Here is a 72,089-nt window from a genome sequence, read left to right on the forward strand (position 1 = left end):
TGAATAAGTCAATTAAAAATGAGAGTCAGATCTAAACAGGAAATTCTTAACAGAAGAATCTCACGTGGCCAAGTAACACTTAAAGAAATGTTCAAAGTTCTTAGCTATCAGAGAAATGCAAATCAAAATGATTCTGAGATTCTATCTTACACCTTCCAGAATGGCTAAGATCAAAAACACAAATGACATGCTTGGGAAGAGTTGGAACAAGGGGAATACTCCTCCTACTCCTGGTGGAAATGAAAACTCATACAGCCACCTTAGAAATCAATAAGATAGTTTTTCAGAAAACAGGGGATCAACTTATCACAAGATCCAGCTACACCACTCATGGGCATATATCCAAAGGATGCCAAATCACACCACAAATACACTTGCTCAGTTGTATTCATAGCGGCTTTATTTGTCATACCCAGAACCTGGACAATCTAGAAGTCTCTCAGTGTATGAATGGATAAAAATATGTGGCACCACATTGGCTGAGGTGTGGGTAAGACGTCCTTGAAGTTATGAGCATGGAAGAACTATCCCTATTACCCATCACTCATGCGGCAGCATGGATGGGGAGAGATGACCTCCCATACCTTTCCCTCAATGCCTAAGGTGGGAGAGAGAGCTGCCCTGAAGTTATAAGAGGAGGAGAGCTGGTCCTGCCCCTCATCAGCTGCAGCACTCGGGAGATTGTCCCCTATGCCATATGAGGGCAACACAATACAACTGACTCAGAAGATGTAGGCGTTGGAGATCTGACCCTGAGGACAAGAAAGCACGAGAACATTCCCTGGCCCCTGTTCATTGCTGCAATGGGTGAACTCACCAAAACAATGAAGGAGAGCTCAGCCTGATGGTAAGGATAAGAGAGAAGTGACTGTCTGACCAACACAGTAGCTACCAAGACCCAGGACCAGGCTTATGTGTTGGCCATCCCCAACAAACTCACCATCTGTGATCTGCTAGGGCACATGGACAAATTCCCTCCAAATTTCTACTACACATAGCAATAGTAGGTTAAGGAAAAGAAGTCCCAGTGAGGCTCCTGAAACCAAAGGTCTCCTGGTACCAGGCAAGACTGACTGGAATGAGTGGGACACTAACCCAGTCACATAACCTTTGACCTACAGTCTGTCCTCCTATGGGATTTGCTGGAGTATGGATGGCCTACATATTGAAGGAGTGACCAACCAATGACTGGTCCAGATAAAGCCATGCCAGGAAATGTCCAGCCCTGACACTGCCTGGAGAACCAGGACCCACAGGCTGGGTGACCCAGAGGCCTAGGATAGAGACAAACAAAACTGGGAGAAAATGTCAAGGTAATGATGCCTAACAATATTCTGCTATAGCCATAGATTGATGCCTAGAGCAATTGTCATTAGAGAGGCTTCATCCAGCAATTAATGTGAACAGAGACCTACAACCTAACATTAGGTGGTGCTTGAACAATCTTGAAGAAGGCCATGAAAAAGGATTGTAAGAGCCAGAGGATCAAGGACATTGCAAGAAAACTCACAGAATTAACTAACCTGTGCTCATAGGGGATCACAGAGACTGAACTGAAACCAGGGAGCCTCATGCTACTGACCTACGCACTCTGCAAATATGTTGTAGTTGTACAGCTTATGCACTTAGGGGACTCCTCATAGTGGGGGACAGGTACTCTGAGTCTTTTACTGGATTTGGAACCCTATTCCTTATACTAAGTTGCCTTGCCTAGCCTTAATATATAGCAAGTTGCCCAGCCTTCCTGCAACTTGATATGCCATATTTAGTTTATATTCATCAGAGCTAACATTTCTTGAACAGAAAATGAGGAGGAGTGGATTAGGGAGTGGTAAGAGAGAGGCTTTGGTGAGAAAATTGCAAGGAGGGGAAGGACGAGAAACAGTGGCTGCGATGTTAATTAATTAAGCTTTTTGATTAAAAGAAAGAAATATAGTGGGATGTTTCTTAAGAACAACACCCAAGGGTCCTCAAGCCTGTGCATGAACAAACATTTACTGACACACTCACAAACAGGCATGCACACACACACACACACAAAAAGAGTGATCACTGTGTGTCTCTCACAAATGTGCTGCTGGACCAGTGAGGTCTGGGAAAGAGAGTGTGCACTTGACAAACAGAAACAAAAAGCAAAGTAGTGCTCACCTGACACACAACAGGACACACAACAGGACAAACGGTGCTCACCTGACACACAACACAACAAACAGTGTTCACCTGACACACAACAGGACACACAACAGCACAAACAGTGCTCACCTGACACACAACAGCACAAACAGTGCTCACCTGACACACAACAGCACAAACAGTGCTCACCTGACACACAACAGCACAAAGAGTGTTATCTCAGAAGATGGTGGTAAAGTACAAGCACAAGAAGGATATGTTACAGTTTCTCTTGGTACTAAAAACAGGGCTTGAAACACCCAAGTGACTGAGGGGCCAATGAAAACCATTTCTATTCCTTTGGAATTCGGCTCTTAATAAGAAACTGGTGACCTTTAGGCATAAATAGGAATTTCTGCACTTCCTAGTTGTACACTAGGAAGTTTTTAAAATTCTGCCACTGCATCCACTGAGGCCACTTTGTGCAACTGTCACCCTCAGCGGCTGTGTTGACCTGATCCTCCAGCCTGTTGTCAGGTCAGGAAAGGCCACTCTGGCCTCCGGTTATTTTCAGTGAAGGCAGCTGGGAAACAGAAGACAAGAGTGATGAATGAAAACAGCATGAAACTTCTTGTTATTCCCTTTCTTCCAGGATCAAAATCCATCATAATTAGAGAACATAGAGTTGGTACCAACAGAGGTAAGGGACACATGACCTGGTTCCCTCATCCATGGCTGACTTTTCCCATTCGTTATCCTTCCCACAGCTCTTGTGTAACTTTCCATGGCTTAGCACTCTGAGGTGCCTGCTCATCTTCCTGGGTCTTCTTGTTTTCCCTATATGTCTACTGTCTTTGGGTGGTACACTGGCTTCTATGTGCAAACCACTCTTGGGGTGCTTGTATCCCTTTTCTGGGACCCATTCTTTCTTTATATGTTCCATAGAAAGCTTAAGAACTCAAAGTCTTGCTCTTTCTTCCTATTCATCTGTCTCTTTCATTTTTACTTGTAAGTTTGATCAAGGAACATTACAGAAAGGAGAAAATGCCTTTCTCCACACCTAGAAAGCAGTGCCTTGTGTGGCCAAGGAGGGATTGAGGACACAGGTGTAAGTAGCCCTCCAGAATCCTGTAAGGACTGGAGAAAGGAGAGTTGTGTATTTGTCTACAGATACCCAGGCCTGATAATAGCTTGAGTTTATATATAAAAAAGTCCCATTGTGAAATTTAGATTCCTAAAATCAAGATAATAAATTTGTGTTGTTTGAATCTGTTATACTTTTAATGATTTGAAAATTGCTGCTTTGTAGATCTGGGTAATATTAAGCATGTGGTGAGTTCATTATTCCTGCTATGTAGGACAACATTGTCTCGTTTCCTATTCCTAATGTAATAGGGGGGGCAGAGATTTGATCACGTTTTGTGTATCTGTAGGCTGGACAGTTTCATTCTTTTTCTACTAATGATGACATTATTATCTTGTTCTCTGTACTACTGAATTCCATTATAATATTGCCAATTTTGGTACTACTTGTATGGTGCCTCAGTTACTCTGATTTTGCCTCGCTATGTGCACAGACCTTGATGGAGCACAGCATATTTTGAAAGGTCAGGTAGTCCAACTCCACTGACAAATCTTGTCAGAGTTACTTCAGTCATTTGTGTATTCTGTGGGGAAGGGAAGTGCTTACTTTACTCGGCAAACATGGGGAAGTCAGAGGACAGCTGGTGTGACTTGTGTCTGTCCTTTCGTCTGTGGGACCCAGGGATTACACAAAAGTGATCTGGTTTGATCTGGTTTGCCACTGAGCAGCTCAATAACCTGAGCCATCTCATGAGTTCTATATTCTACTTTCCAATTATGAATTAAATTTAATATACAAGGATCAACATTGGTAAGCCACATGCTATTTGGCTTTTCCTACAGACAAAGTAATGCACCTAGATCTTTGGAAAGGGATAACTTCAAGTACAAAGACATTTCTTCACATGGGGATTGTAGGCTTGTTCTCCCTTTCTAAGTTCCCAAGGTTTGGGTACTTAGAACTTTCTCAAACTATTTGAAACATCTTTTATGAAAGGACAACGAATCTCTCATTTAGGATCATTTTTCCTAGATTTGTTTCCTATATTCAAATATTGAATGAGTTTTATCTAGTTCTTGGATACAGAGATTTTCATAAGAAAGAAAACTTGACTTAGTACCAATTCTAGACTTTGTATTTTAAATATCAACTTTTATGTGTATGATTGTTTAACTGTGCTTATATAAGTACAAAGAGAGAGAGAGAGAGAGAGAGAGAGAGAGAGAGAGAGAGGGAGGGAGGGAGGGAGGGAGGGAGGGAGGGAGGGAGGGAGAGAGAGAGAGAGAGAGAGAGAGAGAGAGAGAGAGAGAGAGTGTGTTAGTTGTGTGTTTCTGGTTCTTCATGAATCCAGAGGAGAGTACTGGATCCCTTGATCAGGAGTTATAGGTGGTTGAAAGCTGTCAAGTGAGGACAAGAAATATAATGTGTTTCTTCTTGAAGAAAAACACTTTTAACCACTGAGTCATCTTCTCAGAAATGTCCAAAAATTGCTTATGATAACTTATTCTAGTGTGTGTGTGTATGTGTGGTGTGTGGTGTGTAGAAAAGCATGTGCAAAAGCAGAAAGGTGGAGTCAGAAGACAAGCTGCAGGCTTCAGCCTCTCCTTCCACCAAGCTGGAAGCAGGGACCACAATCATGTCATCAGGCTTGGTGGCAGAGAACTCTATGTAATGCATGACACCCTGGACCCTGCCCAGGACATGCTTCTTCCTCCCTCTTTCCTTTCTCTCTCCATCTATCACCTCTTCATTTTGTGAACTTTGAAAGTGCTCAAATGAATTTACTGAAAGTAAAGGGATATTGGAGAACAAAATACATGGGGAAATTACTTTTTGACACAACATGACACAGACAGCCACTGATACATTTACTATTCATTAAATTGAGCCAACATAAGGGTAATTTTATAATTAATTACAAATATGTACATGATGTAAAGGCCATGTAATACTAAGGTATATTCTGTGAAAAGGATGGCCACTCATTGGCTTCCCTGAGAGGCTGCCTCTATTACAGAATCTCTAAGACACATGAGTTTACAGCTCCGTCCCAAGCACACAGGCAAGAAGTGAGTGAGATTTCATGTTGATGGGACCCCGTGTTCCTGCTTCAATAGAAAGAAGCCCAAACCTTCTAATATCCTCTCTTCTAAGAATTTCTTCACCTTGAGAGATTTACAAATGTCCCTCATAGGTAGTGAGAAGGGATGAATGAACACAAAACTTCCATGCTCCAAGTGAGTTCAAACATGATCACAGGCTAACAAAGTCACCAAGGATGTACAGAAAGTCCATCATCAAGCCACTTCACAGATGGAAAACCAGAACTTCAATGATCTTGGACCCCTCATCTCAATTAAGAACTGAATGATGGGGGCTGGAGAGATGGCTCAGTGGTTAAGAGCATTGCCTGCTCTTCCAAAGGTCCTGAGTTCATTCCCAGTAACCACATGGTGGCTCACAATCATCTGTAATGAGGTCTGGTGCCCTCTTCTGGCCTGCAGACGTACACACAGACAGAATATTGTATACATGATAAATAAATATTTAAAAAGAACTGAATGATGAATATTGATCTGGCAATTCCTGACGGGATGAAGATGGATGTGATGGTTAACAAAACCTGAGGAACATGACTCCCTTTCTGTTTGAATCTAGAATCCTGGGTAACAGCAGGATAGGAAATGTATGGACCTTCCTCTCACTGAGGAGATCTGTGGCCAGTGGACTTCCACTTCTGGGTAATAGTTGGCTATTTTAATGACTTTTCAATTGATTTTAGTTTGATTTTAACACAAGTGTGAGATTCAAGTAGTTTCAGCCGAGCCCCTCCTGAATTTCCTTTTTATGGACAGTCATTTCCCCTTCTCTCTTGTAAATATCCCTCAATGTGAGTGTGCCTGGAAATGTGTGATTGTATGTGTATATGTGCATGTCTGTGTGTGTACATGGTGTACATGTGAGAGAGTGTGTGCATGTGTAAGTACAAGTTCATTCTCTTCATTAGCTTTGGTTTTCCACCACTAGGGTGTAAATCCCGTATCTTGTGTATGTGATGAGCATTACCTCACAACGTCACACATCAGCGCTAAAGTTGGGCACATTCTTGACTTAATGATGCTAGAGACTGAACATAACATCGGCATGTGATACACACACTACCACTGAAGTACAACTCCTGACTTTCTAGATGTCTTTATGTATATTTTAAAGTATTGCTTAACATCACTTTTCCAAGAAACAATTCTTCTAGGAATATCTATTAATTTACAAAAACAGGTCTCTGCATTGCAGAATCCAGAAAGAATGATTTAAAACTGCATTTTTTCCTTAAAGACATTCCAAGTCTCAGTGTCACTTCAGATTTCAGACAACAGTGTACTCTTTCTCTGGTTTGTCTACAGGAGTTTATTCTGAAAGGGAAGCTCCTGTTTTGGCCTTCTTAGCACTGGGTTACAGGCATAAGCACATCTGTCTTATGTTTTGAATAATGTCTTTCAATTTAATGCTCCCCACTGATTCGTAGGGGGTTAGATGCATGACTTGTGATTTTATCAGTATTGCCACAGAAAGGGTTTGTGTCTCTCTCACCACAGAACACAAGTTTCAAGAGGACACTGATTACCCCATTATTGTTATTAAAGCATCCATTGTTGGTTACTTGTTGTCTACCAGATTTCACAGGAGGAATTTTCTTTGTAATTACTAAATGTTGAGTAGAAAGACACTAACAATGTGTAAATCTCCTTTGCAGGTAGGTTTCATCTATTAATTCTAAAAATAATGGACTCCACGGCAAGAGAGAATATTAGTATTTTGTTTTCTCCAATTAAATGAAATTGACAGGAGATGCTTCCCTAAGAAGCAATGGACATTGGATGAGCTAGCTTATGAGAATAAACAAACAAACAAACCACAATCACACATTTCAGTACATCAACAAATCAAAAGCTTGTCCCCTTAGCTGTCCCTGATATTTGTGAGGGGTTGATAATCACTCGGGGCAGTTTATCTCAATTCACCTTTTTGATCCAGTGTCTGTACCCCAAGGGCTAGTAAGATGGAGGAAGTTTGACTGTGCATTGGCTGTAGATTCTGCCTAGATGAACAAACCCTGCCTGAGCTGTGATTTTGCAAAATAAATCAAAGCTAGGTCCATTTAGAGGAACCAAGTCTAAACCTCTGTCCAGAAGTGAAGTAAGGAGATGTGTCTAAATGGTTTCAAGGATCTAACCCTCCCTCCTAGACCTGGCATTTCAGAAAGATGAAGTGGAGTGAATCTACTGTTCTTTCCAATAGCATCACCCCTTCTAAGGACAGAGCTGTATTTCTAACCACCTTGAGTTCTAACTGACTTTGTGTTTGGGTCCAGCTTTTAAACAGTCACATTTCAAGAAAAAATTAAGGGATGGAAATAAGCATTAAGACTCTTGAATGCCCATGTATCAGTGACCTACACCTTTATTCCCAGCAGTTAGGATGCAAAAGAGGTGAATATCTGTGAGTTCCAGGCCAGCCTGGTATGCAACATGAGTTCAAGAGGAGCCAGGGTTGTTCCAGAGAAAATCTATGTCAGATAAAATGCCACGAAGAAGAACCTTGACATAGAAAATGGTGGGTGGGGGTTCTCACTATAGAATGTGGTCATGAAGCATCAAACAGCATCACAATTAGCTGTAGAATTTAAGGCTCATAGCCAAGGCAACAGTGAGGTACACAGTCTTGCCTCCAATTCGTTGGCTATGCTGCCAAGATCTCATGTCTTCGAGTGACTGGCTGCTAAAGTTATTGCGATTACCTCAATTTCAAGGTTTACAGAGACCTGTTTGCCCTGGAGCTCCACTTTTCCCACAGAGGAAGAGGCAAGCCTTATCTTCACAGCATTTCTGCAGGGGGATTGGTGAACTGCCTCCTAACAGATGCGAATTAACTGATCAATACTTCGAGGTAAACGGACATTTTGGTCTTGTCACATCCACCTCTCTTCACTCTCCTCCTGATTCCAACACCAAAAGAGGACCTCCACTGCTAAAGAGAACCTCTGAGCCCCTTACACTGCAGTCTCCGAATTTGTGCCAACATGAATAGAGATGATAAGTTGTCACTCGGTCAACTAAGTGGTTTGTCAGATACCACCAAAACAAAATCCCAAGATGTTCCACCAAGAGCCAGACTAACCTGCACTTCAACACGGAAAGTTGAAGGATGTAGCAGGGCAGAGAGCCTGTTCCTGACCAAAGGGAAGCCAAGCACTTCTTCAACCTGCCGCCCTTGGCAACACCTTGGTATTGTGTCTCTCGAACATCCTGGGACATGGAGAAAGAGAAGAGGCCAGGAGAAGGGAGGAACTGATGAAAAGTCTGAGGAGCCAGCTGAGCCTCCAAAGAGGGTGAAAAAAGAACACGGTGAGACAGAGCTTGGTTGTCCAAAACCTGGGCACGATGACATACCGCATCACCTGGAACAGGGGCCATTCCAGCAAAACACCCAACACGGTGACAAAGGCTCTCAAAAAGAGGATGTGACTGAAGTGAAGCTTGTGGGTCGTGGCAAAGGTCGCAAGCGATCTTATGGCAAAATGGAGGAAGATGTGAAGAACAACCATGGTGTAAAATGTAGAAAATTAGACCATTTTCAGCACGGTGACTATGAGCTCACTGACCCTCTTCAGCACAGTGAACATGTGCACACTGGACATCTTCAGCAGAGTGACCATGTGCACACTGACCATCTTCAGCACAGTGATGATGTGCACACTGACCATCTTCAGCACAGTGATGATGTGCACACTGTCCCTCTTCAGCACAGTGACCTTATGCACACTGACCATCTTCAGCACAGTGACCTTGTGCACACTGGCCTTCTTCAGCACAGTGACCATGTGCACACTGTACAGCTTCAGTACAGGTACTATGTGTACACTGGACATCTTCAGCACAGTGACCTTGTGCACATTGACCATCTTCAGCACAGTGACCTTGTGTACACTGACCATCTTCAGCACAGTGACCTTGTGTACACTGGCCCTCTTCAGCACTGTGACCATGTGCACACTGGCCCTCTTCAGTACAGGTACTATGTGCACACTGACCCTTTTGAGCACCGTGACCATGTGCACACTGGACATCTTCAGCACAGTAACCTTGTGCACACTGGCCCTCTTCAGCACCGTGACCATGTGCACACTGGCCCTCTTCAGTACAGGTACTATGTGCACACTGACCCTCTTGAGCACCGTGACCATGTGCACACTGGACATCTTCAGCACAGTGACCATGTGCACACTGATCCTCTTGAGCACCATGACCATGTGCACACTGGACATCTTCAGTACAGTGACCATGTGCACACTGGCCCTCTTCAGTACAGGTACTATGTGCACACTGACCCTCTTGAGCACCATGAGCATGTGCACACTGGACATCTTCAGTACAGTGACCAAGTGTGCACTGGCCCTCTGAGAACTGACAGGAGACTTGCAGACCCCCTGAAGATCAAGGGTTGCATAGAAGAGCACATTTGTGAAGGGCAAACCATTCTCTTCCAGCCCAATCAATCTAGCTCCCCTGTCACAAAACACCACTCACCAGTCACTGATGAACAGGGCTATTCACCAGAGTCACACTGTGAAATGCAGAAGAGAGTGAGAAAAAACCTCGAAAATGAGAGATGGAGACACCACCCCTACTCTGATGCTCTGGGAGGAGCTCAGATTGAAACCTGTAAAAATACTGTCACTAGGGGCATCACCAACATAACCAGGTTAATGCCTAAGGCCAAGGGGAAGCCTTTGGAGGAGCAGGAGATGGGCAGAGGCCAAGATCAGTTCCCTGAGGTAACAGCTGACATGGAGAACGAAATCGCCAGGGCGCTAGGCCCAGGGCCACAGGACGAAATCTTAAGTAGTTCATTCAAGCTGAACATTAGTCGAGGAGACATGCAGACTCTTCGGAAGGGCCAGTGGCTCAATGATGAGATCATTAATTTTTACATGAGTCTTCTCATGGAAAGAAGCAAATCTCCAGGGTTTCCAGCACTTCACATCTTCAGTACGTTTTTTTACACCAAACTGAAGGGTGGGGGACACAGGGCTGTGAAACGGTGGACACAAACTGTGAACATCTTTGAAAAGGACATTGTCCTCGTGCCGGTACATCTGGACGTCCACTGGACCCTGGTGGTCGTAGACTTACGAAAGAAGACCATTGTCTACTGGGACCCGATGGGAGAGAAGAGACCAGACATCCTGGCGATGATTTTCCAGTACCTGCAGGATGAGAGCAAAGCGAGAAGGGATATAGATCTGAACCCTGTGGAATGGAAGCAACACAGCATGACCGCAGAAGAGATGCCTCTGCAGCTGAATCAGAGCGATTGTGGCATGTTTACCTGCAAATATGCAGATTATATTTCGAGAGACCAACCCGTAACCTTCTCCCAGAAGCATATGCCTCTGTTTAGGAAGCAGATGGTATGGGAAATCCTACATAAATGCTTACTGTAGCAGCACCCACTGGCTGCTCAGGCTGCTCTGCAGCCCTTCATGGACACTGCCAAGGACCACAGGCAGGGTGGGTGAAGAGCCTTAGGACACATTCTGGGCTGTGAAAAGTGGGTGATGCACCAACACCATTCTAAGTAGTGCTAACTTGGAGCAAGGAAGAATTGCATCTGAAGAATGTATAAGATGTGTGTGCCCACTATGTGTTAGAAACTCTTCAACCACTTAAACATGATATGCTTTTAAGCATGCTATATTCAAGAATTTATTTGGGACTAATGTTAATGTTTAATTCTTCTTTCAATTGTTTGTTTAATTTTTTTCTATTTTCCTGTTTTGGTTCTTAAGTTTTGCTGTTTACCACTGATTTCCAGTTATTTAAATGTTTAGTTATTAGATGCTTGTAGGAAGTGTTATTTCTAAAGAAATGCCAATTCAAGGGCCAGTTTCTACTATGAATTGTCCTTATGTGGGACGTGAAAGGTGTTTCCCAGTACTGTTGAACTCTGTCCATGTGACCCTGGAATCAGCCCAGCTAGGAGTATTTGAAAAAGTGTCAGAGACACTTCAAGATACTTCACAGCCTCAAATAAGATCTGTTTACTCTTTGAATGCTAACGAAGTCCTTATAATGCTAAATATATATTTATAACTCAGGTCTCCTTTTGTATCAACCTCACCATTGTGTGTGCTCTAATGAACAGTTTCTTCCAAGAAAGTTATATTTCTTTAGCCATATTATCTTTGTATAAATTAAGCTGAAATCATATAATTTCATCATTAATATTTATAATTATCCAACCCAAAATTTATAATTACTATGGATTTAATGGTTGTTATTTTATGAGGCAAATTTAAGAATGTTATATTTTAAAGAAGAAAGCTTGAATTTAATTGGACTGCTAATTGTACATGGTGCTTTTGTGTTTCTGAAGTTCACTTAATAAACTTTAGTACTATTTGAACATACTTTACAAGGTCTGGTCCCTGATATTGCTCGCTTGGTGTCATAAGGTTTTCTGAGAGAACTGGAAAGCAGATACCAAAGCATAATTGGTCAGTTTAGCTGGACACTGTTCATACATCTGCATCAGTGATGGTGCCTTTTTATTGAGCCTCTAAGGCAATCCTCCCCTATACTGGCTTGTAGGAGAAGCTCAATATTGCAGAACACATTAGCACTGCGCAGAACTGCAGCAATGAATCACCTTGATGTATGCAAGTAGGAACACAGGTCTCTGAACTCCACCTGCATGGGTAAGCACAGTGCTGCAGGTGCATCCCTGTGCACACCCATATAGAGAAAGTTCCTGACTGCCATTTAACCTGACAGCTTATGGGATGACACTAAAGACTAAATTCTTTGCACACCAGGGCCATTAGAATTATTAAAGTCTATCTTGTTCTTTCCTTTTCTTGGTCTTCTAATTCTTCTACACAAGTTTTCCTGTTTCTAATATAATCTGTTCCCCTACTCAATTCCATCTTTTGAACAGGAGAAACTCTCTACCTTCACAGACAATACCATAATTGTCTGAGTATTTCCATGGGTTACACATAGGCCGTGTTCAAAAGATTACCTGTTCTGTAAATGTCCAAATATTACAAATTCAAGAATCTGCAGCCAGCTACCAAGAGTGGACCTGCAGCATTACTATGGTAAAATATAAAGCCTACTATGCACATCCAACTGATGTAAACCAGAACATGTTGATGAGTATAGTCGTTGAGTTTAGAAGTTGCATGAATGTTTGCTCCATCATCCTTTCTGTAACTTGTGTAGACACTCACTGTAATTTTGTTTCCAGACCCAAAGAATCATGCAGAAACTATATTAATTACAACATTTGTTAAATGGCTCAAGAGTACTCCTAGATAGCTTTTGCATCTTAAATTAACACATTTCTATTCATCTATGTATTGTCACGAGGCTGTGGCTTGCTGGTAATGTCCTGGCATCTTTCACTTTCAGCAGTGATAAAGCCTCTGTTTGACTGTGAACTACTCTCTCTATATATTTTGTTCGAATTTCTCACATGACTTTACTCTGCTAAGACATTGGCTGGAAGAGCTTTATTCATCAACCAATAAAATAACACATATGCAGAAGGACATCCCACATCAAACTTGCCTGCTTTCCTTCAAGCAATAATTTAGGACACAGAGAGAGACGGAAGATTCCATTTAAAATTATTAGACTCAATATGGAGGTGTACCAGGAACAACTTTCAGCAGAGAAATGGGTCTCGAATCTGGGATGTCTGGAAGGCAAAGCGATTATGAGAACACAGGATTGTGATGCAAGTTGACAGGCTATCAGCTGCAGGGCAGCTTCTTCTTCTTCTACACTAAGCTTCAAACCTCAGTCTTTCATTGTAAATTTTACACAAGGAAAATGATTCCTTTTTTCTTGTCACAGGTTAATCATTACATGGACAAGAAGTATAAAGATTCTTGAAATCAGATCATCATTTATCATGGCATTTTCCCACTTCCCAAGTCCCATGTCAGCCACTACATCCTAATTTTTAGCTTTATTAATCATAAAAGAAGATCTGAGTCATTCAGCTCAGAGGCAAACTACTTGCAACTTACAGGAGCACAGTTCGGGGGGTTTTACCCCACTGTCGGACCTTTCCTATTTTTGTCCCTCACAACCCCAATTTTTATTTATTGGGCCACTGGCAGTCAGCCCTGAAGCCCTAGTTTCTTCAGAAACTGTATTCATCATAGTCAAGATCCTTGCTGTTTCAGTATAAATTAGAAACTTTTGCCAAGTTTTCTAATAAGGCAAAAAAAAAAAACTTCTGCGTTTTTCCTAAATTTCTCCAATTCTTTTATCAGTCAGGTTTTTTCCCATGTCTTACTTTGCAGCTTTAATGCCTCCCTGTTCTATCAGTTCAGGAGGACTCATATTATCATACATCATATCCATCTTTTCAGAAGCCACTGGGAAGGAAGGAGAAAAAGAACATGAAGAACAAGTACAGTAGTAGTATTGCTATAACCAGAATCATCTGTAATTGCCAAATGCATATATAGATGCCATAGAAGTGGTCCTCGTGGCACAAAGGCTGCCCGACTCCACAAACGTGGCAAATCTATCACTGGTAAGTTAGTGGAAAGAGGAAAATTATGCAAAAGAAATGAAAAATGTACTTATTAACATTAAGTTCTCTGTTGTACGCTTTTATATTGTTTAGTGTATACTTGTATATTGATTTTTGAAGCTATCATAATACATTTTTCATGTTTTCTTAGTATTTCATTTTTCCTTTTCAAACCACAACCTCTGTAAAAACATACCATCTTGGGTTAGTCATGTGATTCATTAATAACTATCAGGTATCCTGTGAAAGCCTCGTTATATTATTCAAACACACGTGTCACCTGGCTTTTCTTCAGTCTGTGTAATGAATACTTGATGCTCATTGCCAATATGTGCCCACTGTTTTTAATGGCCGAATGCGTTTGGGAAATGCTGAACACAGAGTATTAAGCATGTTTGTTCACTACAGGTCATTCTCAGAGTTTTTCCTATGCTAGTGTTCACTCTGAGTGTGCAACGAGTGGATACAGTAAATAGTTGATCAAATATGATCAGGTGCAGTGTATTGTAATGCTACTGTGTGCAAAGCACTAGGCTCAATCCTGGGCACAAAGAAGAAAGACTGATTGTCCAAGGAAGCACTTTTGTTTCATCATGAGGGTCGCTTTTCCCTGGAGATGCTCATTTTTCTCGAGTTCCAGTGAGGGCACAAATATGCAGTGAATGAGAAGCATCTTCATTTAGCTTATGAACACAAGAAGGATTTATGTACAATACAGGGTATAGACGATGTCACATGGGAGAGGAGCAAACCATGTAATGGTTGGCTGACATCTCATGAGTTTGTTAATACTCACATGCAAGTGTCCACCCTTGAAGTATCAGTGCCCTGAGACTCGAGGGCCTAACCCTGGATTTACATACATGCAAGTCTAGTAGAATTGGTTATTTGATGGTGGAGCCAAAGGTGGTTATGACTCCACAATTTTATATATTTGTAGGTTTGCATGTTTTCATACTTTTCTTGGTCCAGTAAGCATCTTAGTGGCCAACGAACATAATCAAACACTCCTTTCATCAGTGTATATATCAAACAGTCATGACACACTTGTTACAGACATTCCTATTAACCTCAGGAAGACGGTGTGAAGAGCAGTTCTTGATCCAAGCACTTTGGAAATTGAGGAAAATTCATGAAACGTTCATGCCTAGAGTAATTTGTGGCACAGCTTTCCCTTCTGATTTTTCAGCTCCATTTTTGAGGCCACCTTTCCATTATCACTGCATTATCAGACTATTGCCTTCCCTCATCATTCTGCCGTCCTCCTTGCAAGTCTCCACGTCACAGAAGACTCACAGCACTTTTGAAGACTGCTCAGTGTGGCTTCTTCTGATTGCTTATATGGGTCCCATCATACTCCTAAGGAATTAGTAAAGTCTTCAGGTTATAGTTTTCTTTGTTCAGTTTTAAATGCCATTATATAATTTCAAGCTCTTTAGAGATGAGTTAGACCTGGGACCAAGGTGTAGCTGGCAGAACACATGCCTAATGTGGTCAAGGCCCTAGACTCCATTCATAACATTCATAGCGCAGCAAACTGGATAAAATAAAAAAGAAGAAAAATTAAAGTTGTAGAAAATATGTAACTTTCCAGGTTCCGTGAAACATTGCTTTAATTCACACACTAGTGAAACATGGGTAGATCTCTGTGCTAGGTTGCACAGCAAGGCCCCACTTTTTAAAAAAAACCATACATATGCAAATAACTACTTCTTAGAGATGAGGAAGTCATAACGTAAGAAAGTTAATTCACCAATAATTCAGACTGCAGTTTCTGATGCTATGATACAGTAGCAGTATTATCACAGCTGCCCAGTATTCCTTAATGAAAACCATTTACTGTGTCATCCAAGATCTCATCTGACAAGCATGCTACATTGTTACAGGAAAGTGATGGAGATTTGCAGAGTCAAGTAGGAAGCAGGCCACCAGGATCCCATCTGGAGGATGATGGTAGAAGTATGATGGTACAGACGGGTACCACTCAAAGACCAGGTTGTGTTCCTTGTCCTGGGAGCTTGCACTGCATCATCAGATCCCTCAGTTCAGTCTTCTTTAGCCCTTGCTCATTTGCAGCAGGACTTTATGAATAAAGGACTCGGGGTCAGGATTTAAGTTGTCATCCAGCAGACTGGGGACAATTAGTCTACAAACCAGTTCTGGATTACTGGCCAGGTCTCAGTAGTGCTGGGAGACAAGTTACTTTGGTGTTCAGTATCCTGAATATCCCATTGAACCAATAATTAAGTCCTAGTTACTGTTCCGTTACTGTGATGAAAGGTCATAAACAAGGAACTTTGAAAGAAAGTGATGGGCAAGATTTGTTAACCAGTTATCTTTAAGAGGTTGGACCAGGCTGGGCAGTGGTGGTACATGCCTTTAATCCCAGTACTTGGGAGGCCGAGGCTGGTGGATCTCTGTGAGTTCGAGGTCACCCTGGTCTACAAGAGCTATTTCCAGGACAGGTTCCAAAGCAACACAGAGAAACCCTGTCTTTAAAAAACCAACAGAAAGGGGTGGGGCCAACTTGGGGTGTTACTTTTTGGGACCCAGAGAAAAATGGTGGATGGCCCAGGTGCTCGCTCTCTCTGTGGTTCCCTTGCAGCACAGCTGAGTTTGAACTTCTCGTTCCTGTTTCATGAATTTTCTCCTTATAATAAGTAAAAATATGATTGTTTTATCTCTTAGCTAGCCTGGTTATCTTTTTTATTATTATTAAAAAGTTTCCACCTCCTCCCTACCTCCCATTTCCCTCCCCCTCTTCCCACTCCCCTCCCCCTCCCTCTCCAGTCCAAAGAGCAGTCAGGGGTCCCTGTCCTGTGGGAAGTCCAAGGTCCTCCCCTCTCCATCCAGGTCCAGGAAGGTGCACAACCAAACAGACTAGGCTCCCACAAAGCCAGTACATGCGGTAGGATCAAAACCCAGTGCCATTGTCTTTGGCTTCTCAGTCAGCCCTCATTGTCCGCCACGTTCAGAGAGTCCGGTTTGATTCCATGCTTTTTCAGTCCCATTTCAGCTGGCCTTGCTGAGCTCCCATTAGATCAGCCCCACCGTCTCAGTGGGTGGGCGCACCCCTTGCGGTCCTCCTGAACATGAGGAGAACTCATGTTCTCCCTCTTTCTGCTCCTCATTTGGGCCTAGGGAGTTCAGTTCCGTACTCCAATGTGGGTTTCTGTCTGTATCTCCATCCATTGCCAGATGAAGCTTCTATGGTGATATGCAAGATATTCATCAGTGTGGCTATGGGACAATGCCACTTCAGGTTCCCTCTCCTCAGCTGCCCGAGGAACTAGCTGGGGACAACGCCATGGACAACTGGGAACACCTCTAGAGTCAAGTCTCTTGCCAACCCTAAAATGGCTCCCTTAATTAAGATATCTTCTTCCCTGCTCCCATATCCACCCTTCCTCCATCCCAACCATCCCATTCCCCCAGGGTCTCCCCATCCTCCCTCCTCACTTTTCTCTCCCCATGTCCCCTTACCCCCACCTCACCCCTGTGGAGGGCCGGACCACATTCTCCATTGCTTCTAAGAACAAAGGTAGAGATTGACCTCTGTGACCCCAAGGTGTGGCGGCACACGCCTTTAGTCCTGATGCCTGGGCGGCAGAGGCAGATTGACCTCTGTGACCTCAAGGCGTGGTAGTATACGCCTTTGGTCCCAATGCCTGGGAGGCAGAGACAAGCAGATCTCTGTGAGTTCAAGGTGATGTAGCACACGCCTTTAATCCCAGCGCACGTGCTTGGTAACTCTCTACCGCTGCGTCCCTGCCTACTCCCGAGGCATCATCTGGGATAATGGGCAGTGAACCAATCAAAGAGTGACACGTCCAAAGCAGGGTCTGTTTCCTATATAAGGGATGGGTTCCATCTTATCTGGGTCTCCGCCATGTTGGCTGATGCCCGCTCTCCCAAGGGGCATTAAAGCTTTACTACAGAAGGATCCTATGTGTACCGCGTGGTTCTTGCTGGCGAGACGGTAGTGCGGGACATCTGGTGCCGATACCCGGGAAGAAGAAGAAAAAGAAAAACTTTGCACCGCCGGAGACCCCTTGGACACAAGGAGGATTCAGAACTGTAGGCATGCGTGCTCAGAGAGGTACGTTCTAAAGTCCAGAGAGCATATCAGAAACTGAGCAGCAGTGGGAGGTTGTGCGCACACCCAGATAAGTTAAAAAGGACCCTCCGGTAAAGAATGGGGGAGACAGAAAAAAAATAAGTTAAAAAGGACCCCCCGTGATTTTAAAAAAGTAAAGATGGGGGAGAAGGCTGATTTACAAGGTCAAAAGCTTTATGTTATGTTATATGTGTTGTCTTTTGTGTACTGGATAGGAGAAAGATATTTAAACTTAGAAACTGCTAAGGATATGATGTTTTGGGAAAGAGGTTCTGTTTTTGTCTCCACAGAAAAGGAGAGCCTAAGGGTGTACTTGGGATTTATGTGGTTTGAATCACCGAGACCTCCTGAAATGTTGTAGTGTATACCCCTGAAATTCAGCGGCCCAATAACAGCAGGAAGCAGCCAGAGAGACTAAACGACGCCCAAATTCCCTAAAAGATTAAATGAGGTCCTTGCAGAGCAGTAAGCCTGCTTCTCTGAGTTCAGCTTTGCTCCGTACACCGGTTTGGGCGCGGAATGGGTGCAGCTGGGACTGGAGGGCGGCTGGAGTGGAGCTTTGCTCTGTGGCTATGGTAGGGAGCACGTTGCGCCGGCTCAATTGGTGCGGCTCGGTTGGTGCCTGGCCTGGAGGGTATCACAGCTATACCGAAAATGAGAACGGTGCCACAAGCTGCCAGGCCAGAAGGCTTACAATGTACCTAAAACTGTGAGGGTCTCTGAGGGTAAAATGGCTCTGGTTCCATTTGGCTATGCTAAACGATGCTGACTTCAGGCAGGGCTGGTCGTATTTATCATAATAAAGGCGCAATTAAGGTTTAAATGCAGTAAACAGGCAGTACCGTATTACATCTACATAGTGCGACTTAAGTTTTTAAGAACTGCTTAGCATTTTAAGAACTCAAGTCCTCCTAAAAGATTGCTGTGTATACGCTTGGCTTGTCTGGTGTTTCAGGATCCGCAGGGAGGTGGATGCGAAGGGCCTTTGGATTTTGGGGTGATTGGGTCGTTGGCTGGATCTGTGAGAGTTTACAGCCGCTTTTGCTGTGGCACAGGTGTTGAGAGTTGGCTAGTAGGGAAGCGGCCCTGTTCGCCGCCTCTCCCATTGGCCCCTTGAGCCGCAGGCTCTGGCGCGGACCTTGAGTTATTGCCGGCCTGTGCAGCCTTGGTCTGGGTGTCGGCTCCCGCCACACTCCGCCACCAACACAGCCTCAGACCTCAGAGAACGAGGCTAGCCCCGCGGGGAAGGCAGGGGCGCCTGGGGGTGGAGCCACCACTTCTTGGCTTGGGACACAGGGAGCTGCGCAGCGAGCAGGCCCAGGGCCACACACAGCCCTTGGATGACTGGCGGGCTCTGGAGCCCGAGGCCACCGTACCAGTAAGAAATACGGGAGCCAATAAATCTTAAATCTAATATCAACAAACAGGGCCTGGGTTTTTCCTAGGCGCCACTGGGGCAACACGGCCCATACTGTAAAAAACAGAGATCCCCATATGGGTTCCCCAATGGCCACGTCATCTTAGGACTCCAGGCTGGAAACAGGAAAACGGTTTTCTCATATTTTTAAAACAATAATCTCATCTGTGCCAGATTTAAAATGGTTTAATTCTAAGGCCTACTATAATGACACAGACAAACAAGATTGCTCTTTAGAACAGAGACCTATAGGTCTCTAAGTTCAAGACCAGCCTACTTCCAGTACTGACTATGCTAAATTTTTACACTGAGTTTTTTAATACTCTTAAATGTTATTTTGGGAGAAGAGTTTGTTTGTTTTTTTCTAGAAATGCTACTATTCATGCTGTGGATTCATCTGTCCAGAGGCCTGAGGACAAAGCCTCTGCTATGGAGCTGTCTGGCCTGATTGCTGCGGAGCTGGCGGGTTCCTGAGGGATGGTCCAGCTCCTGCCCTTGGTCTGTCAGTTATTGCTATGCTGTTGTTGCTGTACATTGCAATGTTATTGTTGCTGTGCCATTGCTATGCTGCTGGATTTCCCCTTGATTTGTCAGTTATTGCTTGCTATCAGTTTCCCTTATCCTGTCAGTTATTTCTGCTAAACACTATGGGTATCTTCAAGATAGGTTACAAAATGCCATGGTTATTTAAATTAAAAATTGGATAAATATCTATTTAAACAAAAAGGGGGGGAATAATAAAGGAACTGCCCCCGATGCCAAGAATGGCCATCGCCATGGCTCTGTTCACCATAAATTTTTTAAATCTGGATGATAATGGCCAAAATGCTACAACACGACATTGTTCGGATCCGCAGCGGCCCAAAGATTTGGTTAAGTGGAAAGATGTGCTTTCTAATGAATGGAAAGGCCCGGATCCCATCTTATTGAGATCCAGGGGAGCTGTTTGTGTCTTCCCACAGGATCAAGAAAGCCCATTCTGGCTGCCAGAGTGATTGACCCGAACAGTGAAGAGTGATCCACAACACACGGATTCGTCTGAGGACCTGGCTGCTGTTCCTCCTGCCATTTTGCAGATGGATGACAGAGCACCGATGGAGGACACTCTCAGCTTTCCCGAAGCTGTTACCAGTCAGCCATAGGATGGCGGTGTTTCCTCGACTTTTTACAACCAATATGACTCTGGGGCCCCTCATACCATCCTAGAGATGATTTATAAGCCTGGCCGTAGGACTCCAGTCCTGGGCCGTATCCCTCATTCCCCTACTTCAAAGAATGGGTGGGGGTGGAAATGTTTTGGAACAGTCCTATGCTATGGATTAGTGTTTCTCCTCTGGATGGTCTGCTGACTCAAATCCCAAAATCGTAGGGACAAAGTGGTTATTGCACAAGCGCTGGCTGCCCTGGAACAGGGGCCTCTACTGATGTGTGGTTATTTATGTTAAAGCAGTAAGGTTTAAGCCAACCAGCTCCTGCACCCCTAGGACTGTGGTCCATTGCACAGGGTGGAGTGCTTGGCTTAGCTAGCCCTGAAGGTTGTCGAGCTGAAGAGCATCGCACAGAGAATGGCCCTCTCTGAGAGATAAGTCGCTCTGCTTAAGGGTTTCCTGCCGTATATTCCCTTTCCCAGAAAATTGGCAGAGGGCAGGCCGGATAGGTTCCAGGTGTCATGAGCCTAGGGACAGATTCCGTGCAAGCCCATTGTAATGTTTTCATTTTGGGAAGTGCGACCTCTATCTTTACCTTCCTAGGGAGTTGCCTTTCTGCAAAGAAGTAAAAAAAGGGGGATATGTGGAGGGCCGGACCACATTCTCCATTGCTTCTAGGAACAAAGGTAGAGATTGACCTCTGTGACCCCAAGGTGTGGCGGCACACGCCTTTAGTCCCAGCGCACGTGCTTGGTAACTCTCTACCGCTGCGTCCCTGCCTACTCCCGAGGCATCATCTGGGATAATGGGCAGTGAACCAATCAAAGAGTGACACGTCCAAAGCAGGGTCTGTTTCCTATATAAGGGATGGGTTCCATCTTATCTGGGTCTCCGCCATGTTGGCTGATGCCCGCTCTCCCAAGGGGCATTAAAGCTTTACTACAGAAGGATCCTATGTGTACCGCGTGGTTCTTGCTGGCGAGACGGTAGCGCGGGACACACCCCCACCTCCAAGATCCCATTTTTTGTCTGGCAATCTAGTCTACTTCCAATATCCATGAGGATAACTATATGTTTTTCTTTGGGTTCACCTTCTTATTTAGCTTCTCTAGGACCACGAATTATAGGCTCACTGACCTTTATTTATGGCTAGAATCCACTTATGGGTGAGTACGTACCATATTCATCTTTTTGGGTCTGGGTTACCTCACTCAGAATAGCGTTTTCTATTTCCATCCATTTGCATGTAAAATTCAAGATGTCATTGTTTTTTACCACTGAGTAGTACTCTAATGTGTATATATTCCACACTTTCTTTTTCCATTCTTCCACTGAAGGGCATCTAGGTTGTTTCCAGGTTCTGGCTATTACAAATAATGCTGCTATGAACATAGTTGAACAAATGCTTTTGTAGTATGATAGGACATCTCTTGGGTATATTCCCAAGAGTGGTATTGCTGGATCCTGGGGTAGGTTGATCCCAAATTTCCTGAGAAACCACCACACTGATTTCCAAAGTGTTTTCACAAGTTTGTATTCCCACCAGCAATGCGTGAGTGTACCCTTTACTCCACATCCTCTCCAGCAAAGGCTATCATTAGTGTTTTTGATTTTTGCCATTCTGACAGGTGTAAGATGGTATCTCAGAGTTGTTTTGATTTGCATTTCCCTGATCGCTAAGGAGGTTGAGCATGACCTTAAGTGTCTTTTGGCCATTTGAACTTCTTCTGTTGAGAATTCTCTGTTCAGTTCAGTGCCCCGTTTTTTAATTGGGTTAATAGCATTTTAAAGTCTAGTTTCTTGAGTTCTTTGTATATTTTGGAAATCAGACCTTTGTCTGATGTGGGGTTGGTGAAGATCTTCTCCCACTCAGTAGGTAGCCTTTTTGTCTTACTGACAGTGTCCTTTGCTTTACAGAAGCTTCTCGGTTTCAGGAGGTCCCATTTATTCAATGTTGCCCTTAATATCTGTGCTGCTGATGTTATACGTAGGAAGTGGTCTCCTGTGTCCATGCATTGTAGAGTACTTCCCACTTTCTTCTTTCAGGTTTCTCTTCTATCAGGTTCAGTGTGTTCAGATTGATATTGAGGTCTTTAATCCATTTGGACTTGAGTTTTGTGCATGGTGATAGATATGGATCTATTTTCTTTCTTCTACAGGTTGACATCCAGTTATGTCAACACTATTTGTTGAAGATGCTTTCTTTCTTCCATTGTATACTGTTAGCTCCCTTGTTGAAAATCAGGTGTTCATAGGTTTGTGGGTGAATATCCGGGTCTTCTATTCAATTTCATAGGTCGACTTCTCTGTTCTTATGCCAATACCAAGCTGTTTTCAATACTGTAACTCTGTAATAAAGTTTGAAGTCAGGGATGGTAATGCCTCCAGAAGTTCCTTTATTGTATAAGATTGTTTTGGCTATCCTGGGTTTTTTTTGTTTTGTTTTTCCATATAAAGTTGATTATTGTTCTCTCAAGGTCTGTGAAGAATTTTGATGGGATTTTGATGGGGATTGCATTGAATCTATAGATTGCTTTTGGTAGAATTGCCATTTTTACTATGTTGATCCTCCCAATCCAAGAGCAAGGGAGATCCTTCCATTTTCTGGTATCCTCTTCAATTTCTTTCTTCAAAGACTTATTGAGCTAACTTCTATAGTTGGCACCCAGTTCCTGGGTCTTGGGTGTTCACCGTTTCTAGCTATCCATAGTCAGGCTCCATGTCATTCATTTGGGTATAGAATTCTCATGCGGCAGATCTGAGAACCCATTAGCTGCAGTCCTTCATATTTTCTCATTTTAACATCTGATCTGGTTTCTGGGTCCAGTTATTTTCTGTGCAGCAAAACTCAGGCTTACCCAGGTGTCTATGTTCACCCTTCCTAACTTGCTATTCTTGTGCTTGTGTGGCTTCTGACCAATCAGGGACTTCCACAGAGCACACAGTCGGTGATTTATACTAAATAACTATTTTTAATCTGAGCATATCTTTAGCTAAATTTGATTTTGCTAAAATCAAATTCAAACCAGCCACATGGCTAGAAATGTGTTGTGACACCAACTGGCAGGTAACAGTTTTTGCACCTACTCCAGCTCAAATTCAACCACAGGTAAGATTTATAATTTAAGATATAAACTATAAATTATGACATAAAAGAGCAAGATAATGGAAAATTTAACAATCTAGGAGTTCAATAGCTTTTTTACTTATAACATATACAATTTTATGCAAGGTTTATATGATTTCCCTCCTACATTCCTCTATTTGATTCTGGGGATTACCTTCTTCTTTCACATTTTCTCCTTAAAAACATGGTTTGATAATAAGATCAAGAATGAAGCACTTTCAGAAATGATACATTCTTTACAGACTGATAATGACCAACTAAAATGGGAAATTCAGCACTCTGGAGAAGGATACAACCAATTTGACAAACAAAACCCAGTCAATGACTGAGGGTGCTGAGACATTGTCTGAGAGAATTCATTCTGTTGAATGTATTAATTACAATTATATAATTAATTGTAATTATATCTGTCAAAGAGTTATGATAGACTGACAGATATAATGTCTCTCCAGGAAGGTAATGAGCATGCTATAAAGATTATGTCCAAGGATGAGATGTTATCTTTACTGGAAAGACTGTGAAGTTTTTCCAGTAATCCTCAATGTGGGCATTAGAAAAGAACTCTGGATAGGAGATCCAGACTTTCCAAAAGGCAGTGGTAAGAAATATTTGAAAAGATTGAGGAACTTGTTGAATTTGATGACCAGGGACAAAAGGTACAAAGACAACATGTAGCCTCATCAGTACGTACCAAACTCTGGGATAGCTAACTCAGAGTTCTACCTGCCTTTCTGGTGATATCATCAGAAAGAGCATCTGGCACTAAATACTCTAAGGTAGTCAAAGAATGTACATGGGAGCCCGTATGTATGACTTATCTAAAGGAAATAAAACAAGCAATTGTATCTTATGGAATACAATCATCTTTTGCTAAGGAAATGGCCAAAGGTGAGCTCCAAGCAACAAAGCAGCACCACAAGACTGGATTCAGCTAATATCAGTGGTCCAAAAAATGGACGTCACTTGCTTTGAAAGTGTTATTTGGGAGAAGAAGCAAAAATTTTAGAGCAACGGGGAAAAGCAAAAGGACTTGAGATTTCCCAAGATCAAATTCTGGGCGAGGGACTTTACTCTGTCCTCAGGGTCAGGCTCTTTACGATGAACACACCTGTTCCTATGTAGCACAGCAGCTTTAAATGCTTGAGACAGGAATCAGGAGCAGAGAGGAGAATTGAATCATATATTAGAGTTAAACAGGGTCAGAGAGAACCCTAGGGACTTTTTACAAAGATTAACTAAGGCGATTCAAATAGGGGTAACAGACCCAGATGCTAGATTTGTACTAATTGAATCTTTACCTATTGAGAATGCCAACTAAGAATGCAAAAAGATCCTTGGGCATTTAAAGGTCAATCAGTACCAATGGATGAATGGATCTTGCATACTAAGAAAGTTGAGACACTTGACTATAGTACTGAAGCTTGGGTAGGAGAAGCAATTTCCAAAGGCTTGTACCAAATGTTATAATTGTGGTAGAATAGGACGTCTGAGAAGGAATTGTAAATAGGGATGCCTAGGAATCATGTCTCCTCTGGGAATGGCAAGAATAGGAGGACTCAGCCTTCAGGTGTATATAGGAGGTGTGGCAAAGGGCAACAGTGGATCCATGTATGTAGGTCAACAAAAGAGAGACAGGGTAACCTGATACCATCAGGAAACAGGAGTCCATCACAATCCCTCCAGGGAAGGGATCTTCCCTCAGTCAGAAGGCCTTTTACTGTACTTAGGAAAGAAAGATTACCACAATCCAAAGTCACCACACTGTGGGGCCTTGGGGTATTGCTTTCTGATTTCCAGCAAAATGGCAATAGATTGACAGATTGGGAAGACATGAGCAATGTGCCAGAATCATTTTTTCCACTTTTCTCTTCTTTCCTGGTTTTGGTAGTCTTGTAATGTGGCCCAGGATGGCTTCAAACTCATAATACCCTGATTTAGCCTTCCAACTGCTGTAATTATAGCTGTGCGCCTCATCAGGTGACACTTCGCTTCTCTATAGCAGAAACAACCTAAGATTAATCTTTAAAAACCAGATTATCCTTAGAGAGAAAGGGTGGATCAAGAAATCATTTTCTCAGATGCACATGCTATGCTAAACTTTACAGTGAACTATTTTAAATAATTGCCATCGTGGTGACATTCATGGAGAGGAAGAATGACAGCCACACAGATGCTATCTACCCCTTAGTTGACTTACACTGTCTTCTGTCTCAGTCAAAAGGCCAATGAATTTAATCAGAGGAAACAGACTCTGAAACTGGGAGCTGGGAACTGTGACTCAGTAGTAATATCTTGCCTAGCATGAGAATGTAAATAAGTTTTGTCCACAGGGTCATGAGAAAATAATAATAAAATGCATTTGAAGAGAAAGAAGTGAGAACCCCTAGAGACTTTGGAAAGGGAACCATGAGGGGAGTTTGACCCACCGGTGTAAAGTTATCACAAGTAGGGCACAGTGGGTCATGCCTGGGATCACAGCACTCAGTGGGTGAAGGAAAGGATTGGGAACTCAGTTACCTCAAGCTACATGGTCAGAGTTCCAGGCTAGCCTGGGTTACATGAGACAATGTTTCGAAAGAAAATAAAAGTATAGTAATTAATTCAATGTTGTACTGAGGCAAGAATGCATTAACAAATGAAACCAAAGAGTGGCCAGGAATAATCCTGCATTTCATGAAACTGACTAAGATAAAAACAAACTAGTTTTACAAGAGAGGCTTTGGGCAACAGAGGCGGCCCGGTGGTTGAGAGTGCACAGTGACCTGAGTTCAGTTCCCAGCACCCAATTTCAGGCAGCCCACTGCCACCAGAAAAGTCAGTACCAGAGTATGCAGAGCCTTCTGGACTCTTCGGGAACCAGCACTCATGTGTACGCCCCCATACAGACACACATGCTTACATGTAATTTAAAAAAAAGAAAGAAAGACTAAATCCTCAAAAATTAAAAGCCTACTGAGAAAAATAAGAGAAGAAAGTTGTTTTAAAACTTCAAATGTATCCTGAAAGTCCACAATGTCAAAAGATAAATCTCTGCTTAAGAACTTCCATATTTGCCAGATGTGGTGGCTCACACCTTTAATGGTAGCAAATGCAAGGTTGAAGTGTTGAATTGTTGTAAGTTTGAGGCCACCCTGGTCAACATAGTGGGTTCTAGAACAGCCACAGCTACTTAGTGAGACCTTCAATATCCAAAGAAAATGTCAAGATCCCTTTAAGAAAACAGTGATAAAGGTATATACCTCTCTGACCTCAGGGTAGTAGACTATTGCTTCGATACCATGAAGGCTATTCTTGGTTATCAACTTGATTACATATGGAATGCACCATAATCCAGAAATTAAGGCACACTCGTTATAAGTTTCTTGAGGCAAGAAGATAACAAGCCTTTGATCTGGATCTTGAAACCAGAATACACATGCCTTTAATCCAGGCCTTGGTGCTGGAAGGCACACTTTTAGGCTTGGCCACATCTTCTGCTGGAAGCCTATATAAGAAAAATGGAAGAAGGAAGTGGTCATTCTTCGCCTACCTGCCCTCACCTTGTCAACATATTCATTTCATGGGACTGAGAAGCTATTAGATTGCAACATGAGGGGGGCCGGCTTGTTTGTGTTTCTGTCCTGGCTGACCATCCCCCAGCTGTTTAGTCCCAGAGAAAAATCACACAAAGGACTCTATAAGTTATAAAGCTGATTGGCCCTTTAGGTCAGGCTACTTATTAGCTAACTCTCACATCTTGATTAACCCATTTTTCTGATCTATGTTAGCCATGTGGCTCAGTACCTTTTTCAGTGGGGCAGCTCACATCCTGCTGCTTTGGTGATCTGGGCAGGAGTGGGAGGAATCAACTTCCTCCTCCCCAGAATTCTCCTGCTCTCCTTACATCATTCCACTTCCTGTCTGGTTTTCCCGCCTACACCTCCTGCCTGGCCAATCAGCGTTTATTTAAAACATGATTGACAGAATACAGAATTCTCCCGCACCACTTCCCCCTCTTCCCCCTCTTTAAAAAAAAAAAAAAAAAAAAAGGAAAATATCCATAGTTCATTTTGGGGGAATGTGGGCGTAGTATTCCAGGCTACTTCCAGCTGGTTGGGGGCGCTGATAATCTTATGGAGACCTAAAGAAAATTTAGAGTTATGATCAAGTCCTGACTGAAGTATCCTGTGAGTCTTGATCATCTCAGGCAGCAGTCTTGAACCTGTTCTGGATGAAGAACTCAGACATCTGGGCCATCTGTTCCTACCAGAGATTGCTCAAGTGGTCTCTCTTGGTCAAAGATGATTTTTCTTAATTCTGAATAAATTCACAGCCTCTCATTTTCTGTGGAAACAAAAACAAAATATCTTCTCCAAAGTAACATACCTTTTGACTTCAATTCTGAAGCCAAGGTATTTTCAAAATACCTATCTTGGATTAATTTTGCAGCATTTATAAGCAAGTATCTTTTGGCAGCTGTTGCTCCATCCTCAGCAATTAAACAATTCAAAGAGAGCATACTAGCATACAGTATCAAGATTCCCTGTGTAGTTTCCATCTTTATGTGACTTTATTTTAACCTCTATTTCTTTTATTTTTACATTTAACTTTTGGCTTTTTGAGACAGGTTCTCTGCATATCTTTGTCCTGGAATTCTCTCTGTAGACCAGGCTATCCTTGAACTCCCAGAGATCCATCTGTCTCTGCCTCCCAAGTGCTGGGATTAAAGGTGTGTACCACCAAATCCAACTACTCTCTTTATTTCTTTTTATTTTAAGGCTTTAAACCTTTTTTCTTTCAAGCCTGCATACATTTTTAACACACTGTAAACCATTTAGAGGTTTTCTTACTCTTTGAATCTCTCTTTACTGGATATCTCTCTTTTTTTGACCATATGGGTCTTTAATTTGCTAAGGAATATGGAGAAGACAACAGTCAAAAGCTCCTAATGTGTTTGAAGGTCCTTGCCAGGAAGCAAGCTGCAACATTGTATCCATAGTCCAGACTGCCTGCTTGAAAGTCAAGAGTTTTCCCTGACAGGACGGCCCAGACAGCCTGCATTTTAAAATAGTGCAGCTTTTTTCCTGCTACGGCTGAAAACTGAAATGCTTTAGTCTAGTCTTTCCCAAGCTTTCTCAGGCTTTCTGTGGATGCAGTTATTCACGTGGGTGCCATTCTGTAACATGAGGGGGACCGACTTGTTGGGGTTTTTGTCCTGCCCAGTTCCCCCAGCTGTTTAATCCCAGAGAAAAAACCACACAAAGGACTCTATAAATTATAAAACTGATTGGCCCATTAGGTCATGCTACTTATTAGCTAACTCTTACATCTTGATTAACCCATTTTTCTGATATAGTTGGGCGCCATTATGTAACATGAGGGGGCCTGTTATTTGAGTTTTTCTGTCCCTCCTGGCCCCTCAGCTATTTAGTCCCAGAGAAAAATCACACAAAGGACTCTATAAGTTATAAAGCTGATTGGCCCTTTAGGTCAGGCTACTTATTAGCTAACTCTCACATCTTGATTAACCCATTTTTCTGATCTATGTTAGCCATGTGGCTCAGTACCTTTTTCAGTCGGGCAGCTCACATCCTGCTGCTTTGGTGATCTGGGCAGGAGTGGGAGGAATCAGCTTATTCCTCCCCAGAATTCTCCTGCTCTCCTTACATCATTTCCACTTCCTGTCTGGTTTTCCCGCCTACACCTCCTGCCTGGCCAATCAGCGTTTATTTAAAACATGATTGACAGAATACAGAGAATTCTCCTGCACCATTAGATCCTTGAACTTTCCATTCCTAACTACTCATTGTTGGACTACAGCCTGTAAGTTATTCCAATAAATTCACACACACACACACACACACACACACACAGAGAGAGAGAGAGAGAGAGAGAGAGAGAGAGAGAGAGAGAGAGGGAGGGAGGGAGGGAGAGAGAGAGAAATATCCCATACGTCCTGTAACTCTAGAGAACCCACACTAACACAAATATCAACAATACATAACAGTGTTAGGCATGTTGGTACAGGCCTATGTTTTATGGAAGTACTGGGGAAACAGAGGTAGGAATATTTTTGGCATTTTTGAGGTCAAATTTGTCTACATAGCAAGTTCCACCATAGCTAGGGCTGCATAGTAAAACTGTGCCTTGACAATAAAGCTTAAATAAAATAATTGATCCATTTGAACAAATGAAAATAAATTCAGTTTATCAAGAAATATTGTTTTCAAATGTCAAAACACAAGCTATAAACTGAAAGAATTATGTTTGCAATGTAACAGCCTACAGACTAATCTGAAGACTACACTAAAAATGAAAACTCACACATCAGTGAGAGGCAAAGACATGAGTAAAAATTTAGTTCCAAAACCAAATTCCTGTGAAGATGTGAAAAGATTCTCTCTCATATGATGTGGGAAGTTCTTCTGTATATGTGTTGCTTTTATTGGTCAATGAATAAAGAAGCTGTTTTTGACCAATGGCTTAACAAAATATAGCAAGGCTGGAGGACATAGAGAGAGAGAATAGGCAGAGTCAGGGAGATGCCATGTAGCCACCAGAGGAGTAGGATGTGAGCTGCCAGCTGGAACCTTGCCACTAGGCCACGAGCCTTGTGGTAAATATAAAAGAAAGGAAGTGAGTAAATTTTAGATGTAAGAACTAGCTAAGAATATGCTTAAGCTATTGGCCAAAGAGTATTGCAAATAATATAGTTTCTGAGTGATTTTTTTTCAGGTCTGGGCAACCAAGAACAATGATGTCTCAAATGAAATTTGTTAATCAGAAGCAATTTGACAATAAGTGAAACGCTCATTTATAAACTAATTTTTAAAGGAAAAAATATAAACAGTGAAACAAGGTGGTGTAATTGTACACGCTGTATCCCCAAATCTAGGGAGGTAGAGACATGAAGATTCAGGTTTCACTCCACGTTTGCACAGAGAAAGTTTAAGGCCCGCCTCGACTGCAGAGTGAGGTCCTTTCTCAAACACTATAAAATTAACAGGGTGACTTGATTGACATCATAAGAAAGCTTTAACCCTAGGTGAACTCAGGGAGTGATCTATGGTTTTATTTTCTATGTGGCATTAATAAATGGAAATAAAGAAAATCTAAAACAAAGTCACAAGCAAACATTACCACCAAGTCTCAGGAAAAAAAAAATCATTTTTTGAGTTAGTACCTTTTATGTGAATGAAATAATAATAACCGAGAATAAAGTCTACCATATGAGCAGTTTAAGGAGGCAGAGAGAGGGCACACTGGTTAAGAGCACTCATTGTTCTTGCAGAAGACCTGGGGTTGTTTTCTTCCAGCACCCACATGGCCCCATCTGTAACTCAAGTTCCTGAAGATCCAGTGACCTCTTCTGGCAGTTTTAGGTACTGCAGGACTAGAGAGCTAACACCAATGCCCGTGCTTTATTAAACACTGCTCCATCCCTGCCCATGAGATGTCAATAGGGTAGCACACATAGATTGTCAATAAATTAGAAATTAACTCCGGATACAGAAATAGCAATGTCATCACATGATTATCGCTCAAAACTAACAGACAAGAAACAGTATTTTTTTTTTATATAAACTAGGCAGCCTGAACATTAGACGAGTTAGGTATAATGTCACACGTGATGCTGCACACCTGTAATCTCAGTACCTGGGAGGTGAAGGAAGGAGGATCAGGAATTGAAAGTAATCCTTATTTATAGAAAGTTCCAGTCCTGCCGGTCTCGAAGAAGACCAACAGAAGGAGGGAGAAAAGAAGGAAGAGGAGGAAGAAAGGAAAAAGATCAAAAGAAAAAAAGGGTTTGACAACACCACCTCTGAATCCACCGTGGGGCTGAAGCAGTGTCACTCCTGGTTAACCCAGGCTGCACCTGTTTTCACAAAGATTGCAAGCAAACTGTGTATACACATTCACAACACTGTTTTTCTTGGTAGTCAAGGTCACCATGTGAAGCTGCTCTCTGAGCACAGTGGTCCCTTTGAAGTGATCTTGACAAAAAGGAAAAAAAATTGAAAAAACAAGAAGAGATAATTTGATGACTTCAGGTTTTTATTCTTTTTCGTTCAACTGAGTCCGTCATGGAGTGAACTCTCAGTGGGTGAGCATTCTTTCCCCCTGCTACTTTATGAGGAACCTGCAAACACCATCGCTCATCAAAGGAGATGGACCCTTTATCAAAGGAGATGTGACAGTTAATTATACAATTATATATGTCACGTTATATAAATACCACTACACCATATAAATGACCAGGTTGGTCAAAAATAAATGTTTGATGTCCCTATCAACTGTAAACTTTTTCTCCTAATGGAAACAGTTGTCCTTTTCCATCCCAGAATACATGAAAACAGTAAAGCAGATTCCATGACCATAGTAGGAATATAAACATTTTGACTACACTCTTAAGCCAGTGACATGACATGGAGTCATACCATCTCCAACTGGTGTTCCCTTACATTCCATCTGGTATTGAAATATACTCTGTGTATCTCAGGTAGCAGAGTGACCATGGGATTTTCTGGTCCTTCCTGTACATATCCCATGGCGAGGAGAGCAGGGATTAGGGTGGTGATCAGTTCCTAGCAGAGACGTAAATAACAGCTGTCCATTCTGAACAACAAAGTGTGCTTAAATCAATATGTCTCACGAATGTCACCACACGAATCACATGCCTTACTGCTGCTTCATAGATTAGAACAAACACCCCCAGAGACAAACAAGAATCCATACAACATGAATCATGCATCTAAATGCAGTTAAGGCCGCACACATGAAATCACACATCATAACCAGAGACTGATGAAAGACTCAGGGAGTTTTGTTCTTAAAACCTTTATAGGCAGTCAAAGAGATACAATCAGAAATCATGAATTATCTTGTCAGAAATACTATCCTACGAATTCTAAGAGAAATGCAAATGATATCAGGGAAATTGGTGTAACAAGAAAGAACAATACCCCTAGTGTGTTAGGCTCTAATTTGGAAAGTGAGGGGGAAAAATAAACTATAATGAAAATGGTGAAGAATCATCTTTTCCCCTTCCCAAGCATCCTGGAATTCACACATAAGACTTTATTCATTGGGAACAGATCTAATGAGTCCAAAGAAGCCAAGATTTTTCCTTCAGCAACCGAAGGGGTGGTCTTCTTTTTGTTTAGCAGCAGATCAAGTAACTAGCTTGAATTAAAGGAATAGATTATTCCAAAATCACAATCTAAATCCTGAGCCCTACAAGGATAACACTGCACACTCCTCCAAGAGGATGAAGGGAGCTACAGAAGCTAAAATTATGGAAAAAAGAAAGTATCTTCAACAAATGGTGCTGGCGTAACTGGATGTCAACATGTAGAAGAATGCAAATAGATCCATATCTATCACTATGCACAAAACTCAAATCCAAACGGATTAAAGACTTCAATATAAACCCAACCACACTGAACCTGATGGAAGAGAAAGTGGGAAGTAGCCTTCTGGTGCGGGAGAATTGTCTGTAATCTGTCAATCATGTTTTAAATAAACACTGATTGGCCAGGCAGGAGGTGTAGGCGGGAAAATCAGACAGGAAGTGGAAATGATGCAAGGAGAGCAGGAGAATTCTGGGGAGGAGGAAGTTGATTCCTCCCACTCCTGCCCAGATCACCGAAGCAGCAAGATGTGAACTGCCCCACTGAAAAACGTACTGAGCCACATGACTAACATAGATCAGAAAAATGGGTTAATCAAGATGTGAGAGTTAGCCAGTAAGAAGCCTGACCTAACGGGTCAATCAGCTTTATAACTTACAGCCTTCAGTGCATGGGCACAGGAGACCACTGCCTAACTATAACACCAGTAGCACAGACACTGAGAGCAACAATTAATAAATGGGACCTCTTGAAAATGAGCAGTTTCTGTAAAGCAAAGGACACAGTCATAAGACAAAATGACAGCTTACTGAATGGAAAAAGACATTCACAAACCCCACATCAGACAGAGGACTGATCTCCAAAATGTATAAAGAATTTCATAAATTAGACATCAAAATTCTAGATAGTCCAATTAAAAACTTGGGGTACAGAACTTAACAGAGAATTCTCAACAAAAGAATCTCAAATGGCTGAAAGACACTTAAGAACATGTTCAACATCCTTAGCCATCAGGGAAATGCAAATCAAAACAATCCCGAGATGCCATTTTACACTAGTTAGAATGGCTAAGATCAAAAATACTAATGTAAGTGGTATTTTTGTGGAGTAAGGGGAACACTCATCCTTTGCTGGTAGGAATGCAAACTTGGACAATCACTCTGGAAATCAGTATGGCGGTTTCTTAGAAAACTGGGAATCAACATACCTCAGGACTCAGCAATACCACTCTTGGGCATATACCCAAAAGATGCTCAATCATCTACAAGAACATGTGTTCAACTATGTTCACAACAGTATTATTTGTAATAGCCAGAACCTGGAAACAACCTAGATGCCCCTCAACCAAAGAATTAATAAAGAAAATGTGGTACATTCACACAACTCAGTGGTTAAAAAAAAAAAAAAGATGACATCTTGAAATGGATGGGAGAGAAAACATCCTGAGTGAGGTAACCCAGGCCAAGAAAGATGAACATGGTATGAACTCACTCGTAAGTGGATACTAGCTGTAAAGCAAAGGATAACGAGCCTATAATCCGTGATCCTAGAGAAGCTAAGTAGCAAGGTGAATCCTAAAAGAAACATATATAGGTCCACCTGGAAAGGGAAAACAGACAGGATCGCCAGACAAAAGTGAGAGCATAGGGGTGGGGGCAGAAGAGGAAGAGTAGAGGAGAAGGAAAAGGGGAGGAGAATTTGAGGAAATGGGACAGAAAAGATATAGGAAAGACAGAGGTGAGGGCTGGGAAAGAGATTTTTTGAGTGAGGAAGCCATTATAGGGCTAACAAGATACCTAGCACTAGAGAAATCCCAGGAATCCATAAGGATGACCCCAGCTAAGACCCTAAGCAATAGAGGAGAGGGTTCCTAAACCGACCTTGCCCTGTAGTCAGATTGATGACTATCTTAAATGTCACCATATAACCTTCATCCAGCAACTGATGAAAACAGAGGCAGAGACTGCGGTGGAGCAATGGGCTAAGCTCCCAAAGTCCAGTTGAAGAGTGGGAAGAGTGAGAATAGGAGCAGACTGGTCAAGATCATGATGGGTTCACCCACTGAAACACTCTACCTGAGCTAATGGAAGCTCACCAACTCCAGCCAAACTGGGAAGGAACAAGCATAGGACCAAACTAGCCCCTCTGAATGTGGGTTACAGTTGTATAGCTAAGACAGACTGCAAGGTCACCGGCAGCGGCACCAGGATTTATTCTGTTTGTGATGGCTTTTTGGGAACCCATTCTCTTTGAGTGGATATCTTGCTCAGTCTAGATATAGTAGGGAGGGCCTTGAACTTGCTCCAAAGCAATGTGTCTTACCATCTCTTAGGAGTGGATAGAGGATGGGGGTGTAGAGGAAGGTGGAGAGGAGGGAGTCGGAACTGGGATTGGTATGGAAAGTGAAAAAAAAGATAGGTTGTTTTCTTTTTAAAAATAAAATAAATTATTAAAAAGAAACAAGTTGGAGAAGAAAAGGTTTATTTGGCTTACACTTCCATATTACTGTTTATCATGGAAGACAGTCAGGACAGACACCAAACAGGGCAGGAACCTGTAGGCAATAGCTGATACAGAGGCTGTGGTACTTACTAGCTGTATTCCCGTGGCTTGCTCATCCTGCTTTCTTTACAGAACCCAAGAATCAGCCCAGAGATGTAATCACCAACAAAGTACTGGGTCCTCCCCCATCCATTCCTAATTAAGAAAATGTCTTACAACTAAATATTATGGAGGAATCTTCTCCAATGAGGCTCCCTCTTCAGATAAATCTACTGTGTGTGTCAAGTTGACACAGGACTAGGAGGACACAGGCAGTGGTGAGTACTTGGGGTGGGGGTGGGGGTAAAGTCTGGCCTCAGTACAGGGCAGGGCAGGGCAGGGTCACTGAATTCCTGAGCCTAAGAACTGGCCATGGACAGTGGAGGAGACCTAAGAAAAAGATCACATAAACTCCAGCGGGATGTCTCAATGTTGGAGACAGGAAGCATTTGGAAGCCTACCTGGTATCCTGGCCCAGTGGGTTTCAGCAAGTTAGGACTGGCTTGGAGGACAATTCGGTGCCTCAGTCAGGAGCCCAGCATTTCCCTGGTCACCTTCAGCTGGTGAAGACACTAAGTCGCAGACTGAACCCCAAGAACACAAAACAACCTGGCACACAGAGGAGCAAGGCAGCTGCTCCCATCCTTACCTTTGCCTTGACTTTCATGCTTGGCTTTGATCTCTTTGTGGTTTTATAAACCTCTCATGGTGGACATTCTCTGGCTGCTCCATGCTTGCTTTAGAAGGGCGAATTCTATCCTGCAGTCACCAACAAATCTCCTTGGAGAGGCTGAGATTGACTCTCTCTGGCCCAGAAGGCAGAGGCATAAGCCCCTGGAGGGACCAGATGGACTGGAGGCAATAGACGGGTGGGAAGACCGCAAAGGAGTAGAGAGAGAAGCAAAAAGAGAATCAAACGTTTGCACCTAGATCTGGCTTAAGCTACCTTGGGACTCTTCAGGCTGCTTCTCCACAGCCTTGGTGTGGACGTGGGATCGTGCAGTGCTGCACACAGCTGTTGAGACACAGACAGCGAAAGTGCCCAGCCAGTATCCAGTGTCTCCCAACCTGCCTGTGCCCTGCCTGGCATCTGCCACCGCGGCCGAAAGAAGTCCGTTAGCTCTGAAGAATGACAGTTATCCCAGGAGCCCCTTTGGAGAGACTTGAGTGCATCTGCGGCTGCGCTCTGACAGCCTGGTACCACCCAGTCAGTGTTCCCTAAAGTTAGACTCCGCAGGGTCCTCCGCTGTGGTGACTGACCAGAGCCCAAGACTTTGCAGGTCTCCCACTGCCGCTGCTGACCCCTGGCGGCCATGAGGAGAAACGCACCGGGAGCTTTCTCCCCACCCTGTGTCGATCAGTGCTGGACATGCGCACAGACTCTCGGGCAAGTGAACCTTTATAAAATCAGAGGATGAAGCTCCACAGTTCAGGAAGGGAGGAAAACTTCTTGAAGACCATCAAGCTCTCTATGCTAGACTCAGCTCAGGTACTAGGATAACAGGGAAAGCATAGTATATTAGGAATCAGTCGCAGTAGAACGTTATGTTGCTAGCATTCGCCCAGCTTTGTTAAAATGTTGGGGACCTTTCCTGGCTCCTCTCAAATTCTTCAAATGCTGTGGTCCTGATTTATCAAAGTGATATGGTAAGGCCATTTATGATGCCAAAATATTTATACTGCAAGATCTGAAAACTGTAACGACTTTAACTCGGAGCACTCATGCCCATGTCCATGATGAAAATTAGTCCTTAGTAGTGTTGATCAAACAGAAGCTGACAGCAAAGGGAATTAGCAACAGGAAACCATCCAGAACGATCTCACCATATATTGCATACATGAGTAGTTACAGGCAGTGTAATAATTCTGTAGATAAAAAACACTCCTGCAAGTATAGGGCTTGCGGAGGTGGAGGGAAGGAGAAAAGGACTATGCCTGTGAGACAGCTTGGTGAGTGATAAATCACAGAAGAACAGGGGATTGTTAGTTTGCAGCCATGGGCAATTTACATATGGCCTCATAGGTGCAAGGCTGCCCCCAGCTGCACCCCCAGGTCCTATGCTTAGGTGTTGAAAAGTAGTAGCTGGGGATCGCCCTTAGGAGGAACCGATGCATTTCAGAAAAAAAAAAATCTTAGCCTGGGCAGCTATAAATAAGGTTTCCAGAGATCCACTCAAATGTTAGGTATACTAGATGGTGAAAATACTTCACAAACTTTATACATATGCAGGTGTCATGTTATGCAATGGATTGGTATGTTTTTAATTGCTCATTGCATCAATTTAATTTTCAGTGGTGTTCTGTTATATAACAGAATTGAATAATAGAGGAAGATTCCTTTATGTTGGACACTGGGTCTCATGTAGACCAGGCTGACCTTGAACTTCTGTTTATTACTTTATTTTATTTGAGACAATGTGACCCAAACTGCTATGTAGATGAGAATGACCTTGAACTCCTGATGCCTGTTTCTTCCCCTGAATGCTGAGATTATGTGAAGACGCCCCAACAACTGCTTTTCTAGTAGTGGGAACTAGATCCAGGGGTTAGTGCATTCTGCTAAGCACTCTTTGGTTGACCTCCAGTCCCAAATATTTGATTCCATTTCTCTTCACAGGAGATTAGACTCTGATTCTGACACTAAGGACGCAGTGTACACATTATGATACAGCAGCTATAAACTAGGACGTCTTTAAATTTCTGCCTCTGCATTCACTGAGGCCACTTTGTGTGACTGTCACCCTCGGCAGCTGTGTTGACCTGATCCTCCAACCTGTTGTCAGGTCAGGAAAGGCCACTCTGGCCTCCGGTTATTTTCAGTGAAGGTAGCTGGGAAACAGAAGACGAGAGTGATGAATGAAAACAGCATGTAACTTCTTGTGTGCCCCTGTCTCCCAGGATCAGGAAACTGTCATGATTACAGAAGACAGAAGCAAGGGGCACATGACCAGGTTCCCTCATCTATCCATGGCTGACTTTCCCATTCATTATCCTTCCCACAGCTCTTGTGTAACTTTCCATGGCTTAGCACTATGCAGTGCCCGCTCACCTTCTTGGGCTTCTTGTTTCTCCCACACACTACCATCCTTTGGGGTGGTGCGACAGTTTATACGCACAAGCCTCTGTGAGTGCTTGGGGTGCTTGTTTCCCTTTCCTAGGAGTCAGCCTACTGACCCCTGATCCGTGGAAAACTGGAAGGCTTCCTTCTCGTGCTTCCCGCTCACCTGCCTCGTTTTCTCATGCAAGTTTGACCAGTGAACATTACAGGAGGTAGGAAACATGTCTTGCCACACACTGCAAACATGTTGCCCGGTGTGGCCAAGGAGGAATTGAGGACACATGTGTAAGTGGCCCTCCAGAGGTCTTTAATGGCTGGAAACAGGAGAGAGAGAGACAGAGAGACAGGCAGAGAGAGAGAGAGAGAGAGAGAGAGAGAGAGAGAGAGAGAGAGAGAGGTATTCTCCCACAGATAGTCAGCCCAGCTCACAACTTGAGTTTACCAAAGTATGTTCCACTGTAAAATTTAGATCCCTAAAAATCCAGATAATAAAAGTGGGTCGTTTGAAGCTGTTACCCGTTTAGTAATTTAAAAAATGGTGCTTTGGAAATTTGGGTAATATTACATGTTCATTTTCCTACTATGTAGGATGACATTGTGTGGTTTGTCTGTTCTCAGTATAGTGGGATCTGGAAGAGGAAGCTGCCTGCATGGAGGAATTTCCTCCACCAGAGGAGCCTGTGATCAAGCCTGTGGATCACTTCCTTCATTGATGTGAGAAATCACAGCTCACTGTGCAACACTAACCCACGGGTGAATAAGAGAACTAGATGAGAAGCCCCAGGCATTAAGGACTGCTGAAAGCAGAAGAATCAGCCCTTTCTAGAAATAAACTTCTTAAGTGGTTATCCAATATCCAATGTATACGGTTAACTCTAAAAACCATACACATACAAGCTAAACTACATAGATTTAGCCAGCTTTATTTACATGTTTTCCATGAATGCATGTGTTTGAAAATATATGCCTATGTACCTAGCAATAATAAAGTGAAGGAAGACATGAATCTGTGAGTAGATGGGAAGGGTTTGAAAGAAGAAGGAATGAAGGATGTAACTGTATTTAATTGAAAATAAAAATCAAGTTTAAGAAAGAGAGAGTGCCAGCTGAGCAAGCCATGCTCCCCACTGAAATGATGTTCCACTCTGCTATGGAGCCAGACAGCAAGCAGCCACCCCTCATAGTCTGTGGTTCAGTTCCTGCTCTCTTGTTCCTGACTTGGTTTCACTGGATGATGCACTGTCACCTCTAACCCAAATAAAGGTTCTCCTTCTCCAGGTGCTTTTTGGTCAGTGTATTATCACAGCAACAGAGAAACCAATTAATACCACTTGCTTCTATATACAGCCTGTCATTCAAGGCGAATGTAAGCAATACACCATATTTAAAAAAAAAAAAGACTTGTTACAATATCTGGAGAAGGCAGGAAGGCATGGGGAATGGGTCCTTTTTTTCCACCCACTATGTATATACACAGCATATCAAAGGAAATATAAGCCATGTTTCCTTTGGGATAAGCACTTCTTAAATAGCTGTTTCCTTTCTCCTCTAACCCTGAGAACTATGGCAATATGAACCATTGCAATTAAGTCATTTCAACAAAACTACCGTCTGGTTTGCATGTAGTGGTGCAGACATCTAATTCCAGTTCTCTGGGGGTAGAGGCAAGAGTGTCACTAATGCGGGATCAGTCTGAGATCTTATGAACAGTTTGTCTTAAAACTAAGATCCTGACCCTTCCCTATCCCAAACCATGTTTCCCTCTGCTTTGGTGGCTCCACAGGATCTTCCAGTCACCAAGTAAAAAGTTCCGTTGGTACTGGTCACACAGTATTGTAAAGAGAGAATGCTCGTTCATTTTCCGGCTGCCTAGATCTAAATAATCACACAGAAACTATATTAATTACAACACTGTATGGCCAACAGCTCAAGGGTATTCCTAGCTAGCTCTCATGGCTTAAATTAACCCATTTTTATTAGTCGATGTATTGCCATGTGACTGTGGCATTACCTCATTTTCTACATGTCTTGTTCCCTCTGCAACTGGTTGGAGTCTGCATAATTCCTCCTACTCTCTCTCTCTCTCTCTCTCTCTCTCTCTCTCTCTCTCTCTCTCCCTCTCTCTTTCTCTCTCTCTCTCACCACACACACACATACATGTATGTATATATATGTGTGTGTGTGTGTGTGTTCAAATTTTCTACTTCACTTTACTCTGCTAAGCCATTGGCCAAAACAGCTTCTTTATTAACCAATGGTAATAATAACATATTCATAACATACATAGGGGAATCCCACATCACAGTATCCATATATTTCTTGCAGAAAATTGACCCAGTATAGCTGTTATAGCTTCACGTTTGTATCCTTGGCTTACTGAATCAAAATAACTATAGCATTTAAAACATTTTTCGTTTTCATGGAGACAAACACTAAATGCCAGTTGGTGCTGTATGTAAAACTACTTCTCACTGGGCATGGAGGTAAGAGGATGACTTGCAGTAACTGTCGCTCTCATGCTCCATGTACCTCAGAGATCTACCTCACTTTATCAAGCTTAGGATCAACAACTTGACCTACAGAAATGTATTTTTGGCCAGGATAATTTTGTTTTCTTAACTATAGCCCTGACTTATCTGGAGCTTACTACCCAGGTCAGGCTGGCCTCCAGAAAATGGTGATCATCATAGGTCAATGTGGAAAGCATGATTGGTGGGTTGGAGGCTCTCAACAGTCAGGATGTCCACGGGAGATTTGCCTTAGAACATGTTATGTTTATTCCCAGGGACACTTCTTGGAAAACCATGCTATTATAGTGGCTATAGTAACCTCATCTCATGTTTTGGGAATGATTGGTAGGACAGAGAAAACTTCAGGCTTCCATGGGAGAATCCTCTCTGATGAGAACGCTTTGGCAACAAGCTTGACCAGCATCCTCTAGGAGGCCCGTCAGCTAAGGCAGGCCAGGAGGATGGCAATATAAGAAGGTCTAGAAGATCCTTGACACCGTTGGCCAGCAGCTAGTTCTGACAGGCTTGTACGTGTAAACTCAGCAAAACTGATGCAAACTCAAGCTCAACAGGGTCCAGAGTCACACGGCGGCCAGGTTCAGTCCCCATGTGTATCAGTCAGATGATTGAGATGCTATGACTTGGGAACACAGCAGTGTGATCCTGATTTTCAGGATCCAAAGTTCCAGCTTCCTGTGTTGTCTAGTGGACATTAGTTCTGCTCAACCTGTGTTCAGAGCTTAGGGCCAGTTTGTTAACATGTTAACACCACCTTGGGGTTGGTTCATTGATATATCTGAGCTACCTTGGTGTTTGTTCCTTAACATGTTAGAATCTGCCTTAGGCTTGATTCGTTCTGGAGCTGCCTGCGGCTCCCTTAAACACACCGTACAAGCTTCACATTGTTCCAAACTATGCCAAATGCTTTCTATACAAAATGATTTATGCTCCAAGCACTCGAATTCCCCAGTGCCAGGATGATGAACTTAAATCACCACAACTGGCTCAGTTTCTGTTCTGAAATAAGAATTCACTTATGATGGCACAGGCTTGTTATTCTTACAGTCATTTAGTTTTTTTTTCTGTTTCTTAAAATAGTGTCCCATTGTTTTGTTAGACTATTTAGATGAATTATAGAAATATTATTTATGTAACTTTCTCCTTTATTTTGTTAATATTTTATATTACATCTATTAGTTTTGTATGTGAACTCATCTTTGAACTCCAAGAAAAAAAAACTTACTTAATAGTCAAAAAAGATGAAAATATATAGATCTTTTTTTAAAAAAAGAAATGGTCCGAAAAGTCCTTCAAGTGGATGTGAAGGATGAATGTGGTGGCATTTTGGAGATCTGGGAGAGAGCAGGCAAGGGTAATTGACTGGAGCCAGACAGTGCATAATTTTGTATTAACAGTTTATAAAATGTTGATTGTACTCCACACTCAACAAAATGCCACAGATTCCTTTAAGAATCTTGTGTCAGGGTGGAATTTGTCTTATAGAAGTACTTCTGTATTATAGAAGTGCTTTCTTTTTCTTTTTTGTTTTTTCTTCTTTTTGACTTTTTGAGGTAGGGTCTTTCTATTATGTAAATCTGGCTGGCCTCTAACTCACAGAAACATACCTGCCCCTGCCTCCCAAATGCTGGGGCCAAAAGTATGTGCCACATTCCAGTCAAGGATCTTTCAAAGAACTTGAGATTTCAGATATGCTCTGAAGTGCATTGAAATCATAAATAAATTGTAATAATAAAGTAAACATAATACTTAGCATTAAGAGGCAGTAAGATATGCAGGATGTAATTTTCTCACTGATGTGGGACCATGTAGAGGACCGTAACCACATTCGCCATTCCAAGATGGCGCTGACATCCGGTTCCACCCCCCCCCCCCCCCCCCCCCCCCCCCCCCCCCCCCCCCCCCCCCCCCCCGGTGAACAGGATAACGCGCATGTGTTGGCAAATTTCCAACGCTGTAGTCCCTGCCTCTCCCGAGGCGTCATCTGGGATGATGGGCAGCTGACCAATCTGAGAGTGACACGTCCGAGGCAGGGACTGTTTCCTATATAAGGGCTGGGTTCGCCTCGCTCTGGGTCTCCGCCATGTCAGCTTATGCTCTCGCTCTCAAGATGCATTAAAAAGCTGTTCTGCAGAAGGATCCTACGTGCCCTGCGTCGTTCTTGCTGGCGAGACAGTAGCGCGGGACAGGACCAAGTTTTTAATCTCAGGGAGATATGTTGAGAAAGGGGCCAAGAAGACTATTCCAGAAAAACTCAAGGTATATGACATGCAGAAGTTGATAATTAGCTCAAGGTTGGCAGAGGAATAAATAGGAATATAAGAATTTTACATTTGGAAAACAGTGCTGACATGATATATTGAGATTAAGATGATTTGATAAGAAATGAGTGTGTGTGTAAGAGGCCTCCAGACCTTAGCACAACTGACTCCATGATGGAAGTACCATTCAGGCAGCAGAAGTCAGCATATAGATAGCACTACCTGTCAAAATTAAGGCAAAGACCTAATCCATCAAAGTCCATAGCTCTGGAAAGTATCTATAAATGTAATAACCTAGTTTTTGGCAGCTGTAGTTCCACTTCCTGCTAAATGTTCTTGTTAGCTGAAGTATGTCAACAAAGAATATGGATTCCAAACATCCAGGGTAGTTGTCAGCTGACTAATAAAGTCTTTCTATTGGTTTAAACCCACCATCATCAAGCCTGCTACACTCTCGCCTGATAACATCAAAATGATGGTTCCCCTGACTCAATAGGTAACCAGGACCCTTATCAGGCTACCTGAAAGGATATGCTACTCACAGCACCCTACAATGTACTTGAGGTCCTACTCCAAGGAAAACCCAACTTTGTACATCAGTGTCTACTTATGTTGGCTACTAACTGAGAGGCGGCAAAGGAACCTGTCTCAGAGAAGAATTGCTGCCTTCCTTCAGACCCCAACTGCAAAGATTAAGAGACAGGTTTGAAAGTTCCTGGGTGCAGCTGGGTGTTGCTACCTCTGGATACCAGAGTTTGTGGAAATAGCAAGGCCTCTATACACTAGCAAAAGGCAGTTCACTGAGCTCCTAGTCAGGGCTGAGACTAAACAAAAGGCATTTTAGCCTTTCTTGTGATGTTCTGATGACACACCCTGACCCAGTACTACCTGAGAATCTATGGTAAAGAAGAAACAGACAGCTCAAACCCAAAAGTTGATGGAGGACACCAGAAGGAAAGAACATTCTCCCAGAAACAACTAAAAAGACTCTGATAACTAACCTTGACCAGAGTATTCAACTGGGGTGCACAAAACTGTCTGAGTTGCTCAGACCAAGGTATGTTATTCCTAGACTGGAGAGCCTAGCACAGGATGCTTGATCCAGATGCCAGGTATGTGCTCAAGTCAACCCAAAACAGAAAGCCCTTCCCCCGGAAGGGGTCCGAATGAGAGACCAATACTCCAGTAACCTCTCGGAAAAATGACTTCATTGAGATCTGGCTTCCCAATGAAAATTCTAGAAATACAATTCTTCATTTTCAGCTTGGATTCTGATCACACCTTCCCACTCTGCTCTGCCTAGGATACAATCCCCTGCCCCCATGTACCTGGAAGTGTAGAGGCTGCGACACTACAGCGTTAGCAGAGGTCTGGGTTATAAGAAGTGCTTGCCGTACCCCAGAGCTGCGGATTCTCCCAGCACTTAAAGCAATTTGTGAGATGCAAAAGAACTGCAAATGTTTCCTTTAAGTGGAAAGGTGACTATTACTAACTTACATATCTAGAGAAAAATCAGTGTTTATGTATGCATAGTTGTAAGCATCAGGGAAATATATATAGAAGTATATATATATACATATATATATCCCTAAACAACTATAATAGTACCTATGTATGAATCTTTTTCCCTCTGCAGGTAGATAGCCCCATGCACACATACAGTGGCAATGTCGTACCTACTGCCAGTATGTATATTTGTAGTCTTTCCTCTTCCCAATTTTAAAACCTCAGTGAGTGCAACAAATTCTGCTTTTCTGAAAACCAGCTGGTGGCTTCCCCAAGCCCCAGTCCTCTTGTTTCAGCTCCCAGCCTGGAAGCCCTCAGGGACTCAATGCTCCTCTCTGAAGTCTAGGCATTAGGTTTCTGCCCATGACTCCCCCAGCACTGGGACTCTCTGAATTACTGACCCACCCCCCAGACCAGGAGTCCAAGGGGACCCAAAGACATTCATCCCCATTACATTGTAGGAATAGCTGAGGAAATGAAATATTTCACAACAGTCAGCAATTTTTTTAAGAATAGCCCAACTGCACCAGAAAGTGATCCATCTTGAGCCAGCTGACAGGGTAGATTCCAAGTCGGAGCAACTTCCTCATGGTTTATACAAGATAAAGGCAATTTTGTTATTACAAGCCTAGCGTTTTAACTTTATCCTCGAAGCATGTTGTTCGCCATCTCGTCCATACAAAGCTCTGCATGTATTCTTAGTGAACTGACCTTCCCTTTATCCTACACTACTCATCCCCCGCCAGTATTCACTGACTTAGTATTCACACAGCCTCCAGACTGTGTGAGTGTCTGTGTGGGGGAGCTTTTCATTCTCTTTTAGCCTGTCGATTTCTTTGTTTACAATTTGTTAAAAAGCTGTAAGCAAAGATCCACAAGAGGGCACCAGTGAGTCAGGACCGGCAGGTAGGCAGATGTCCTTTGTGAGAGGTAGAAAGAACAACAAAGCTATAATAATCTGGAATGGGCACAAAGACAGATTCCACAGACATAAAGAGCTAAGGCAAGTAAGTTAAGGAGTCTGCAGTTCAGGAACTTGAGGTCCCAGTGAAGACCAGAGCAATAGAGAGTAACCGGTGTGAGTATCTGGCATGTCCAAAAAGGCTGAAAAATGGAAGAAGTATCCAGAAGGTTCTGGACATTCCTTGTTGGCCATCTGGATGATTTTCCTTTAGGGGAATGAACAATGTTCTTTGCCAGGCTTCCCAAAGGCCCGTTTAGCAGCTGAGGTTCCTCTGCCCTAAGCTGCAGCCTAGGACTGAGGTCAGAACGCATTAGTGCCGATTCCAAGCTCATTCATGTTTTAATCTTCTTTTCACATTTAGATCTCCGCCTCTCTGGCCCTTTTAATCAACAAATGCCTCTGCAGTATCTGACTGCTCAAAGTAAACTTAGCCAGCCACCAGCAAGAGCAGCCTTTCCGTAATGGTGAGGACTCCAATACCAGCTGTCGCCGTGTGCACTGAGCTGAGGGATCTGCGGTAGCGATGCTAAGAGGTGCGATTGATAGGGATCAGCTCTGGAGACAGCCCTCTGAGGAGGCGGCACTGAGGCAGGCTACAGGGAACAGTTCAGGCAGTCAGACTCACCTATGCTAATACCTTGGGAAGCTAAGCTGTTGGCAGTTCGGGAGCTAAACCAAGGCCAAACTGACCAGCGTCTTGAGACCTTGGTTATACCCTGCCGATTCTTGTCCTCAGCTGCCCTGGGGCTTCTCGGGGCTCCACCTTTGGCAGGTGCCACTCTGAGGCCCAGGCTAAAACCAGAGGTTCTAGCAATAGACAAATGTTCTAGCAACAGGTAAAAACGAACTCATAGGGAACCTCTCTACAAAACATGCCTGAGATCCTCTTGCCTTAGCCTTCAATTTCAGGATTCTGGATTGCCTCTACACTCTCAGATAGGGCTGAGAGAACACGGGTAGGAGGGATCACCTTAATGTTTCCAGTTTTGTTAAACCTGTTGTTCACTCAAAACATTCCTTACAAAAAATGTAAGGAATGGGGAAAAAAAGAGAAAAAAAGGCAGACTCCTCATGAAGCATTTGCTTGAGTCTTCTTGTCTTAGCCTGTCTGACAGTCTGACAATCTCTTTTATTGATGAGGAGAAATCACCATTGTTCAACGGAACTGGAATCTGTTTGTGCCAAATTTGGCCACGTTGGGAGGACATTCCCACATCTTCATTTATTCTTCAGTCTTTTCCTATTACTCCACTTGTTTTGAGATTGAGGAAGTGTTTATAATTCTATTGTCTATATCAGCTTATAATGACAATGATTTTAAGATACTCAGGACACAAAGTCAACAGCCAAAATTAGCTTTCTTATATACCAAAAATGAACTCTTAAAGCACAATTAATAAAAACTCAGGGTCAGAAATCGGGGTTCAATCTGAAGATCTGAAAAGCAAAACAACCAGCCACTGGTTCTTACTTCAACCTCAGTCTGAAAATGGCAATCCCGCCTCCAGGAATCTCAGAATGAGACTGTATCTGAGAGTTCCCTCTTCCCATTTTATATTCTTTTTCGAGGGCTGGGATTAAAGGTGTGTACCCCTGGGATTAAAGGAATGCACCACCTGATTTCTATGGCAACTAGTGTGGCTACTGAGATTTAAGGTGCGTGTCATTGTAGTTACTAGGATTACACCATAACCTGGTCTGTAAGGCTGACTAGTGGGGCCGTTTTACTCTCAGAACTTCATGCCGGCTTTATTAAAATACAATTGAAATGCCACTACAAACTCTGAGAAAGAAACAAGAGAACAACACCATTCATGATAACCTTACAAAACAAAATAAAATATCAAGCAATAAGTCTAAAGAGATAGAAGGCCTTTAATAATTAAAAGTATAAAGCATAGGACAAGAAATTAAAGAAGATACTAGAAGATCCCAAACCTCAGGTGTTCATGGATAAAGAGAACTGAGAATGTTAAAATGGCCATTTTACAGGAAGGGAGCTACAGTTTCAATGACATCCCCATCAAAATCCTACTGTCTCTCTTCATAAAAATGGGGAAATAGCCTAAAATTCCTATGAAGCTAAGAGTCACTGTATAACCAAAACTCTTCAGCAGAATAATAATTCTGGAGGCATCACAATTCCTGTTTTCAAATACTTATTACAGAGCCACAGTAAAAATAAAAATAGAACATGGCATTCGCATAAAAGGATGTATAGGCAGATGTTATAGAATAAAGCACCCTAAAACAGCCCACTTGGTTTAAATTGACTTTTGAAAAATATTCCCAAGACATATGCTGGAAAACACAATCTTTTCAACAAACGATGGCACAAAAACTGAGTAGCAGATTCCTCTCTTACCCTATGCAAAATCAATTTAAGATGAAATAAAACCATTGATATAAGTGCTGAAAGTGCTAGAAAATGTGGAGACAAAAAAAAACCCTCCAAGATATTGAGATAGATAAAATTTCCTGAGTCAGAGTACACATGGTAAAAGTAAAACCATACTGAACTATTCTACAGATTGGGGAAAGTTTTGTTAGTCATTCATCTGGCAGGGGGCTGCTACCCAGGCCTGTGATGGTTTCAGCTCATGGTCAGCATGGTTGGCTTTAGAAATGCTAGAAGACAGAAAAGCCCACCTCAGTGTGTCTTTAGGAACATGCCAGAGAGACTCATCTAAGGATGGAAGGTCTATCCTGAGTATGGACAGCATCGCCCCATAGGCTGAAGGCCCAGAAGGATTAAAGGAGAAAAAGCAGAGAATCCCCTGGCACATGCATCTTCTCCTTCAGTGTTCAGCTCCACTATGCCCTTCCCATCATGATGAAATGACACAGAGCCAAAACGAGTCCTTCACCTTCTCTCGGCTGCATGTCACAAGGACACGAACTCTGACTAAAATAGGTACTGGGCTGTGGGGTTGTCGCCATGACTATTCTTAACCATGGGGTCCGGAAATCTCTGGAACCAGTTTGCAGAAAGAATTTGGAAAAGATGTAGCTATAGGCTTATATAGGCTTTGGGGTTTGGGTTTTGTTTTGAGACTAAGTTGAAAGATGATAGAATAATTAACTTAGCAGAAGCAAGTTCGTGGTAGTGCAGTATTTGGACGATGGTGCTATGATTGCCAGATGCTTTTTGCCAGGTGTGCAGTGCAAGCCGGGAGCAAAGAATTTTCAGACGATCAGAAAAGCCTATTTGATATTGGGACCAATGAAATGTTCCTGCTGAAGAAATGAAAAGAAGCCAAGCGGAGTGGGCAGAAGGCTCAGGAGTTGAGAACTCTGGCTGCTCTTCCAGAAGACTGCAGCTGTTTGCAGTGCCCACAGCTAGCAGCTCACATGGCCTTTAGCTCCATCTCCAGGGGATCTGATGCCCTCTTCTGGTCTCTACAGACAACAATGCTCATACACAGAAATAAAAGTAAATCTGCTAAAATAAAGCAGACCGAGTAGCTTGCACGGGGACCATAAGAAAGACGGCTTTAGAGCATCCAAGGCAGTGACTGGACACCACCCAACATAGGCTCGAGGGTGTGAAGGGCAGAAAGATTTTAACAAAATCTGAAACTCTTTATTTTGAAAAGAGAACTGAGTGGTACCCTGTTCACACAGGGACACCTAGGGACTCATTTCTTCACATTCATCCAACATGGCACACAGAGGCACCTGCAGCCAAAAGGACCCATTAGTGCCCAAGTTGACATCAGACTTTGTCATTAGCAATGATATGCCGGATTTCTGGACATGTAGTTTGCAAGAGTTACACTTGTACATTTTCCTTCTTATGTAGGAGAGAAACCCTCTACTGCTCACCCTGGGTATTCCGTATCCAGCTTTGATCTCATTATCTCCTCAAACAATGTAACAATGTCCATTAGCTGTTATTTTAAAATTTTTCAAAAAGTGTAAAGTATTACCCCATATCTTTGATGTTATTTTTGTCCTATGTTTTGCCGGCTGTTTCTACCTCCCTCCAGAGTGAGTTGCTTTCTCTATCCAGACAGTTTCTAGTACTTGAAAATTCATGTCTACTGACTTAGTAGTAGTACCTAAAGTGATTTCTCTTGTTCGGGTCTAGTCTCAATTTTAGGAGGACTCTGTGTTCCTCAGTCTTGGAGATGGAGCATTCTCAATGACTCTGTGTTTCTCAACTGTGTTGGTTGTATTTTGTTTTGGTTTTTTTTTTTTGGTTTTTGAGGTTTATTTTTGGCAGCTTGATGCAAACTAGACATATCTGGGAAGAGGGAATCATAGCTGAGAAAATGCCTCCATAAGATTTGCCTGTAAACAGGTCTGCTGAACATTTCTTAATTAGTGATTGATATGGCAGAGCTCATTCCATGTGGGTGGTGCCACCCCTAGGAAGGTGATCCTGGGTTCTATAAGAAAACAGACTGAGCAAACCATGAGGAGCAAGCCAGTAGCAGCGCTCCTCCACGGCCTCTGCACCAGCTCCTGCCTCCCAGTCTCTCCCTGCCTTGAGTTCCTGCCCTGACTTCCCTCAGTGGTGAACCGTAATGTGGAACTGTAAGACAAAATAAACCCTTTCCTCCCCACGTTGCTCTTGATCCTGCTGTTTAATCACAGCAGTAGAAGCCCTAAGACATCAACACTTAAAGATCTATGGTGATCTCCATCCACGGCAGCTTCCCCTCCCCTGCCAAGAGTGTGAATTGTCACCATTTTCCTTTTTGTGTTCTTAATAAGTCTTCACCAGAACCAAAGGGAGATCACCTTGCTATTTGCCCTCCAATTGGCATAGGATTTGCTCCTATGTGGCCCGCAGTGTTTGGGTGTCTGCTTGTTGTATATGTATGAGAGTTTGGCCTACATTTATGCCTGTGTGCCAGGTACATGCCTGGTTTTCACAGGGGTCATAAAAAGGCACCAGAACCCTTGAAACTGGAATTATAGATGGCTGTGAGCCACAATGTGGGTTCTGGGAATTGGACCCAGGTCCTCTGGAGGAGCAACAAGTGTTGCTAATTGCTGGGTCATCTCTCCAGTCACTGTGAAGTGTTTTGAACCTGAACCCCAAGGAACAATCTTTATTCGGTCATTCTACTGTCCCCAATCGATCATGGATACCTGACAGACCCTCATGGAGAAGAGTCTGTGATGGATGGAATCTCCTTCTTGGGTCTTTGGTTCCCAGAAATTCTATACCCTTGATGTAGCCCGTGTGCAGCTTTTAGCACTTTAGTAAACTCTAGTGTCTAGTCAGTCTCCAAACGTGCAGGAGAGCATTTCCATCCAGAGAGGAAGGATGAGCTAATTACTATTCACACCTCCCTCCTCCGAAGTCCCTGCCTACATCCATATTTCAGGGAGACTCTTCCTTCACACACACACACACACACACACACACACACACACACACATATACACACGTGGTGTTGTCTTCATACGATGGTTTTTATCATTTTCACTTTTCAGTCCCTTCATTCTCCTCTGCCAGAAAAGGGTACTTTTATTTGGAGCCAAAGATATGACACAGACACTGGTTTGGTCTCTAAAAGAGCTAGAGTTTTCTGTAAATTGGGGCCATGAGATAGGGCCATCCCATCTTTCTTGCCTTCCCAAGTCCTATCACACACAGTTCTGAAGTCCCCACAATAAGAAGCCTTTTCATCTACAAAAACCACATGATCTAACTCTGCCTTTGCTGCATTGCTCTCCCCAAAAAGCTAGCTTGGCTTCCCACTTTTGAAAGTTCAATTCTTTTCCTGTAGGGGTTTCTCCACCGCCTCCTTGGTCCAGACTTTGGTCCAAAATGCCACTTCCTTATCCTTCAGGCCATGGGCTGCCTGAGTGGTTGCTCCAATCTTCAAGTATCCTTCATTTTGATTGTATTCTGGCCATGCAGGCAATGTCTTCTCATTGGGGTTCCTGGAATCAAAATCAAAGTTTCTCAGATCTGCTATGTGGTTCCCATGTTTCTCTGTAAATTGGATGGATCTTGAGTATATGGATGTATATTGCTGCCATGGGACTTACGGCCCTGGGGATGAAGAATGCTCCATCTACTTAGCCTGACCACTGTTAGAGAGCCCTCACTGTCAAAGTACTATGGTCATATGCTCAGGCCTTTGTCCACTTAAATTATACAGGCCACCACTTCCCATGGGTTCCCTCCCCACCCCAGCATCCTACCTCCCCCACTAACCCTGTCCACCAGTCTCACCCATTCCGAGCAAAATTGCCCCAAAATTTCATCATCATCTTGCTAATGTTGATCTCTTCACTTGAGGCACCCCCTGTGAGGAAGAGGATAAAGCCCTCAGTTGTTCCTATGGCAACAGCATCACTGCCATGCAAGCCTTTACCGTGGTGGATTCTGCACTCTTATTTCATATCTACTGGGTGAAAAATCTGCATTTGAATAAAATACTGACAAATTTCACACATTCAGCAATGTGTATGTGGTTCATTAGTAAGCTGGATGCTTTTGCTTTCTATGCTGCATCTTCAGCTTTTCCCATAAGTACGAGATTCCAGCAGGCTGTCTCTACCTCGTAGGACTGCTATTGACTGTTGGGTCTTTCTTTAAGTCTCTCTCTCTCTCTCTCTCTCTCTCTCTCTCTCTCTCTCACACACACACACACACACACACACACACGCACGCACGCACGCACTTTTCATAGTCTGAAATATATGAGAAATGTGAACATCCTCATGAGTAATTCAGCTTGGAGAGACTGGTGTGCCATGAGAGAGGTCATGAGTCACATGCAACTGCTGAGAGACATTTGTGAAAATATTCAAATAGTGCATAAGCTAAAAATATGTGAGTTTTAAATATATAGAGACATATGGATAAACACTTGATACCCAACTCAAGGTTAATGCAAATTCTAACCTTCCCATACCACTATGAGTAGGAAACTACCAGCACTCTCTTTTTCAAGCAATGCCCTGCAGATGAAGTTACAGGTCAGGATTCTAAGAGACTATATGCTGAAAACACAAACACAGCCCTCTTTCATGCCCATTGTGCAGGGAAAGGCTAGAGACTGCTCAAGCAAACTCAGCTCCATTCTGATGAACCATGAAACGAAGAGCAAAGAGGTGAAACACTCTCAAAATTACCCAAAAAATGCTGGCGCTCGGGCCTCTTAATTCCAGGCTCATAACTAAAAAAGAACCATTACCTTTTGTAAATGGGGCACCGAATACTGAGAAGAGTTCATCCCCATGGTCTCCCATCACCGTCTCAGGTTTCAGATCCGAAGAGAAGCTTGGGTGATACTGAAATTCATACATGTAGACAGGGGCTCCAGCATCTGAGAAGACACGGGTCCATGCTCAATTCATGTGGAGGCATAAATCTGGATGGTATCCAGGCTCCCAGCTCCAAAAGGGGCTCCTGACTGTTCCCTGGCACTCTCCAGCTTCCACCATCTATGCTGAACACGTGCTTGGCATTGTGTCACCATGAGCCGCCTGACCTTCCTGGGTGACTTCCTCGTCTCCTGATTGCTGTTTTTCAGAATCTCCTTCTGAATTAACTGCATGCATTTGGGTCCTTCCCTTAACATGAGCTACTTACTAGCAGATAACACAGCAGGACAGTACCCATTCCTGATCATGTAGAACCAAGACTTAGGACCTAACTCTCAGCAGTGTCCACATCTATCCACGCTAGGAGATAAATGGGTCAGAACTAATACTGATGCCAGCGACCCTCTGCAACACAACCCCTAGGTCTTACCTCTGTAATGACGAGCCACAATGACAGATGGCACGGCAAATAACACATCTCCGATCAAGTCTACAAACAGGTCTCTGTTTTTGACAATGTCTTCTGCCCCTCCTAAGTATTCCTTAATGACTGCAGGAATCACCTCCTCAGGGACATTCTGAAATGAATCAAGGAAGTAACCCCTACCCTAAATGGCAAGCAATGTGACTTCTTTGGCCAGTTTATAAGTCTTTGTTGATCGTGAACCTTATTTTAACCCTTCAGTCTCTGCTAGGTTGATGAAGTGTTAAAGGCATGAAAATGAGACAGAACTCCAAGCCTACAAATGTTTGTGCCATTGGTGTTTCTGTTATTTGAGATGAGCCCCCAGCCCTTCTGTGCACCTCCATCAATTCTCACAATCTCCATAAGCTTCTTACGAGAAAGGGACTAGACTTCCTCAGAAGAGATGTGGCTGTCTTCTGGTCCAGTTTGCTTGCAGAGAGTGGATACCCCATAATCTGTTGAAAAAAAAAGTTATTGAGTACTTGAGAATCTTCAAGAATTAACAGAAAGAACTCAATAAGAAAACCAATGAACTCAATTAAAAGCATGAAATTTCTTTGTCGGGTCTCAATGAACATAGATCTTCCAAGAGTTAAAAAAAAATCAGTGAGACAAAAGGACTTACATCTAGAAGCTCAAAACATACTAAAGCACATGCATACAGAAGCTCATGCACGTGTGGTGTGTGTGTGTGTGTGTGTGTGTGTGTGTGTGTGTGTGTGTGTTTGACATGTTAATCTATGGGGAATGCTGATTCTCCAGTTGATGAGAGAAAATTTAACCAATGGTATTATATGCAGAAGCAGAGAACTCAGGGACAAAGGCCATAGAATACACATTCCTCAGACTCAGGTAACAGAGGAAACCAATATCAGTCACAATGCTTGTCTTCTTGGTGACCTCTGAAATCCCCCTACAGTGAGAGTTGCCGAACTCTAAGCATGTTCTGGTCATATCCGGACCTCTGCACTCTGAGACAGGACTATCACATGGCTAAGTAGCACAGCTGCCAAAGGAACACCCTGGAATAAGCAGAACCTCCTACAACGCCTGCCTGAGAAAATGTGACGCTTTCAGATGCAGTCATTCTAAAAAGCTTCCATTGTTGACCATTTCCCTACTTGGGATATGACTCCTAGACTCAAAATATTTTCTCAAGATGTGAAGCAGTCTCTAAAAAATAAAAATAACTCAAAGCATGTTTGAATAACATACTGGGGGAGACAAGTCTTGGTCAGACTACCAGTCTCCGTGGAAAGGTATTTGAATTCCACGAGCACTTCACTTCACAATCCTGAGTCCTATCATGAAGAAGGTTTGACAGTTGTCCTGCAGGTGACTGTTAGTTCACAAAGCCTGGGCGTAGCCACTTGGGCTCAACTGCAGTGACCTCTTTGTGCTCAGCTCACCCTGGAGTCATCTATATCTCTTAGTGTCAGAGATGTAAGTTCCAGTCATGCTAGACTGTTTAACTTACTGCAGTCATTACTGTATAAATCCTATCCTATTGCTTTAACTAGCATCTGGTTTAACTGTCCACCGAGGGGCCTTAGATCATGTGTGGAGATGCACAGGACCTGGAATTCCACATGCAAACTGGAAGCAGTTATACCAGGTCCAGCTCTCCTGAACCTCCGGCTCCTTTCCATGTCTGGACATCCTTCTGAGAAAGGCACAATTAATATCTCTATGGGTCAATTCAGGACCCCTTAATAGGAAGACAGAGTAGTCATGAGATACATGACAAGGTCTTTGAGGCCTGAACCCTCCAGGAGATATTTGAACCATCCTGGAGAAGATTTTCATGGCAGTGTCTACTCAGGACAATGAGTTCAACTTCTCTGAACTCAGAGAAGAGGTAGTAAACACGGAATCCTTGAATGACTTTGGGTGGAAGAGTGTGTCTGCATGATGCCTGTACTTTCTTACCAGTGGAAGAAGCCAACCAAACTCTTGCTTGTTGATGCCCACCATGTAGGGCACAGTTTTGAAGTTCTTCTCAGCCAGGATCTCTTCTGGAGACTTCGGCAGAAACGATCCATCAACCACAGTAGGGAGGAAGGGGCAGCTCTAGGGGAGAGAACAATGCAATATCTGTGATTACTTCTCCCAGAGAATGCTTACGTCCCTACCTTTGTGAATGCAAGGCCAATACCCAGTCTCTGGCGGCTATGAGCAGCAGTCACAGAGACTTGGAGTCCTGACGAGGGGGCTGAGACACGAGGGCAAAGCTCCAACTGGAACTCGTAATAATGATGCGGAGGGGTGCACATAGCATCTCCATTTAAATTAAAATATACTTGATATGAGAATAACTGAGGTTTATTTACACATAAATACATGTGTATACATATAGATATTACACAAATATGGAGATATTGCTCTTCATAGCAACTATGTCTTCAAAGCTGCAGTAAATATAAAATTAGCAAATACGGAGTCTCTGCTCCAAGGAGAAATCTAGAGTTAGAATTCTTGAACCCTAGGAGCCTCTGGTTACAAAGTTTCCATTAGTTCTTATTTGTGTGGGAGTTCCTGTTTATAAATGCATTATGCTGTTTAGGTTTATGAATGCATGCAACATTAATAAAATGCAATGACGAGGAAAGGTTTAACATTTTCCTGATCTGAGTAACTCAACTGTAAATTCCTTTTGGCTTCAGTCTTACAAGCATGCTTTCCATTATGTTTTTTAAAAGAATTCATCATCATGAGCTGGGCTTAGAGGCCCATGCCTGAAATGCTAACACTCAGGGGCCTGAGGCAGGAGGATTGCTATGATTTTGAAGTGAGCCTGAGCTACATTCTGAATTCCAGATTAGCCTGGGCTAGAGACTGAGACATTATCTCCAAAAAGAAGTATAGAATGAGGGGAGGAGAAAGAAAGAAAAGCCAAACCTTCAGAACAAAACAAAAGTTAACCAGCTCCCGTGTGTGCAGACAGCTGCCTCTCCATCCCGCCCAGCTTTATCCACACTGTACACAGTGCAGTTCTTCCCCACAGCAAGACAAACAGATGCACTTCCTTCCTCTTCAGGAGATGCTGAGCTGTTAACTAAGGCTCTCACCGTCTGTCAGCTTCATTTTCCTCTTAAATCTGAACACATGACATCTCTTCTTTTCCCCTGCTCTCACATTCCAAAACTGAAATGGAAGGTGCCACAGACAGTGGAAGGTTCTAATGGAGCCTCCCCCCAGCAGTGCCATTTTGGAAGAATGAAATGTAAACAAGAATGGGGAATCTAGCGGGGGGAGGGGGATACTGTTGACAGGGAGCACTGCAGTAGGAATCAGGCAGGACTTCACTCTTGTCCTCATATTACCCTGAAAAATGATTTTTCCCTCGTAGGGCATCGGCAGGATACACACAAGGAATCCACCCAGGAAAACTCTCCATTTATAGTTCAACATGGAGTAACACTAAGAAGATTAAAAACTGACAGTTCAGAGGGCAAAGGGCCTTACCTCTCTGGGGTCTTCAAATAAATTGACCTTAAAAGGTTTCTGTGAAGATAGAGGTAGAGATTTTGGTGAGATGGCCGCCGTGAGTAAGAGCTGATCCACTGACTCTCATCCCTAAGGTATCTGCTTCTCCTTCCTGGCTCCTCCTTATGTGGGGCCAAGGTAACAGAGCACTGCACAGAATTCTCTGAATATTGGCATGGGCTAGGATGAGAGAAGATGGCAGCGAAGGGGCAGAGTCTCAGACTCAGAGCCAAGGTTGCTGGAGCTCTGGGTAAGACACCTAGTGTCTACGCCTAGGCTACTCTTTGTCTTTTCTATCTACCCGTTTCCCTTGGTAACAGCACCCCCAATTCTCCTTTGAGGAGAAAAGAAACAATAAAATGACTTTGGTGGCAGGGATATAATGGTGAGATAGAGCAGGAGGAAGAACAGGCCATCGAAAGAGAACTGGTTTCTTCCTCTCCCACCCTCCCCCGCTCTCACTCTTTCAACTCAGACTTCTGCATGTGAGTTGAGTCACCATAACCCTGAACTTAAGAGACTCGTCCGAAGATAGATACATACACTGTCAATCCGACAGAATTCAAATCAGATGTCGGGACTAGACAGTTTATAAGGAAATAGGACGTAAGTGTGAAGTGCTCTGTCTTTAACGTGACAAGAAGATAAATGTGCTTCAGAAAGATGCCAATAAAGCATGATGGAAAGCTGTGGTGTAGACTCTCAATAGCATCTCCAGAGTGCCGCATCCCAAGACATGAGACACCTGAAGATTCTGTGGCTCTTTCCTTTCTGTCTGAGGCCTCTTGCCTCTTGTTCTCTTACATTAGCAAACCCTAACCCTAATAATCTCACTGACCTGTCTAAACCATGCTTTTCTATAGTGTGTTCATCAAGACTGCAGTGTTCACAATTCTATGACTTAGCTCTCAGGTCTGGCCTCTATCTGAGAATCAGTCCTAGGATCCATCCACTGTAGTGGATAGGATAACGCCTATAATGCCTTGACCCTACACAAAGAACTATAGGTAACTGAGGAAAGTTGGAAGCTAAGGGAGGTGGTATCTTCCCCAGGAAGAGTAGACCAATTGATTGTCCAGTACCAAGTGATCAGCCCTGAAAATATAAATACAAGAAACATTTTATGGCCCAAACAGGTCATATGTATGAATATATTTGAATAAACAAACACATTTAATTCTGCAATAACTAGGTGGATGGAAGACAGATAAAGAAATAGTATGGGGGAAAAACCTAGCATGTTGGCACTCATCTTTAATCCCAGGCTCAGGAGGCAAAGGCAGGCAGATCTGTGAATTCAAGCCCACCCTGGTCTGTAGAGGGAGTTCTGAGACAGCCAGGATTATACAGAGAACCCCTGTCTAGAAAAACGAGAGAGGGAGAAAGAAAGGAAGGAAGAAGGGAAGAAAGGAGGGATGAAAGGAGGGAGGGAGGGAGGGAGGGAAGGAAGGAAGGAAGAATAGGAAGTCTACTCCCAGAATTGGAAAAGAATCTCACAAAATATAAATTATTGAAATAATTATTATTGGAATAATAATAAAATAGTTTATTACTTAGAAAACATTTTAAGAAGTGAAATAAATTGTAGCGCAATATTTTTCAAAAATGTGCTTAATAACCCCATCTTAAAATTCATAATAGTAATTATTTGTGGAATGGGAAATTTAAAATTTTTTAAATAGACATGAAACATTAATAGGATGGTTTTATTTCTTTCGGATAGATTATTACACGGTGGTAGTATTTTGTTTTGTTGAAGAGCTGAAGACGTTGCCCTGGCTGTGCCAGTGCTGTAGTACGGGTCACATCCCCAGCCCTATTACACAATTTTCACCCTGCTGCTTTTGGACTTTCTTATAATAATGATATTTCATAATAACAGAATCCAAGTTTGGATCAAAAGACTTCTAATAGATGAGAACGTTCCCAGCCAAACCACCCAAAGCAAGGTACAGCTAAATAGGTAAGTCCTGAGATAAGGACACAGGTGGGGCCACTCAGAAGAGCATACCTACCAACTTCAGATTGATCTCCATGAGTTCGTCCTCTGTCTTCTGGCGAAGGCAGTTAACCATGACAGCTGATGTGGTGGTTTTACACCCAGCAGCAATGGCAACTTGCTATACAAAATCAAAAGCAACCGCAGAGGTCAAGATCAATGGCCCTTCCCGCCATCCATGTAGATGGAAGGGTTTGCTGCCAGCTTCAATTTCTGAAGAAGGCAGGGAGTCCTTGGAAATTTTCTAGACCCACCAGCATGTGACCAGCAGAGGCTGACATCTGCTTCTAATTGAAATAATGGCATTATATCTATATCTCGGTTACTTAAACTTTAAAAATGGTCACATTGTCAAAGCAGAGGACTTAACACACATCAGTGAAGAGCAAGATGAAGAACAAGAGACCTTAAATTTCACTGTATGCTCACAACAACCTTCTCCACTCTCTGGTCATTTCCTTTCCATTTTTCTACCAATAAATAAGGGTGATTATTGCACCTGACTTGTAAGGAAAGCTAGTTCCAGTGAAGGAAGGTTTAATATCTCTATACATCATAATTTATAGGAAGCCTAGGCAGCACAAATTATATGAAGATATATCCAAACTTAGAGGACGTGGTTTGAGTGGAGCACTGCAGGCTTTCTGGCTCAGCCATTCTCATGTCTGGTATTCCTTGAGCATCTTTAATTTTGTCATACAACATATTCCAATTCCAGCTTCCCCTCTCCCAACTCCTCCCAGATCCTCCTACCTCCACACCTACCCCAAATTCACACTCTTTTCAGCTCTCTCTCGTGATAACATATAATAATACATCTCATAATAATAATAGTAGCAATAATGATGACGATGAAGAGGAGGGTTATAACAACAAATAGGAAAATGGTCAAAGAAAAGCGCGCGCGCGCGCACACACACACACACACACACACACACACACACACACCTCCAAAAATGTTACTGGGTTCATTTTGTATTGGCCCCGTATGGGGCCTACCCTTACTAGTAGGTTGTATATTCAGTGAGATTCTGTCAGAGATCACTATTTTTTTTTTCCTTTTGTGAACAGTACTTTTTGAGGGCTCGTGTTCACTTCCTCTCTCTGCACTGGGACCTCATGTGGTTTAGACCTGAAACTCTAGGCGAGAAAGACTGTCAAGGACTCCAAAAGAGCAGAAGAAAGGGCATGGGAGCTGCCCAAGGTAGGTCTTACCTCAGCGATGGGTTTGCCATCTTTCATGACCATACCAGGAGTGAGGGCCACGCCACTCTCAGAAATGGCCCTGTGGAAGTAGATCGAGGCCCTAGGAACCAACATCTGACAGGAAGAAGAAGAGCTTGTATTCAAAAGAGTGGTCAGTGACTCTCTTGCCTTTGAAGTCTCCCTTTACCTGCTTCTTGGCCCTGGCTGTTCAGCCGGGAACTTTGGTACTTTGGTACACTATAGACACAACTGTGTATCCCAGCAGGAATCTCAGCTCCTTCTAGAGCTGAGTTCCTAAGAGAAACTGGTGTGGGACCAGAGTTTGGAGTAGGAAGCAGAGCAGAAAGTTAAGTACTCAATCATAACGACAAAACTATTGGAGTGTTAGCAATCCCTGACCTCAAATCCATTTAAGCATCTCTATTTCTTAGAATTAACCTTATGTAATGCTATTTTGAACCCCCCCAAAAAGAGCAGAGCTAAAGTTTTACCTCATATGCCCGAGGTTGTGGGCTTGAACCAAAGTAGAGAAAGGGAACAAAAATAAAAAGTATATGATAAAGGAGCTACAAAAAAGAAATCTAAGACTCCTTGTGATAATGGAAAATTTGTTCTTTTAATTTTTAAGAATTTTATACAATGAGTTTTATTTATGATATTCACCTCTCCTCTCCCAATTCCCCACTGGCCCACTCCTCTTCCCTACCTGCTCAACTTTTATCCTTGTCTTTTTAAACCCACAAAGTCCATATAGTCTTGAAGTCTGGAGCTTATTCTACCTACCAGGAGATAACCCCTTAAAACAGTGTTTCTCAACCTTCCTAGTGCTGCAACCCTTTAATACAGTTCCTCATGCTGTGGTGACCCCCAACCATAAAATTATTTTTGTTGCTACTTCAGAACTGTAATTCTGTTACTGTTATGGAACATAATGTAAACGTCTGTGTTTTCTGATGGCCGTAGGTGACACCTATGAAAGGGTCATTCACTCTTCAAAGAGGTCACGACCTACAGGCTGAGAACTGCTGCCTTAAGGAAAACTATCACTTCTTGTAATTATCAATTGCAATCGCTCCTCAGATAGAGGGAGAACTCCATGCCACCCTTCCCTTTGGTGCTGAGATGTGTCTGCCTTGAGCTCTCACAGGCCTTGTGCTTGTTGTCATGACTACTCTGAGTTAATATGTGCAGCTGCCCTGTCATGCTATCCATGTGTTGTCGTCACCAACCACCTCTAGCTCATACAATTCTCACACTTCTGCAATGATCCTTGAGTCTTGGGAGAAGAAGTATGACATAGATACCCATTTAGGGCTGCCGCACATCCTGTAGTCTCCTATTCTCTGCACCCTGACCAGTTTCACGTCTCTGCATTTATCACCATCTACTGAAAAAAAAAAAAAGATGCTTCTCTGGTGAGGGTTGAGAAAATGCACTAACCTGTAGGTATAAGGATAAATTCTTAGAGGTTACTTTAGTACTGTGCTCATTTAGCAAAATAATAGCAGTATGTTTGATGTGGGATGCTGTGAATATGTTTTATTATCATTGGTTAATAAATAAGCTAATTTGGCCAATAGCCAGACAGAATAAAGCCAGGTGGTAAATCGAAGCAGAGATATGGAGAGAAAGAAGGTGGAATCAGGGAGATGCCAACAACTGCCAGAGAAAGAGGATGTGAGGTAACAAGCCATGAAGCTTGAGGTAAAATACACAATAATAGAAATGGATTGGTTTAAGTTATAAAAGCTAGTTAATAATAAGCCTGAGCTAATAGACCAAACCGTTTGCAATTACTTTAAGCTTCTGAGTGGTTATTTGGGAACTGGTGGGTGAGAGAGAGCCCTTCAGTTATATATGTTCTCCCCTAAGGCCTGTGACTCATCTAGCTGTAGGCTCTTGCTAGAAAACTGTGCCAAGTTAACTCAAAATTTCATTATTAGGAGATTGGATAGGTAAAAAAATTCATCCTAACTGTGGAATATCATTCAATTATAAAAGATAATATTACATAAGAGAATTTAATTCTTGGGGAAATGTTTACACCATATTACAATATTAAAAGGGAGTGGTTAAAAACTGTAGATAGGCGACAAAGAAAGGGTCCATAAGGAAGTGGAGACAGATTCAGGCAGAGTTAGGCGTGATGACGTGCCATAAATCCCAGCATGCACGCAGCAGAGGTAGGAAGTTTTTGTGAGTTCAGGACCAGCTTAATCTACATAGCAACTTTCTGGCCAGCTGGGATTATGTAGTGAGATCCTGTCTCAAAAAATACAAGGTAAGAGAGAGAGATGGGGATATAGAGAGGAGGGAAGAGGCATAAAATTTGAAAAAAACTAAAAAATATTTGTCAAATTTCCACACTGGCAATGTCTGGGTGGTGGGACACTGGATGACTTTATTTTTCAGGCTTCTCTGAAATTTAACATTTACTATACTTTAAAAAACACATTTCAATGTTTTTGTAGCTGCTAAACCACGGAACAAATACATGTTTGAACAATGAGGCCATAAGGATAACCCTGTGCTCCTCCCTGAGGCAGCCAAGGAGTTTCTTACCTCTCCCAACACCTTCTGCATCCCCAGTGTCCATAGCCCATTTCCACACCAACATGACACATCACTGTCCCCTGGACTGTGTCTGTGTCCCACATTCTCTGTTCTACTCTCCACTTGTCACGTGGCTCATTCTTCCCCTCAGCCACCCTTATCAACCTCTCGTTCCTCAAACCCAGGTGCTCTGCCTCTAAGGATAGAAAAGTCCTCATATCACCTGGAGGAAACCCTTGTCTGTTACCAAGTCCCCCCAACACAGAGACCTGTCTTGTAGCCATTGAATGACATTCTGCCTAACTCATTTTTTTTTTTGCCTCTCCCTACTTGTATTCTATCAACCCCTAGTTCCCTAGACTGGTAACGTCCTAATGCTAAGTGATTAGCAAAGAAGAAGAGCATCTACAAGAAAAGATGGGTATGTCACCGGCACAGACAGAATTGGATGTTACTACATAAACCTCAGTGCTAAGCTTTCTGGGGTCAAGGAAAAGTTGACCCTTTGCTCAACACTATCTGATATTGTACAATAAGTAAACTGAACTCGAGAGCAAAAGTATCATGGCTGGATTGACTGGCTTCCAAGAGATCCTATTAGTGACCACATAAAGTCTTGGCATAAGGCCTGGTGCCGGGGACACTTACAAGAACGGAGACACTTTCACCTCCTGCTGACTCTCCAAAGATGGTCACAGAGCCTGGGTCTCCTCCAAAGTTGACAATGTTGCTCTGAACCCAGCGTAATGCAAACAGCTGATCCTTGTGGCCCCAGTTCCCCCGGCTGTGTTCATCTCCTGTGCTGCAAGAAAATAGGGTGCAAGTATGGACAGATATATCACTACTGGTTCTAAAGACCACAGATTGACCAGGAGCTCAGCGTGAGCTTTCAGGACTAAGTCTTGTTCTGCATGCTTGACACAGACACAGAGGCCTCCATTGCCGCTAATCCTGATAGCATTGTTCTACGTGGGGCTTTCCTCTCCCAGAAAGTGTGTGCTGAGACATCATTATGTACCCCAGAGTGGTCTAAGACCTAGAGCACACCTGAAAACTAAACAAAAACTTCCAAAAATCAGAACGAGATGAAAAGAGAACATAATGCCATCTAGTGGGGGACATTAAAATGAGCAAAGGAGCTAGCAGGAGGCCTTGAGGAAAAAGAATGTAAGATTTCATGTCCATGGAGGGATCCTTTGAGGCACTGGCATTTAATCGAGGCCTGAATAGAATGAACACATCTATCTCAGAAGTTATCAAACAAAGGAAGCAGAGCCAAGTACAAAGGCCTCAGGGCCATGAGAACAAAGCTGTGTATGAAACTGGTGTGTAATGTGGGAAAAGTATGCACTGCGAGCCTTGGCTAGGACTTGTATGTCCTTGTAGACCTAGACCAAGTGGGAGCCCTCTTCAGTGGTAAGACATAACTCACTCTGACGTACATGTAATCAAATCATGATATTAGCAATATTTTAATAATAAATGGTTAAGATATCCAGGGCAAAGACATAGGGCTTTGATGAGTAGGAAGAAATAGATTCAAGATAGCTAGATTCTGAGCATATTTCAAAGGAAACCAAGAAAATTTGATATGGAACTAAATGAAGAGAGGGCAAGAAAGAAGAATCCGGTTTCTAGGAGGCCTTTCTCTCAAACAAAGGGGAAGGTGGAGCTGTCAGCAGCTATACAGGGAACCTTGGAGGAAAGAGATATCATTGTTAGGGAGATACATGGAGTCTACAGTTCCATGAACACCATAAAGGCATTCTGTAGACATCCCAGGGAAATAAGACAAGGGAGCTAAAGGCGAGTGTCTGGGGTTCAAGGGATAAGTGAGGGCATGGACTGCTGGAATCACTCGGAGCTTCACTGGGAAGGGAGACAGAGCTTCAAACAAGATGGTGCATAACCAAAGCCAGGAGAAGAATTCTCTCAAAGGGGCAGTAGCGACTGACTGTTGTGGCTGATGCAGTGAATCCCATGTGGTTAGGAGTACCAATGGAGGTCACAGTTGGCCTCTATGGCAGCCTGGAGGGCGGGGGTAGATGAAAACATGCCTGCAGGAACACTCACTAAGCTCATTCAGGAGACCGGCCCTCCTTTCCTTTCCTGTGAGAATACGTATAGTATTCGATCACAATTCAACCACTGTGCTATGCAGTGACCACGAATATAGAGGAATGCAGTGTGCTACCAGCATGAGTCAAAAGAGGTGAGTGTTTCAAAAGGGACAACACTAAGAGCGGGCCATAGAGAACACGTCAGGGCATCACAGGGTAGGGACCAAAGCAGGAGAAACAGTACAAACATTTGAGAGCAGATTCACAGGCATTGGCTGGGGAAGGAGGAGGTGGGTGAGGCTAATAATGAAGGGAGCAGATGCTTTTTGAAAGAGTTGAGCAAATGGCTCTATGAGAGATCCCATCACTATTGCTGGCTCCTAAAGTCTTTGAATCGGCAGCTGTTATGACTTAGATGTGGTTTGTGCTACCTAGGCTTATTGCCCCCCCCCAACGCAGCAAGAATATACAGTGATGGATCCTGTAATATACAAGTCCAAATGGAAGGTGATTAGGTCTTCAGGTACTGCACTTGGAAGGTATCTGTGAGAATGCTCTTATGGTAACAAGGCTCCTCTTTTTGGTTTCCTATATCACCATGATACATATTTAGGTGTCTAACTGGAAGACTCCATGTTGATGCATTAACAGTGTGGCAGTGCTAATAAAGGGCCTCAGCAGATGCCACCATGAGGTCACTTGATCTTGGGCTTTGACTCTCAAAGAGCTAAATTCACCTCTTTGTTATTGTGTACCATCAGTATGAAACTGACCATTATGGGAGTTACTGTGCAGTCTCTGGTGACCTACCTGAGGAATCCCCAGATGCCCAGGCGATACTGAATGACCACCACTACCACGTTTTCATGGGCAGAGAGGGCCAGTCCGTCATAGGTGGATGCCCCACCCACCACCAGAGAACCTCCATGGATCCACACCATCACCTGCAGGACACAGCAGCAAGGACCATAAGAAGCAGAACTAGGAAGGCCGTTAGAAACTGTCTGTTCTGGTTGTCTTTTTCCCACCCTGACTGAAAAAGGCCAGTGCCCAAAGTCTGTCAGTGCCTAGCAAGGATGCAACAAAAAGCATCTTCTTCCATCTCCTCTCATCAGTGCTGGGACCACCGTCCAAGTTTATGTCTCCCGGGAGTGCATGCCTTTCACGCCCACCCTGAGCGTCATGTATTCTAATGTTCTTCACATTAATAGCACCACTGCAGGCACAGGAAGGACCAAGGATGTCCTGTTTTCCCAAATACTCACTCCCAGACTCTTCATCTACCTGAGTTTATACTCCATATCAGTTAACTCTGTAGTGATGGGTGAAATTACATTGTGTGTAGTGACTACCTCAAGACCCTTTTATTCCTGCTGGGATGTTTTGAATGAGAATGGCTCCCATAGGCTCATATATTTGAATGTTCGGTCCCTGGTTGGTGGAACTGCTTTGGAAGGATTAGGGAAGGTAGGATAGAAGGGAGTAGATACTTCACTGCACCTGAGTTTTAAGGTTTCAAAGGTCCATGCCAGGCCATGAGACTGTTTAAATAATATTATAACATTGCCAATAAAGAAAAACTTACAATTTGTGGCATATATCAAGAACTGACCTCCAAGCATTAGAAATGACTTTCTTATCCATTCTTGGTGTCATTCAATTCCTGGATTCTTCAACTTGAGAACATTGTAACCCTAGTTTATTTTATAATTGTCTTCATCATTTTTTTCTTTTTATACTATTGTTGGCATTCAGTGGTAATAAACGTACACTATCTCTCTTTTAATATATTTTACCTTTTGATTACGCTTTTAAAATGTTCTTTTGTGTCTTGTCACATTCTCATTATATAACCATGAAGGCATTTGTTCCTGTTGTTTCAACAACATTCTAAAGAGTAAGCTACATAACACAGAGATCACATCGATGATTCAGGGCAGTCGTGCCATGGTTTGAAAGGCTCTTACCCTTTCTGGGGCCACTGGTTGGTGCTGTCATGCTGGTCTTGCTTAGGCTTGGTATTAATAACCATGTAAAATTTGTGTCTTCTAGAATATGACAATTTCAAACTATATCCCTAATGATTCAGGGATTCCAGTCAACTTCTGTTACAGGAAGTTCAGTCTCCACTCCAACTGATAAAGTAGAGAAGAGTTTGAGATCTGTCTTAGGTGAGAACTACACCCCTCAAAGGCACTGGGAAGGTTTGAAAAGACAGATCAGCATCTTTCAGTCCCCCCAAAAAAGTGCTCTAGGGATCACAGCTCTCAGGGTGGGGAGATTAGAATAGAGAGGGGTGCTCCAGAGGAATCAAGATTGATAAATGAGAGAATCCAATGGCAGAGGAAAACTGGAAACCCTTCTGACCACGGGGAAAAAAACAGCCTGTGTGGAAGCCAAGCCCAGTGATCTTCAAATGCTGGCAAAGCCAGGCTGTGAACAACCATGCAAATGACTTATGAAAGAAAGATTGTCATGGCTCAAAGCCCCTGAACCTCAGACCCCTCCCAGCTCTCCAGCTCACTTCATTCTCAGCAGTACTTTTCATAATAAACTTTCTCTATTTCTATCACTATTTGTGTGTCCCTGATCCATCCTTTGTTCCAGAAATCAAGAACGTAGATGTCTTTGTAGGAGCAGTCTGGACACTAATCCACACCTATAATACTAGAAGGCAAGGCTGTGAGAATGGCCCATGAACCTCCTCTTACTGACCTCAAAATTGGCTGTGTATGGGGACCCTGAGTGCACATAGAAGATGAAGCATGCATGAGTGAGCTCTGTCCCCACTTCCTTGTGGTTTCAAAGCACATACAGAACAAAACAGGAATTCAAAAGTCACAACTTCTCCCTTCACTTGTAGGCTAAAAGCCAGCACATCTCAGGGAGGTCATGATACCCTGACCTCTTCCGCCCCATGAGTCATCTTCTGTTCCAGCAGCCCCTTCAACTTCAGCCTCCAACTAATAGCCAATCCCATTTCTGGTCCTTTATTTATTTGGAAAATTCTAACTCCCTGGGTCATCAGCCTGTGATGAGATGAGGAGGGAAATGAGCTGCAGCTAAGTCCCAGATGTTTGTCCACCATGCTTCTGACACTCCCCCTTTGCATCCTCCACACTGTCATAGGACAGAAGAAGGTTTTACATGTGATAGTTGTGTGCTGGGGAAGAGATAGCTGTGTGCTGTGGGAAAGCCTCATATAATGCTTAGCTCATGACAAAGACACTGGTTTGGTGATCAGAACACCCAATCTCTTGTCCTCTATCAGTAATGGTTGATGTCTTTTTTTCTTCAATTATTGCCTCAGTTTCTCTGTAAAATAAAAAGTTCATAATTTTTCTCTAAGATTCGTCCCAGATTTAATTTGCTTCAAATTATACCTACGCTGCTCTGAGGATTATGTTCTCTCTCTAGTAACTAAGACTAGTCACTGCCTTTCTGTTGGTGTCAGAGAACTTGAAAGAGCAAGGTATGCATGGCAGTCTCTACTACAGTCTGGTTGACATCTCTGGGACAGCATGAGGGAAGGAACACCTGCAGTCCCAATAGTTACAGAATGCTCTGGATCTCTGGACTAATCCAGGCCCATGGAGCCCCTGGACCCAGCTTCCTTCATCCTCCTCAGATTGCACAGAAAAGTCAGATGCTGGAAATCACAAGTCCAGATAAGTGGTCTCCATGCTTACCGGCAGCCTCATGTTCTTTGTCAAGTCGGCAGGAGTGTAAATGTTTAGGTAGAGACAGTCTTCAGAAAATCGGAGAGGGATGCTCTCCTTTCTGTTGGTGAAGAGATCATGGAGTAGTTTCCCTACCGTAGCATCTTGGGAGCACCTGAGAGGGAGAGAGGATATCTGAGGTCCACCAGACAGATACTGGGCATGTCACCTGGGGCTCAGCTTTGCCCCACGAAGCTTGAACCTGGAAATGAGGTAGGTATCAAGGGTAAGAGGGTCTTTGTGGTTCCCGAGGAACCCTGGGATGCTGTCGAGTCTCCTGAATCTGCAGAGGATGAGGACCTGGCACCACTCCTCTTCCTGGAGTTGTTCGGGCTGCCTTACTCCATGAAAGGAGCTGTTCACACACTAACTTGCTCTGGGAGATGTCACTCCCTGCTCTGTCTGATGGCCTTTCTTCTGCTAAGCTTTGTGGCCTACTTCTCTACCACATGAATATGATACAGTTCTTGAGCGTCTTCCATCAACCAGGAAAGCTACCTCCAATGACTCACAGCCCATGGCAGGTCAGGGGTCGTTTCTCTGTGGGGCAAAGAGCTGTGTTCTCATCCTGCCTCAGTGACTAAGGTGCTAGGTGACATTGGGTGAATTTCTTTCCTGCTCTGATTCCTAGTCTTCCAGGTACATATGAGAAGAATGCTGCCTTGTGGGAGCTTGTAGCCCTGGCCTGCTAAGTTTCTAATTATTCACCTGCCCCAGTAACCATTGGTTACTTCCCTGATTAGAGGTCTTAGAGATTAATCTCAGATTGTAACTTTTAATGAGAACTAAGTTCTCCTAGTTGGTTTAAATTGGCATTCGTTTAGAGTCCCTTTATGCAATAACTCATTTGAGCTCCAGATTTGCCAAAAGTGTGTTCTTTCATGTCCTCGATTTATAAATGAGAAAGGAGGGGCACAGGTTGATTAGAGAAACTGCCCAAGATATCACGAGCAGGAGGGAAGCATAGTATTTACATCCCAGGTAAAGGATAACCAACATCCCCTGAGTCCAATAGTCAAGTGGCAGGTTCTGAGATACTAGAGAGGAATTTCTGTTTTCCATCTTGGTGAGTGTGCCCTATGTCAACAATAGCAAGAGGAATAATATTCATAATGTGTTTTAATTTTTAAATATCAAAGAGGAAAAAGAGTTTAACATCACCAGTAATTTAGGTAACTATAACACAAAGATTTGATACTATAAATTATTACTATGATTTTATATTGCTGTTTTTCTTATTCAGTAACCACAAAACAAGCATTCTTTGATTAAGTCCAAACATTGGCAAACATCTGCTAACTAAAGACTCTTTTATATATCTGTGAAAGTAATGTGTATATTTAGAATATTTATGAAGGGAAATTGAGCCAAAAACACATATTATTTGACTCAGTAATGTCATTGCTGGGGATGAAATATTCATGAAAGTGTGTAATTATGTTGCTAAAACATATCCACAATATTCTTATTCATTTTGTCAAGCATATCAAAAACAACTCAATAACCCCCACAAAAGAAATTGAGTAAATAAACTATATTTCAATAGCAAAATTAAGACAGTTCCTTAACATCAGGCTGTGATAATTATGCTATGGAATGATGTTGATACTGATTATATTCTTATAAATGAATAAAGAATCAGCCACAGTGCCTCTATGTATAATCAGGAAGAAATTGTACCACAAAGACAAGGGCAAGAAAGTACAACAGAAAAGCCCTCAGTTCTCTTTAGGTTACGAAATGGGTGCGGTTTGTTTTTCTGTCTCCGCTTCCTGTATTTCCCAACAATTTTTTGCAAACTGCTTGCTTTATACTTGCAATCAAGAAATGAAAAGACTAAGTGTTGTCTTAAAGGGAAAGACACTTTAGAAGACCAAAAGAAGTGGGGTTCTGGAACCCTCCAGAAGGTCCTGAGAAGATGGACAGCGTCTGAACTGACTTTGGCAGGTGCCCAAACTTCTTGGGGAGTGACAGTCAGACCACATGGCGTACCCAGCTTTCTTCACACATGGGCCACAGTCACAAGGAACGCTGACCACCAGTCAGCCTGTGACTAGTTAGCAAGACTGGACTTACAGTGAACCTCCATTATCCCTCACCCACATCCATTCTTCCCCAACACCAGCCCACCAACATTTAAGATAGAATCTTACTGTTCAACTTCTTTATCTCATCAAAGCATTGAGCATATTCTAGCATATTCTCTAAATAATTTATTAGTTTACTTGTTGTCTCTTAACAGCAAGATTAATGAAGATAACTGTTTTCTTTGCTCATGGATTCAAACTCCCAGGGCATGCCTGACTCTCAAGAAGCACATGGTGGATACGGGATCTAAGAAACTGTGACAGTTCTACACTGGTTTAATTTCTACAGGGCTCTTAAGGACGCCAGACAAAACAGCTGATCACAGAACTGCCTGACGTCTTTCTGTGTCACTGAGAGAGATGTCCCTGTGGATGAGACCCAGGCCCACCCCAGAGGCTTACATAGGCGGATAGGAGGTAGCGTTTTTCACGAAGTACCAGGGCTCTGCATACTGTGGTTCAGCAAACCTCAGAGGGCCAAGAGGAGGCTTGGCATAGGGGACTCCCAGGAAGACGGCCACAGGCTGTGCGAATCCTTCTAAGGAGACGTACTTCCCCAGGACTTTGCCATGAGCAGTGTCCACCACGGGTGGTGAGGATGAGTGTCCTGCTGGACAAGAGAACATGAGGACACATCAAAGGGCAAAGACCAGACCTGGATTCCAGTTTTTTCATTGTCTATGCCTGTGACCTTGAGTAAGTCACCTCAACTCTCCAGGCCATGCTTTCTTCTCACGTAAAATGAAGAAAATAACTCTTAATAATTCATAAGAATGACAGAATGAATAAATCAGAACTGGAGGTATAAAGCTATTCAGGCAAAGTGGTTGTAAACAGAGAACTTCTACTGAACAAGACCTTCAGTGTCTCTCTCAAAAGCCTCCAGGAGCATTTACTTATCTATCGTGATCCCAGGGCAGGATGGGCGAGAGGGTGACCAGGAAGAATATCCCCTTGTCCCTGAAGGAATGGCCAGGAGGGGAAGAGCCACAGACACATTTGCCCTGGCTCTGGAGTGAAAGAGGTTTTATCCTGGGGAAAGACAGGAAGGGCTATAGGAGTCAGAAGGAGTGAGGCCTCCTAACTGGTGTGATCGTGGAGGAACTAGATATTTAAAGATGGGGAGAGAGGGAGTAAGGTAAGATGAGAAAGTGTATAAAACAGAGAACAGAGACTGTGTAACGACCCAGAGAGGCCAGAGCACAGGGCCTGGCTGGGAATGGTGGCAGGTGACTATGAAGCCACCAAGTGGAGTTCCATGAGGAGAGGAAGATGAGGAAGATGGCCCGGGGTGAGCAGATAGAGTCTAGCATTGGATTGAGATTAATTTGTGGTCAATAATATGCAACAAGTGTGCTGGAGGACAAAATATTTAATTCTAGAACTTTCCTCTGTTAGCTCTGAGCTGGGCCATGCTGAGAGTAGAGACTGGGTATCGGGCTTCTGGGTGCTCGTGACGAGATTATCTCAGGGAAAACAATGCTTCTTCGCTGCCATGCTTCTACCTGCAGGGAACACTGACTCAACCCCATCCTCTTCCAAGACTCCATTATGGTCACTCCTGACACGTCCTTGTCTGGCCTTCAGTAATCTAAGCATCAGGGTATCATTTGCAGGGAATTATATCCTGACTCCT

The 72,089-nt window shown here is 43.1% G+C and overlaps 2 protein-coding genes and 2 long non-coding RNA genes across 5 annotated transcripts in view; 2 read left to right on the top strand and 2 right to left on the bottom strand.

Annotated features, from left to right (window-relative positions):
- Nucleotides 1-7,917: 7,917 nt before the first annotated feature.
- On the top strand, nucleotides 7,918-11,250 carry LOC146890252 (uncharacterized). The gene has a single exon (XM_085681972.2). The coding sequence runs from the start codon at nucleotides 8,277-8,279 to the stop codon at nucleotides 10,698-10,700; it is 2,424 nt and encodes an 807-aa protein (XP_085538098.2). The 5' UTR covers nucleotides 7,918-8,276; the 3' UTR covers nucleotides 10,701-11,250.
- Nucleotides 11,251-13,442: 2,192 nt separating this feature from the next.
- Nucleotides 13,443-31,023, bottom strand: LOC148118476 (uncharacterized). Its single transcript, XR_015735932.1, has 3 exons — nucleotides 27,863-31,023; nucleotides 26,856-27,100; nucleotides 13,443-15,344 (listed from the first exon to the last, which is right to left on the bottom strand). It is a non-coding gene; the product is annotated as an uncharacterized LOC148118476 (long non-coding RNA).
- A 7,121-nt stretch (nucleotides 31,024-38,144) lies between these two features.
- Nucleotides 38,145-39,604, top strand: LOC148118477 (uncharacterized). The gene is made up of 2 exons (XR_015735983.1): nucleotides 38,145-38,537; nucleotides 38,944-39,604. It is a non-coding gene; the product is annotated as an uncharacterized LOC148118477 (long non-coding RNA).
- An 11,444-nt stretch (nucleotides 39,605-51,048) lies between these two features.
- Nucleotides 51,049-72,089, bottom strand: part of LOC125396680 (liver carboxylesterase 1-like) — a 23,040-nt gene continuing 1,999 nt past the window's right edge. The window contains exons 2-14 of one of the 2 annotated variants that reach the window (XM_087900166.1): nucleotides 70,856-71,063; nucleotides 68,337-68,481; nucleotides 65,458-65,591; nucleotides 63,236-63,389; nucleotides 60,044-60,148; nucleotides 58,845-58,949; nucleotides 56,809-56,847; nucleotides 55,273-55,413; nucleotides 53,718-53,798; nucleotides 53,308-53,455; nucleotides 52,748-52,879; nucleotides 51,781-51,853; nucleotides 51,049-51,485 (exon numbers count right to left, since the gene is read on the bottom strand). In XM_087900166.1, the coding sequence (XP_087756292.1) occupies nucleotides 51,311-51,485; nucleotides 51,781-51,853; nucleotides 52,748-52,879; nucleotides 53,308-53,455; nucleotides 53,718-53,798; nucleotides 55,273-55,413; nucleotides 56,809-56,847; nucleotides 58,845-58,949; nucleotides 60,044-60,148; nucleotides 63,236-63,389; nucleotides 65,458-65,591; nucleotides 68,337-68,481; nucleotides 70,856-71,063 (1,640 nt within the window). In that variant the 3' untranslated portion in view covers nucleotides 51,049-51,310. The remainder of the gene's footprint in view (nucleotides 51,486-51,780; nucleotides 51,854-52,747; nucleotides 52,880-53,307; nucleotides 53,456-53,717; nucleotides 53,799-55,272; nucleotides 55,414-56,808; nucleotides 56,848-58,844; nucleotides 58,950-60,043; nucleotides 60,149-63,235; nucleotides 63,390-65,457; nucleotides 65,592-68,336; nucleotides 68,482-70,855; nucleotides 71,064-72,089) is intronic. The other variant, XM_087900167.1, reaches the window with a different exon arrangement.

The sequence above is a fragment of the Myodes glareolus genome, chromosome 22 (genome assembly GCF_982192425.1).
Source record: "Myodes glareolus chromosome 22, mMyoGla1.1, whole genome shotgun sequence".
NCBI classification, from domain to species: Eukaryota; Metazoa; Chordata; class Mammalia; order Rodentia; family Cricetidae; genus Myodes; species Myodes glareolus.

What these genes read in the sequence shown, in the direction of transcription:
- LOC146890252 (XM_085681972.2), top strand. Translation starts at nt 8,277, where the DNA reads ATGAATAGAGATGATAAGTTGTCACTCGGTCAACTAAGTGGTTTGTCA.